This window comes from Sciurus vulgaris, assembly GCF_902686455.1.
Source record: "Sciurus vulgaris genome assembly, chromosome: 2".
NCBI lineage: Eukaryota > Metazoa > Chordata > Mammalia > Rodentia > Sciuridae > Sciurus > Sciurus vulgaris.
This window is the reverse complement of record NC_136462.1, coordinates 80,946,096-81,018,184: the sequence shown is the minus strand read 5'-3', so window position 1 is coordinate 81,018,184 and position 72,089 is coordinate 80,946,096. Positions and strand designations below refer to the sequence as shown.

At 37.2% G+C, this 72,089-nt stretch overlaps 3 protein-coding genes across 9 annotated transcripts; 1 reads left to right on the top strand and 2 right to left on the bottom strand.

Moving 5' to 3' along the window:
* Positions 1-15,610: 15,610 nt before the first annotated feature.
* On the bottom strand, positions 15,611-31,332 carry TTC5 (tetratricopeptide repeat domain 5). 2 transcript variants are annotated; one of them, XM_079129320.1, is made up of 10 exons: positions 31,218-31,332; positions 27,726-27,858; positions 25,881-26,092; positions 25,189-25,339; positions 24,349-24,440; positions 22,717-22,773; positions 21,815-21,961; positions 21,432-21,646; positions 18,171-18,315; positions 15,611-16,346 (listed from the first exon to the last, which is right to left on the bottom strand). In XM_079129320.1, exons 1-10 carry the CDS (start codon positions 31,266-31,268, stop codon positions 16,227-16,229), a joined length of 1,323 nt encoding a protein of 440 aa, XP_078985446.1. In that variant the 5' UTR covers positions 31,269-31,332; the 3' UTR covers positions 15,611-16,226. The 2 variants fall into 2 exon arrangements, with proteins under 2 accessions (XP_078985446.1, XP_078985447.1); XM_079129321.1 differs by lacking the exons at positions 24,349-24,440; positions 27,726-27,858; positions 31,218-31,332 and having other exon boundaries at positions 25,881-26,066.
* Positions 31,333-32,952: 1,620 nt separating this feature from the next.
* CCNB1IP1 (cyclin B1 interacting protein 1) lies at positions 32,953-57,888 on the bottom strand. 5 transcript variants are annotated; one of them, XM_079129325.1, is made up of 6 exons: positions 57,760-57,888; positions 50,451-54,041; positions 49,650-49,749; positions 41,882-42,208; positions 35,881-36,214; positions 32,953-33,963 (listed from the first exon to the last, which is right to left on the bottom strand). In XM_079129325.1, exons 4-6 carry the CDS (start codon positions 42,176-42,178, stop codon positions 33,761-33,763), a joined length of 834 nt encoding a protein of 277 aa, XP_078985451.1. In that variant the 5' UTR covers positions 42,179-42,208; positions 49,650-49,749; positions 50,451-54,041; positions 57,760-57,888; the 3' UTR covers positions 32,953-33,760. The 5 variants fall into 5 exon arrangements, with proteins under 5 accessions (XP_078985451.1, XP_078985450.1, XP_078985449.1 ...); XM_079129324.1 differs by having other exon boundaries at positions 50,769-54,041; XM_079129323.1 differs by lacking the exons at positions 50,451-54,041; positions 57,760-57,888 and having other exon boundaries at positions 49,650-49,907.
* A 4,130-nt stretch (positions 57,889-62,018) lies between these two features.
* On the top strand, positions 62,019-71,618 carry PARP2 (poly(ADP-ribose) polymerase 2). 2 transcript variants are annotated; one of them, XM_079128555.1, is made up of 16 exons: positions 62,019-62,152; positions 63,119-63,259; positions 63,566-63,636; positions 64,268-64,318; positions 65,883-65,979; positions 66,412-66,487; positions 67,206-67,308; positions 68,163-68,325; positions 68,584-68,722; positions 69,473-69,536; positions 69,615-69,749; positions 70,006-70,133; positions 70,268-70,367; positions 70,739-70,837; positions 71,077-71,201; positions 71,319-71,618. In XM_079128555.1, the coding sequence occupies exons 1-16, from the start codon at positions 62,134-62,136 to the stop codon at positions 71,476-71,478; spliced, it is 1,671 nt and encodes a 556-aa protein (XP_078984681.1). In that variant the 5' UTR covers positions 62,019-62,133; the 3' UTR covers positions 71,479-71,618. The 2 variants fall into 2 exon arrangements, with proteins under 2 accessions (XP_078984681.1, XP_078984680.1); XM_079128554.1 differs by having other exon boundaries at positions 62,066-62,176.
* The last annotated feature ends 471 nt before the right edge of the window (positions 71,619-72,089 follow it).

Here is a 72,089-nt window from a genome sequence, read left to right as displayed (position 1 = left end):
CACGGATGGATCCTCATATAGAAGTCCAACAGCCCCCAAAGCTGGTTATGCCATAGTCTCCCTAACAGCCACTATAGAAGCCCAACCTCTCCCTCCGGGTACCACCAATCAGCAAGCTGAACTTATCGCGGCAACTCAAGCATGCATTCTGGCCGAAGGGAAAACCCTAAACTTATACACCGACTCTAAATATGTGTTCCACACACTCCTCTCCCATTCGGCAATATGGAAAGAGAGAGGATTTATGACAACTCGTGGGAACACCATTACCAATTCTGACCTAATTCACAAGCTATTACAAGCTATTACCCACGCGGCTCGGAATTATCCACTGTAAAGCCCATAAGAAGGACAACTCTCCTTCTACACAAGGAAACCGATTAGCTGCTGCTGCTGCCAAGAACGCAGCATTTAGCAAGTCATCTGAGACCCCACCCCCCATTCTTCACTTGTCCTCTCCCAGTCCAATCCCGGACAAGAAACTTCTCTTTCAAATGCTGCATGACCTGTTTCACTCCAGTCCTCAAAGCCTGTCTCGTTTCTTACAATCCTTCTTTCCTCTCACATCCCAAGATAGAGAAATGCTAAAACAACTTTCTCAAACTTGTGTTATATGCCAAAGAACCAACCCTAACACCACTACAGTTCTTTACCCATATCCCTCACATCAAGCCCGCGGTTCCATTCCGGCGGCAGACTGGCAAGTTGATTTCACACACATGTCTCCTGTTCGCCGACACCGGTACCTCCTAGTTTTCCTAGATACCTTTAGTGGCTGGATTGAGGCATTTCCTACTACCAGTAAAAGGGCCTCCACTGTCGCCAATCACCTCCTTACCTCCATCATCCCACGCTTTGGGATGCCTACCTCCCTTCAATCGAACAATGGACCGGAATTCACAGCTCAAGTAATCCAATCTCTCTCTCAATCTCTAGCCTTACCCTGGCATCTACACTGCCCATATCGTCCCCAGGCCTCAGGTAAGGTTGAAAGAGCAAATCGGTCCATAAAGGAGACTCTCACCAAACTTTCCCTAGAACTCCACTTAGACTGGATTCGCCTCCTCCCTCTGGCACTCTTTAAACTACACTTACTTCCAAAGAAACCTACCAATTTGTCCCCTTTTGAGGTGATGTATGGAAGATCTCCTGTACCCCCCGGAATCGTTCCTACCTCCCTCAACCTCCCCTCCTCCCTCCTTGAACCCAGGGGATCTTGCCTATTATACTCCACCAACCACAACTGAACCCTTATCTCCTAAATGGCTGGGACCATACCCAGTAATCCTTAGTACCCCCACCGCAGCTAAACTCATCCTACCTTCTAACGAGACCACTCCTTGGATCCATATTTCCAGGTTAAAACCCTGCCCGGCTGACCAAGGAGACTCACCCCCTACTCCTCTGGATCCTGACCCTATAAATACGGGCAAGCCGAACATCTACACCAGTTCCGTGGATCCCTCTAATCCTTTGAAACTCCGTCTCTCGCGCCTCTCACCCATTCAGGAGGAATGATAACTTCCTACCTTTCTGCTTTTTTCCCCTTCTTTTCCCTGACCTTAGTTGGATTTGGTCCACCTGTCAACAAACTGGAACTCATTAAAACCCTATATGGACAACCCTGTGCAACTTGCAAAGGGGCCTCAACCCCCGGAGCAGTGACCACCACAGGGAAAAATTATGTAGTTGCCTCCCTCTATTAGGTCCTCTTATTGGAGTTCTTTGCATCATTTTCTTCCTCCCCTGTCTCATAAGGTTCGTTAGAGACCAAGTACAAAAAATTTCTAACCAAGCCTTTAACCAGCTTCTCCTCAGGAACTATCAACTGCTACCTACTGGGAACAACGCCTGGTGACATCCTGCTATGATGGACTTCCCCCAACTTCTTCCAAGGCTAATATCCTTTCTACAGACCTTGGACACTGATGCATGGCTCCTCCACCCGACTAATGACTACAATGAATTCCTAGACCAAATTGAGGACTTATGGCTCCAAGGGAGTTTTATGGACTTTACGGGGGACGAAGTAATCTGACAATATAATAGCCAACGCTTTGTTCTCCCCTCACAACCAACCCCCCCTGCCCTGGGCCCCTTGACGACGCCCCTGATCAGCAGGAAGCAGCCAGATTGAAAATCAACGTCCCGAATTCCCATAAACCAAAGAGGGGGGAATGTAAGGTTCCATATGCAGTCCGATCCACACCAAAGATGGCCCCTGAGCGGCTTCTTCTTCCCATAAGTCTTGGCTTCCCGCCACCTATTTTCCCACCAGCAGCAAGCCGGACCAATCAGAAACCCACACGTCACTTTCTCCCTTAACCCGGAAGCCCCAAGAGTATATATGTAAGCCTCATCTTGTAATAAAGCAGACTTCTCCAGTGACTTGCCAACCGTCTCCATCTTTTAGTCCCCGTGTTTCTCTTTTGCTCACAAAGCAATAAACCTTCTTTTTCCTTTTCCTCAAAACTGTGTCCTCATTATTGGATTGGCATCAGGGACAAGGATGGAGCTTTCAGCAACATTAGGAAGATATCCCCAGCAGCATGGCCACTGCCACAGCTGGACCAGAAGCACCAGCAGAGCAGTTCCTTCGTGAGCAGAACAGAGGGATAAGGGAATTAAAAGAACCACATTTCTGGGAGGCCCAAGACGTGTCTGGGTACAGAGAGCTTGAAGATCAAGTACATTGCCCAGCAAACCTGAAAGACCCACTGTACGATTTCTGTGCACAGGATAAGAAGCTCCCATTTCTCTAGGTGGCATGCAGAGAACTAAAGGAAGGAACAATTTTGTAGCTGCTGCCTAGGGGCCAACAGCTGAGGGCAGGTAATTCCTGGCAAACCTGAGTCTGGCCTGAAATACAGGCCCAATAAACACACACTGCATGACAGAGTGTGCTTAAGTGACCAGGAGAAAATCAAACATGGAGAGAGGTTTACACAGGGTACAACTGGTCGTGGAAACCCACCCAGCTCTCCCCCTCCCCCTCCAATCCAACTGCTTACAAGACGAGCTGGGAGAGACATATCTGGTTGAGAACTCAGAAGGCAGGGGTAGGAGAGATTGTTTGGAGACTGAACCAAAGAGGAAAGACCAGGAAACAGGTCTGAAGGTGACATAGGGGACTAAGAATTGGGTCCCCCACCACAGGAGTGGAACCCAGGGGAGATTCCTGGGAATAGTCTCCCAGCATGCACCAGCAAGTACTGGGCACTGGAGGTGTGCTGATTTAAAATCTCCAGACCAATTTGCATTTAGCAAAGAGCCTGGATCTCACCTAAACTTAAACCCTGCCTCCAGGAATTCTGCTTACAGGATTACATCTCTCCCTCCAATAATCCAGAGGGTAGAGCATCATGCTCCAGACACACCACCTAAAACTGCTAACAGAAACAGAGAATAATTTTAACTCCAATGGAAATAATTCTTTAACTTTTCATCAAGATCTTTCTTTAATAATTTTCCTGTTTTATTGTGATCTTAATGGTATATGAACATTTATACATATTCAATATTTTTTTCTCATTTCTAGCATTTTTGAAGCAAGTTATTTTTCATGGATTAGTTTTTTTGTGAACTAGGATGTTTGATTAGTATATTTTAATTTTGTTGTATATTCTTTTATTTATATTTTTAATTTTTAAAATTTTTACTTTATATACATATTTTTTCTCCTACCCGTTTTCCTTGATTCTCACTTTTCTTCTAATAGCCACGCTCTATTGTTCTTTCACTCTTCCTTTAATTTTTTACTTCTTCTTCCCTCCTCTCATAATCATCATATCCTATATCACTTCTGTTCTCTCCCTGTCCACCATTTGAAATTATTAACCCTTTTGCAAACTTAGTGTTCTTATTGTAGGCAATAACTGATCATATCATTTCTGTTTATTGTGATTAACATTGTAGATGTCATAGTAGAAACTATTTGGTTTAATGCTGTGTATTGTTTTCACTGGTTGTTATTATTTGTCTCCCCCTAAACAGTGAGGTACTGGAAACCTTCAGGGACACTGTAAGTCAACAGGGTAGAAACTCTACTGCCTCAGATCCATACTGTTAGATGGGTAGACACACAAACAACATGAAAAAGCAAGGGAACAAAGTGCCCCAAACAAACCAAGATACTTCAATAACAGAATCCATCAACACCACAATGGAAGAAATGTCAGAGGACTTTAGAATGTATATAGTTAAACTGATCTGTGAAGTAAAGGCTAGTATAAGAAATGGAATCAGAGAGAAAATACAGGAAGTGAAAGATCACTTCAATAAAGAGGCTGAGATTCTGAAAAAACAAAGAAACAAAAACCAAGCAGGAGGGGTGGGGGGAAGGGAAAAAATAACAGAATGAATCAAACAACATTACTCTATGTAAATTTATGATTACACAAATGGTATGCCTTTACGCCATGTACAAACAGAGAAACAACATGTATCCCATTTGTTTACAATAAAAAAAAACCAAGCAGAAATCCTCAAAATGAGAAAAAAATAAACCAAATTAAAAATTCAATAGAAAGCATCACCAACAGACTAGACCACTTAGAAGACAGAACCTCAGACAATGAAGACAAAATGAATAATCTTGAAAATAGAGTTGACCACAGAAGATGTTATGAAACCATGAACCAAACTTCCAAGAACTATGGAATAACATGAAAAGACCAAATTTAAGATTTATCAGGATAGATGAAGAGTGGAGTTACAAACCAAGGCAATATACAGTCTTTTCAATGAAATAATATCAGAAAATTTCCCAAACCTAAAGAATGAAATGGAAAATCAAATACAAGAGGCTTACAGGATCCCAAAATGTACAAAATTACAACAGAGCCACACCAAGGTACATTATAATGAAAATGCCTAACATACAACATATTCTTAAGAATTGTAAAGGCTGTGAGAGAAAAATATCAGTTACACACAGGGGGAAACCAATTCAGATCTCGAATAATTTCTCATCCAGATCCTCAAAGCTAGCAGGTCCTGGAATAATATATACCAAGCTCCAAAAGAAAATGGATGCTAACCAAGAATCCAGAAAAACTAAGCTTCAGATTTGAAGATGAAATGAAAACCTTCCATGATAAACCAAAGTTAAATAACTAGAAAGCCTGCACTATAGAACATTCTCAGCAAAACAGTCCATGAAGATAAAATGAAAAAAAAAAAAAAAAAAATGAAACCCAGCAAAGGAAGGGAGGAACTGCACTAAAGGAATAGTTAATCAAAAGAGAAACTAAGTCAAGTTAAAAGTCAGAAATAAACCCAAATGATCGGGAAAACAAATCATATCTCAATAATTACCTTGAACATTAATGGCCTAAACTCATCAATCAATCAAAGGGCACAGAATGGAAGACTGGATTAGAAAACAAGACCCAACAATATGCTGTCTCCAAGAGACTCACCTTATAGGCAAAGACATCAAGACAGATGGTGAAAGGATGGGAAAAAAATTATCACTCACATGGATTGCATAAATAAGGAGGTGTTTCTATCTTCTTATCAAACAAAATGGACTTTAAGGCAAAGTTAATCAGAAGGAAAAAAGAGGGTCATTTCATACTGCTTACGGGAATTACACATCAATAAGACATAACAATTGTAAATATTTGTGGCCCTCTACATACATCAAACACACACTTCTCAATTTCAAGACTCAAATAGAGCTCAACACAATAATACTGGGTAACTTTAACATGCCTCTGTCACCACTGGATAGGTCCTCCAAACAAAAACTAAATAAAGAAGCTATAGAAGTAAAAAATACAATTGATGATTTAGACTTAATGGACATAATATAGAATAATTCGTCCATCAATGATTGAATACACTTTCTTCTCATCAGCACATGGATCCTTCTCTAATATAGACCATGTTATGTAAGCTATCACATATGTTGGCATACAATTGTAATATTACCTTCCTATATTTTTAGCATCTATAGGGTTATTTTGATAGCTCCCTTTCCATTGAGATTAATTTTTGTGTTCTCCCTTTTTCTTGATTGGCCTTGTTTATTCTTTTATCAAATTTTAGATGCATTATTTCTTCTCTATTTCATATATTTTTGCTTATTCTTCCTTCCTACTACATAACCTAAAAATAATTTATTATCCTAGTTTCTTTCTGATACAAGTACTTTAAGTTATAAATGTTCATCTGAGTACTATTTCATCACAGAGATCCTGATATTTTAAGTTTTTATTATCACTTAGTTCAAAGCGCTTTTTATTTACTTTTCTTGTGCTTTCTTCCTTGACCTCTATAAGTGTGCCATTTAATTTGGAAATAGTTGACATGTGGGGGTAGGGTTCTATATATCTTAAGGTGATTGATGTCTAATGTAATAAATCATGCAAGAAACAGTCTACATGATTTCAAATTTTTAAAAAATGTAGTGGAAATGTTTTTTATATTGATTGTATTGGTTACATACATGTCAAAACTGATCAAATTGCACACTTCAGATATGTGCATTTTATTGTACTTCAATTTTACCTCAATTATCTATGGGGAAAAAAAGACTTCAACTCATATAATGAAGTAATTATAATTCAAAATGTGCTATACAAAATGTACAAAGCGCTACATCATTTCCTAAACATTACCTAAATTTTTAATACAATTTTCTGTCTCAGATGCCCTCTTTTACATTTCACATAAAATTTATTAAGTACCAAACAAGTGTTTCATTTAAAAAAAAGTCAGAAATGAAGCAATGCAAATTTGAAACAACAAAGAATGATATTGCTTAACAGATATAAAAACCATCTCAGTTCATGAATAGGTACTCTTATATAACAGTTGATACATGTATAAACTGATACATCTTTTATGAAATACAAATTAGCATGTCTACCAAATCAACAAGTTCATTTCATGACATTTATCTAGTACTAATGCTTCCAAAAGCATACAAAAAATTATCAATGTTCACTGCATTGCATCATTACAACTTTTGAAAAATAAATGACCAACAAAGAGGAATGACAAAACAAATGATGATGTCCATTAACTGAAATCTTATGCAGTTATTTTTAAATAATGTGGTAGATTCATATTAACTGTCATGGAAAGGTGAGCACCAAATATGAAGAAAAATAAGGAGGAACCTGATACAGAGCAGCAGCCACAAAATAACATTCCTGTATTTCATCAAATCTAATTTATAGCAAATCTAAGATGCTATAGATAGAAGCATATAGATATCTTACCTTTCTGTATTTATAATAGAAAACTTTACAATTTAAATTATGACACAAGAACTTCATGATGTATAAATTGTCTGTTACCTTATAATTTGACGTGTTAAAATTAGGCAGAGAAGAGTTTTCTAAGAATCAAAGAAATGTTGGATTTGATATCACCTTCCCTAAATATTTTCCAGATGAAAGAGGTCCCAGGCATACAGACCCAGGATTATATATAGGGCTTCCTGGAAGAACTGACATAGTTAGCAGAGGAGATGCCAATCAGTACTGAGCTTATTCATAAGATTTTTTTCTGTCACACTGAACGTAAGCCATAGGAATCAGGAAGTTGCTACTTAGTCAAAACCTGACAGAACCTTAGTAAGAGTTCTCCTATTACTCAATTCATTCCATGTTAGCACACAGATTTTAAATGTAAACAAGAGTCAGATCTAAGGACTTATAAGGAATGAAAAGAGGAATGTATCACTGGGACCCACTTGACTCTTAAGACAGGACAGTTTATGTAAATAAGCACAATCCTCCACCCTAAAGAAAATTTAGGCTCTTTGGGCACAAGAATAATCCAGTTCAAACTCTTCTCTTTTTGCTTGTAAAAAATTCTCTACTTCAAAATTCTAAGTGTGTGGATAAGACACTCAAAGTCTCAGGCCTTAGGAGAAAATAGTTTAAGTGGTTGACTTACAGAGATTCAAAGTGATTCTAAGGGTCTCTTTGTAGTTTAGTCTGGAAATATATTCAATCTAACTAGAAGATTAACTCAGCTCTACTAGTCTTCACTGGTCTGAGCAATAAGTTATAATAGAGTTGTAAAGGACAGAAATAAAATCCACTAAGTCATGAAATATTAGAACTGAAAATAATTTTAAGTCAACTACTTCCAGATACGGGAATCTCATTCAGTGTGCTCAATGACATATCCAGCAGTCATCATTTGAAAAAGAATTCACATCTCCTAAGGTAGAGCCGTTTAGTTTTTGATAGCTTTAGAAGTAACTTCCTTATATTGAATTGAAACTTCCATGTCCAACAGTCACATTACCCTGAGTAACAGATGAATATTCCATAGGCATTCTCATTATTCTTGAATACATACACACATTTTGCGTGCTTACCTGTTTTTCACATACCGCTTCTGCTTCTCTCAGATTAGTACCTACTGATCATTTCTTGATCTCTGGTACTACAATGACTATATCAAATCACTTCAGAAATTCAGTAAAATGGAAAGAGTTGCTGGGTCTTATTTTAGTCAGCTATTTCACTGCTGACTAAAGACCTGGCAAGAATAATTAGAGGAGCAAAAATTTATTTTGGGTCTCACAGTTTCAGAGATCTCTGACTGACTCCATTTCTTTGGGCCCAAAGTAAGGCAAAACATCATGACAGTGAGCCAGAATATCATGATGGAAAGGTGCGGAGGAGGAAAGTGATTCAGGACATGGCACCAGAAAGCACAAAGAGAACTCCCCTCAATAAGGACAAAATATGTATCCCAAAGGCATGCCCCCAATCACCCACCTTGCCTGCTACCTTGCCTTAAGTTACCACTCAAGTTAATCCCCATCAGAAGATTAATGCACTGGTCAGGTTAGGTTAAGGTTCTTATAACCCAATCATTTCACCTCTAAAATAATCTTGCATTGTCTCACACAAGCTTTTGGAGAACACCTCATAAGTAAACCATAACATTCCACCCCAGGCCCCTTAAAATTCATGCCCATCTCACAATGCAAAATACATTTAATCTGAGTCCCAGGAGTCCCCATAGTCTTAACAGTTCTAGCATTGCCCCAAATTCCAAGTCCAAAGTCTCCTTTGAGACTCAAGGCGAACTCTCAAAATGAGTTCCTATAAAAATCAAAATCAAGTTACATACATGTAAAGGCACAGAGTAAACATTTCCATGTGTTGAAACGGGGGAACAGAAAGAAGGGATGGGACCAACACAAGATGGAAATCCAGCTGGGCAAACAAATCCTACAGTTCTGTGTCCAGCACCTGGAGCACAAGACATCCTAAGAGTTTGTGTAGCTCCACCCCTATGGTATTGCTGGTTGCAGCCCACATGGCCTTTCTCTTGGCTTCTCTCCGATGGATTCCTGCAGCTTTCTCCTCAAATGCTCCATGGTACTGGCATTTCTTAATCTCAGGGTCTCCACTGAAGCTTTGGCTTCCTCTCACATCTCCATGCATTGCCCTCAGGGGCAGCCCAAAGGAATTCCAACACTGCTGCACTTTGCCTGGCCTCCCAGGCCTTCCTTTGAAAAAGCCTCCATGACCCCTTAACTTCAGCATCTTGCATTCCGATAGAATAAGCACCACAAGGTTGATGCCAAGGTCTGCCAAAATCTCAAGCAATAGCCAAGCCTCCAGGGACCAAGGCTGCAGCAGCCTCTGAATACCTGGGTGGCTGAGCATGATGAGACAACTTCCTACCACCCACTTCCTGCAGGCAGGGCACCCCAATGGTCTCTTTTCAAAGGAATTTTTACTTTTATACTCTTGAATCTGAGATGGGTGTGGTCTTGCCAATTCCTGAGAAGCCCTCAAGCTATCCTTCCTATTGTCTCTGGTTAAAGCATTTAGTGTTTCTTTATTGGCTGTATTGTTTTTAACAATCCAATCTTCCATAACCTCAGTTTTTACTCAGTTTTCTAGACAAACTGCAAGTTTTTCAAATCTTTCTGCTTTGCTTTCTGCTCCTGATTATCACAAAAAACTTAGATAAAAAACCACCAGCAATATCTATGCCACCCCCTGAACACTATGCTGTCTACAAATTTCTTCTGCTAGATTAATAAGAAGTCCATCAGTTTTAAATTAAGCCTCAGTAAAGTCTCAAGTCACAGGCAAAATGTAAACAACTTCTTAGCCAGAACATTAACATGAATGGCCTCTAGTTCGATTCCCAGTAGAGTCCTCCTTCTCTAAAACCTCTTGAACCCAGTCTTTACTATGCACAGTACTATCAGCATTCTGGTCTTCTGAGTTCCCATGGGAATTAGCCATTAAGATCCACTTAACAACATTCTAAAGGTTTTCCAGCTTGCATTGCTAAACTTTCTAAAATTCCTCTCCAAATTCCAAGAAGCTCCAAAAGTCTCTGAACCACACAGTCAGGTTTGTCTCAGCAAGAACCCTACTTCTATCAATTCCTGTTTTAGTCATAGCTTTTTTGCTGCTGTGACAAAAAGTTCTCACAAGAACAATTAGAGGAGGAAAAGTTTATTTCAGGGCTCATTGTGGTAGAGGTGTCAGTCCATAAGTGGCTGACTCCATTCCTCAGGATCCAAGATAAAGACAGGGCATTATGGTGGAGTGTGGCAGAGGAAAGTGGCTCAGGAAATGGCATCAGGAAGCAGAGAGAGAGCTCTCCTCAAAAAGGACAAAATATATATCCCAAAGGCATACCCTCAATGACTCACCTCCTCTACTATGCCCTACCTGCCCAATAACCACCCAGTTAATCCCTCTCAGGAGATTAATGCATGATTAGGTTAAGGGTCTCATAACCCCATCCTTTCACCTCTAAACGTTCTTGCACTGTCTCACATATGAGCTTTTGGGGGACACCGCAACATTTCTGCTGTCTCTAATGCTTACTACCCTCTCCTCCCTAGCTGCTTTCGGCCACTGCTCAAGACAATTTTTAACCCCACAAGCTCCTGATCACTCTTATACGAATAGAGACCTCAAAATTGACACCAGAAACTGAATTCAAGATTCCACATGTGTTCTGATAGACAAACACTATATTAAAAATTCTGATTATCACAGACATCTTGGTGTAGTCCAACACTATCATACTGGTTACTTATACTGATCGTACCTTATCTATGAAAATACCTAGTAATTTTTATACTTACTAGTTATCTTCTTTCTGAATATCCACCTCAGAAACTTAGCCTTTTGGATCAAAAGATCTTGTTAAGGGTGTCCACTGTCACCATTCCTATTCAAAATAGTACTTGAAACTCTAGCCAGAGCAATTAGACAAGAAAAGGAAATCAAAGTGATACAAAAAAGAAAAGAAGGCAAATTATCTCTATTTGCTGAAGGCATGATCCTATTTAAAAGATTCCAAAAATTCTACCAGAAGATGTCTAAAAAAAAAAATCAGCAAAGTAGCAAGATACAATATCACATACAAAATCAATAGCTTTCCTATATTCTAATAATGAATCTGAGAAAGAAGTCGTAGAAACAATTTCATTCATAATAGCCACACCCACATACACACACACATTACAGGGGAGTAAATCCAACTGAAGAGGCAAAATACCTCTATAATAAATGTCACAGAACAATGAAGAAAGAAATTGAAATACCTTAGAAAATGGAAAGACCAACATGCTCTTAGAATTGTCAAAATGCTGTATTACCAAAAACGATCTATAGATTCAATGTAATCCCTATCAAAATACCAATGACATTCTTCATAGAAATAGAAAAAAATCCTAAAAATCTTATGGAAGAATAAAATACCAGGAATAGCTAAAGCAATTTTCAGCAATAAAAGCAATGTTTGGAGGCATTACAACACCCAATCTCAAATTATACTACATAACTATAGTAACAAAAACAGCCAGCATATCGACGCCTTTTTTGAGAGCAGATTGCTCACTGTCAGGCATCTATCATCCGCCATTTGCCTGCCTCTCGCCTGTCCATCGCCTGCCTTACCCCTATCTATCACCCAACGCTTGAGGTTCACCTCCCAATCGTCCGACAGCTGCCAACAGATTGACCACAGACCTCCAGTGGAGAACCAGCTGCCTGCTGCTGCCTGGAAGTTCACGGTTACAGTACCTGCAGGTTTGATTACACGTGGCTGCCGCCATTTTGAGACAACAGCCAGGCCCTGTAGGACCCCTGGCCGGACTGACTGAGTCCTGTCTCCAGGATCCCTCAGCCCAACCGATCACTCCCTGCCTCTGGGGCCCTCACATCAACTGACTGCTCCCTGCCGCCAGGACCCCCAGACCAACTGACTGTGCCCTATCACCGGGAACCCAGACCAACTGACTGCACCCGGCCTCCTGGATCCCAAAACCACACCAAACACACCCGACCTCCAGGACCACTGCCGGACCAACTACATCCTGTCTCCAGGACCTCCAGCTGACCACGTCCACCCCTGAACTGCAGCTCCCATTTGCCAAAACATTTGGAAGCCAGAGCAGCCATCTTGGATAATCCTGGAAGCCGTAGCTCTGATCTTCAGGTGGGGCAAATCCCATCCTGAGACACCTGCTGGAGGCTTAAAGCTCATTGTCAGGTACCTCTCATACATCAGGCTACTGAACACTGGGAGGTTTCGTTAGTATATGACTATTATACAGTAGATTTTCTTTTTTCTCCTTTTTTAAAAAAAAATTTAAGTTTTTATTTCTTTACGTTTCTTGCTTTCTTTTCCTTCTGTTTACCTGTTCCCTCAGAGTCGCTTTCTCCCTTATTTACATGATGTTATTGTCCCCATAGGGGCTATTTGGTCTAGGATTGCATAGTGTTTGATTTGGGCACTGCTAATATTGATCTCCCCTTAAAGAAAGGGTTTTGGAAACCTATAGGGCCACTATAAGCCTATAGGGGGAAATCTGCAATACCCCAGATCTGCAGCGCTAGAGGGGAAGATACATGAACAACATGAAAAAACAAGGGAAGAAAATGATCCAAACAAATCTAGATTCTATACTAATAGAATCCAATGACAGTATGTTAGAAGAAATGTCAGAAAAGGACTTCAGATTATACATGATTAAGATGATTCGCGAAGCAAAGGATGAGATAAGAGAGCAAATGCAGGCAATGAATGATAATACCAATAAGCTGAAAGCGCACCTGCAGGAAGCAAAAGATCATTTCAACAAAGAGCTAGAGATTCTCAAAAAAAAAACAAATGGAAATCCTTGAAATGAAGGAGACAATAAACCAAATAAAAAACTCAATGGAAAGCATCACCAAAAGACTAGACCACTTGGAAGACAGAACCTCAGACAATGAAGACAAAATATTTAATCTTGAAAATAAAGTCGCCCAAACAGAGAAGATGGAAAGAAATCATGAACAGAATCTCCAAGAACTATGGGATATCATGAAAAGACCAAATTTAAGAATTATTGGGATTGAGGAAGGCACAGAGATACAAACCAAAGGCATGAACAACCTATTCAATGAAATAATATCAGAAAATTTCCCAAACCTTAAGAATGAAATGGAAAATCAAATACAAGAGGCTTACAGAACACCAAATGCACAGAATCACAACAGATCCACACCAAGGTACATTATAATGAAAATGCCTAACATTCAAAATAAAGATAGGATTTTGAAGGCCGCAAGAGAAAAGCATCAGATTACATATGGGGGAGACCAATACGAATAGCAGCCGACTTCTCAACCCAGACTGTAAAAGCTAGAAGGGCCTGGACATATTTCAAGCTCTGAAAGAACATGGTTGCCAACCAAGAATCCTATAGTAACAAGAACAGCATTGTATTGGCATAAAAACAGAAATGAAGATAAATGGATAGAAGATGCAGAGACAAATCCACATAGATACAATCATTTGATACTCAACAAATGTGCCAAAAACATACATTAGAGAAAAGACAGCCTACTTTTTAACAAATGATGTTGGGTATATATATGTAGAAGAATTAACTAGATTCCTATCTCTCACCCTGAACTTCAAAAGGAGTCTAGAAATTAGACCAGAAATACTGCACCTGCTAGAAGAAAACATACTGTCTGACACTTCAACCTACTGGCACAAGCATTGACTTAGGACTCATAAAGCTGTAGAAATAAAATCAAGAATCAGTAAGTGCAATGGCATCAAATTAAAAGACTTCTGCATATCAAAGGAAAGAAGAGAGTTAAGAAAGAACCTACAGAATGGGAGAAAATATTTACCAGTTACTCTTCCAACCAGGAATTAATATCCAGAATATATAAAGAACTCCAAAAACATAACACCAGAAAAACAAATAACCCAGTCAGTAGGCAAATAATTTAAACAGACATTTCTCAAATGAGGACATAAAAATGGCCAAGAAATATATGAAAAACTGTTCAACATTCTTAGTAATCAGGGAAATGCAAATTGAAATTACACTAAGATTTCATGTCACTCCAATTAGAATGGCAAGCATTAAGAAAACAAATAATAATGAATGCTAGATAGGATGTGGGGTAAGGTACACTTATATATTGTTGGTAGAACTGAAAATCAGTACAACCATTTTGTAAATAGTATGGAGATTTCTCAAAAGGCTGGAAATAGAACCACCATACAACACAGTTATCCCTCTCCTTGATATTTATCCAAAAAAACCTAAAATCAGCATACTATAGGAATACATGTATACCAATGTTTAGAACAGCACAATTCACAATAGCTAAGTTATGGAACCAGCCTAGGTGTCCATCAATAGACAAATGGATAAAGGAAATATGATATATATACACAGTGGAGTTTTACTCAGCCTAAGAAGAATGAAATTGTGTCATTTGCTTATAAATGGATGCAACTGGAGAACATTGTGCTAACTGAAATAAACCAAACTCAGAAAGTCAAGGGGACTGATATTTTTGCTGAGGTGGAAGCTAGAGAGGAAAAAAAAAAAACAAGGAATCTCACAAGGGAGACTAATAGAGTATAGAAAGAGAATCAAAACAGAGGGAAGAGAAAAGGGCATGGGGAAGTACTGGGGAATGAAATCTACCAATTATGCTATATCCATGTACAAACGTACCACTATGAATCCCACCTTTATATATAATTTTTAAAAAATAACAGAAGGGAGACTACTAGAACAGAGCAAGGGGATCAGGCAGAGGGAGAAGGGGAGGAGAAAGGGAGGTTTTAGAGAATAAGATTGATCAAATTACATTATGCACATGTATGACAACAGCATATTGAATCCCATATAGTATAATGCACCAGTAAAAAAAATTATCTTGTTAGATTTGGCTTTTATAACTTTTTGAGATGGACACTTATTTTGTAACCCATTCACTAAAAATGTATTTTACATTCTTTACAAATTTAAATGATACTCAAGTCACTGAACAAGAGCTGAACAGGACTGTACCAAGGACAAAGACCTGAGCTATATCACTAGAAGTCTTCCAAAATACATCTGTAAGCATTAATGTCTTATAGCCATTCAACTGGTTATTAATTCTCAAATTCCTCATTTTTCCACAAGGATATTGAGAAACTTATAAAATATATCACTAGAATCTAAAGAAATGAAATACATAGCTTTTTCTGTTCTTTCAGCCTAGGAAACACTATTAGAACCATATTGCTCTACCACTTTGGACCATAATGAGGACCACACCTAGGGATGATAGAATGGGAAAATGGAATTACTGGGTTGTCTATTGCCAGAATTCTTTTAACTGGGAAAGAAATAAACTATTTCATATAAAAACTAAATAGACAATATTATTTCAATAGATATTAAATGCAAGAATTCAAGTCTGGAGAGAATAAAGCAAATCAAACTAGGTGGTATTTTTTTTTTTCAAACAAGTTTAATTCTGTTCCAGCCCCAAATTAGGGGAAGAACTTAAATCTTAAAAAAATGCTCAAAAATCAAGCCATTAAAAAGTTAAGCACCCCTCCCCTTAGCAATAAATACTGAACTGATATATACATATTAGACTCAGGACAGAGACAAAAATAGGAAGCTTAGGGACTCTGTCAAGATCCCAATACTTCTGACAATTCTAAGCTCTTTGCTTAAAACAGCAGTCAAAGAGGCAGGAGAGATATACCATGGGACTGTGTAGCCCTAAAGAGCTGGAACGTGATGGGAGAAAAAAAGGAGACAAAATATCTTACGGGGCAGGAAAAAGGAAAGTCTTCATTTAAAATATTCCCTCCCCAAACTCCTCGAGTCATTGGATGTGGCCAGTCCAGTGGCTGAGTGCCTTGAGCATATCTCCTGGCCTTCACTCCCTCTTCAGCATGCAAGTCAGGCGAGGTCATTCACATTGTGGTCGTGAGGCCACTGTGGCAGCAGCCTGGCTGCTGGAGCCCTGAGGCTTTCCATTCACCACCAGGAGAAGGGGAGTCTCCACACGAATACTGGAAAAGGAATAGTCCTAGAAGACAGACAAGGTTCATTACAGATCCTAAGGTAGAAAAAACTCCAACACAGGGTTACACCACCCACAACTTTTTCTCCCACTCTTCCTATGTATACATCCCTCACCAAATCTTTCATTAGAAACAACAGCTAACAAAGTAGATGTGATTTTTCCAAAGTTCCAATCCTCAGAAGGAAACTCTGGGCAGGGAGTGTACCAGTAGTGTAACTACAAGAATGTCAAATTCCTTGAGCTGCCTAACAGAAGAATGCCACCAGCTCAGAGTCAGTCCTTCACCAGCATCTTCTGACAGGTAACCAGATACATACAGTAGCCAACCAGAGTCACTGGAAACTCTTTAACTGTTAGCCCAAGTGTCTGTAAAGCCCTAAACTAATCTGCCAAGTAAAAATTAGAGTGACTCCTCCCTTTTATATCAAGTGGAAGGAACAGACCAAGTAAAGAATGTCAACGTTGTCCTAATAACAGAAAAGATACCAGCTCACTTTCCCTGTTTAAATGTATTTTAAGTTGTAAAACATGTTGCTAAAAGATCCTCATCCAAAAAGTATTACTCCACTGGCAGTATAAAATCAGCTCTTTTAAGTCAAAGTAAAATAAACAGTTCTCACAAATCAATTATTAAAAAAGTCCTAAGAAGAATATGTGCAAGCAACAACAACAAAAGGCAATTTATAAAAGAAACATAAATACTCAATAAACATATAATAAAATATTCAAACTTGCAAATAATCAAGAAACTAAATTAAAACAGTACTCAGTGTTGAGATGAAACTACAGGGAAACACCTATATCCAATACTGATAGTTAACAACTTACTGGTACAACCTTCCAAAGAATAATTTGGCAATGTGTATGAAAAACCTTTGAATTCTACATACCCTTTATACCCAGAATCTACATTAAAAATTCATATAAGAAAATAATCATAGATATGGGCAAAAATATTAAAATGTTCACTATTTTTACATTTGGGGAAAACTGGAAATAATCTAGATCTGGGGCCACAAAACTCTGTTAAAGGGTTAGGCAATAAAAATTTTAGGCTTGGTGGGTTATGTGGTCTGCTGCAGAATAATTCACCTCTGGCACTGGGTTGCAAACAAGTGAGTGTGGCTATGTTCCAATAAAGCTTTATGGACACTAACACTTGAATTTCCTGTAATTTTCATGTATCAAAAAACACACTTTTTTCCTTTTTAACATTTAATAATACAGAAACCATTCCTAGCTCACAGGCCATACAACAAGTGGTAATCCAGTTTTGGTCAACATACCATAATTTGCTGCCTAAATGGTGAAAACAGGGTTAAATGCCTACTTCTTGTAAGGTTTTTGTAAAGAATCAGATCAGGCAAGGTAGGCAATAATACTCTTAGCGTTTAGCCCTCAGTTAATTGTTCAATAAATATTAACAACCACCATCATCACTACTCCTATGAGTCAATTCAAAACAACGTAGTGGAATATGTAAAACAAGGAAAATGTTCACAAACATTGGCATATAGTAGCCCATAGATTTAAAAGTACATGTGTGCATATATTTCTGAAAAGGAAAAGGACTGGAGCTATGTACAAACTATTGGCAATAGTAAATCCCCATGATAATATTTAAGTCCATTTTTAGTTTCTTTTTGTTTACCATAGTTTCCCTTTTCTATACAAATGGAAACAGAGCATACACACACAAATATTTAGCATACCCACACATACTTATACATGCATGCATCACTTTTATGTTCATTTTTAAAAAAACAGATAAGCTCAATTCCACTTTCAGAGTCTATGAGTTGCAAGAGAATCCTAGCTACTACTCACCTTTCCTCTGTGCTGAATTTGGTGAAGCCGAAGGTTAGGCTCGGGGATGGCTACGGAGTCCCCAATGAGCACTCCCCAGCTCTGCACCATATTATACACCATCACTGCATAGCAAGGTCCATCTGAATCTACCAGGCCAAATGTACTGCAGGTTAAGATGGGTTAGGAAAGGAGAAAAAAAAAAAAAAAAAAAAGGTATGTGGGCAGGAAAAAGCAGAAACAGTGGTTTTTAAATATTAGCAAAATAAATACTTTCTCACTAACTCACTCACTAATCATCATCTCACTAACCATCACCCACTATGTACTTCTGAGTCCTCATTTGTCTTAGACATTATATAGCAACAAAATGCACATAAGCCTCAACAATCTACCACTTTGCTAAGAACTTAGGACACAGGCACTCTGAAATCATCCAACAAATATTAATGATGAACTAGCTCAAAACAATGCAACTAAAACATTATTCCTAGCCTATCAATTTAATTATCACACTCTTAACCAAACCTCCTAAACATCACTGTCAGTCTACTTTAATTCCATCAATTTTCACTTAATGTTATACAAGTGTCTAGCATTATATTTGGCAGTAAGATACCAATCCAGCTATTAATGACCTGGTGCAAGACCCTGGGTTCCATCCCCAGAATAGCAAAAAAAAAAAAAAAAAAAAACACTTAAAAAAGTACAGTGTGATGAATACTCAGCTTTTCCCTTGTGCTAAATTCAGTGAAACCACAGGTTGAGCTGTGGGTCCAAAAATTTCTAAATCAAAACTGAAAATCAGGAAGTAATCTTCAAAATGATTAATCTCACAGGATAAAAAATTAGCTGGGTTAAAACAGAAAAATAGCTGGGTGCAATGGTACATACCTATAACTCCAGTCACTCAGGAGGGCTGAGGTAGGACAATCACAAGTTTGAGACTAACCTTAGCAACTTAGTAAAACCCTAAGCAACTTAGTCAGACCCAGTCTCAAAATAAAAAACAAAAAGGACAGGGTGTGTGACTCGATGGTAAAGCACCTCTAGGTTCAATCGCCAGTACTTAAAAAAAAAAAAAAAAAAACAGGAAAATTAATCTTCAGTAGGAAGAAAACCATCTAAGAGAGGGAGCAAGACAGACTTGGAAGGAGAATGAGGGAACTTCCTGGGGTGGTAGTCATGATCTCCCCCTTGACTGGGATTTGGATTATCAAGAAGCATGCATTTTTCAAAACTCAGCAATTATACATTTAGATTTGTGTATTTCATTGTAGGTCAATTTTACATAAATGGAAAATAATGCAAACAAATACTGAACTCAGTTAAAGATTGTATGCTGAAGCATTTACAGGAAAGTACAATGATTCTTATAATTTACTCTGGATCGATGGATAAATCATAGGATAAATAGATATGTCATAAACTAATAGTAAAACATTAATGGTACCACATAGGTAGTTGCAGACAAAGATATTTAATGTAAAATTCTTTCAACTTTGCTGTTGTTTGAAAATTTTTAGAATAAAACGTTAGGGGGAAAGTTAGCTATATCAAGAAGAAGTTGTAGGATTATTCAGCAGAATAATTGTGTGTAAGGTACAGAGGCATGTAAACAGCTGTTCTGAAATTTACAAAACAGTGCTGCAGTTAACATGAAAGGTACATGTGGGAAAGGGACAAAGATAATGAAAAAGAAAAAGAAAATCCTAAACTAAGCTAGAGAGTTCAAACTTTATTCTGAAAGCTACAGAATATCAGTAAAATAATTTTAATAGAAAGTGGCAATGGTCAGATTTGCATCTGGATTCTCTGGAAGCTCTATGGAACACTGGAGGAAAAGTAGAGTCAGGGAAATGTGTTTGAAGAACAGGCTGAATTAAGGTACTAGAAAACACAGAAGTAGGAACAAAATCAGCAAATCCATAAGACCTGGTAACTATTTCAAAATAGGAGAATAGAGAAGTCAAGAATGACTTTTAGAAGTCTTAACTGTGTGACTGAGTAAAGAGATGGTACCATTCACCAACAGGGAATTCAAGGAGGAGAAGCAGGTTTCAAAAGAATGATTAGATGAGAAATTTTGAACACTCTGAGTTAGAAAGTTTCAATGAAGCCCAGAAATAGATAAAGGGATCCAAAACACAAAAATGAGGCCTACATTGGAGATACACCTGTGAGCATGTAGGAGGTAGCTAGAGGCTTGGGTTCATAAGACATCACTAAGCAAGATGAACTATAGATGAGATGCTGACAAATCAGTGCTCATGCCAGCACATGGCATGCTAGAATTCACAGGGAACACTGCAATCAAGCACACTCTCCTATGAATCAGTCAAAGCCTCAGAATCTTTCTAGAGACTTCATCAGACAATTAATAATCAACACAGGCAAGAATCCCATGGTATGGGAGTCCTAAGGAACCTAACATTTAGAAGTTGGGTAGAAAAAGAGAAACCAAGAAGTAGCAAAACATTTATATATTCTCAAAGTTTCCTTAAAACCTACACCCCTTTATCTTTATCTCTTTTACATTCTTCTCAGCTCTAAGGTGTGCTCTACTTAACTCAACTTTTCTCAACATTCTTCTTGCTCTTCAATTCACCAAACACAAATACCATTTCAGTAGAAAACAAAGAGACCAGGCACCCAAGGATTATGAAGAGAATGAAGGACCAAGGAGTAATGGCACTCACTAAACCCTCATTTTAAGATTTAAATTTTTCTAAATGATTATTCTTAATTTATTGTTATTCATTAGCCTAAGCCCTTTATAATTTTTTTCTCATTCCTCACAACAAATACACTATATGCTCAATAAATATTTGTTGAATGACATCTGAGAAAATCTCCCTATAATCAGGTCTTAAATTCCAACTCAAAGTTCACATTCCAGAACTGCCTAAGTAAATCTATGTCCAAACAGTACAGAATTTGTCCTCCTTCAACTCTGTAATTATCAAAACTCAAAGGGGGCAGAATTTCAAGCTTTCTATATCTTATTAAAAAAAATGCCCTATCAAATTTGTTTTAAATACAGGAATCCACAAAGCACCAAACTCAGGAGGAAAGGCAGGCATGACAGAATCTATAAAGGCCTCTATCAAGGGATTGTTAGATATCACCTAGACGATTTTTGCTTGCAGGACAGTCACAGAAGGGAATGAGAAGTCACTAATTTGTGACCATTAACAATGTCCTCAACTGCCAGGGAAAGGACAAGAAGTGAGAGCAATTAGTTCAAAAGGGAGAAAAAGAGGAAAGGCAAAAGACACTCACAAGGGGACTTTCTCCTCTGTGGTTAGGCTAAACACCACCTTTCCCAGGACCACAGCACCACTGTTCACACCAGGCTGAAGTGCACTCAGAGGCTTGAGCTGCAGGGTCACCTTCTGCCCAGAGGCTGACTGATAGCGTCCATCGCCACAAGGACCTAGGTGAGCAGAACGCAAGCTTCCCAGCATGCTCTGTAGTTTTTTGACCTTCAGCTTTCCCTGAAAAGAAAGGGGAAATAGGAAAAAGTGGAAACTATTCTTGAGTTCAGTCTTTCTCTCCCACCCACCTATTTCAATAAAGTTACTACCACCGAATCCTATTCTTTTCTTATTTTTTGACCCACAGGAGAAGAGAAGAGTAGTCTTCAGCCCTTTATATGTCTTTACCTTGCTTTCCAGGAGGATGGTTAATCTATTAAGGAATTCCAGGAGTTGTTGCTCTCGTTGCTGGGGCTCTGGCCAGGCAGGGTCCAGTGCTGCAGCCCGAGAAAAGCCCTCCAGGGCCTCCCCATAACTCTCTTCATATTTATGTAACTGTACAAAAAGTAGTCCAAAACTTCCCAATTATAAATACATCCAAATGATGCAGAGAGAATAATGCCACAATGGGTTAGGAGTCTGGAGAAATAAACTGTTTTCCATTCCAGTTATTTTTCTGTCCTACCATGAGCACCCTTCTTCCTGGCCAAAGGTGATAGCAATAATGAAGATGAAATCACTTTAAAGAAACTAATTTACAAACTCTGAATAAGTGGCACATATTGGATCACTCTAGTTTTATATTTATTCTCTTTTTTTTACACATGGCAAACTCTTTTATTTTCATATTAACATTAAAATACAAAACATAAACATTAAAACACAGAATTTGAACAAACAGAAGTCCCACTGCCCCTATTTTCAAAGCAGGTGCAAGGATATATACAAAAAGATTATTTTGAATTTAACTGTACACCCTCAAATAGGAAAACAGCCTGAGATGTGGGGTGAAGGAACATGGCAGAGCAAAGACCCAGATGTGTGTATATTTATTCTTAATACTTCAAAATCTTCTACACCATCTCTCCATTTTCTATGTACCTGCCTACCTCCCAGCCCCTTCTTTCCCTCTAGCAACTCCATGAGATACTGAACTCAAATTGAGCTAGCCAGTCCTAGAAATAATTTGGCTTTCCCCTCACAGTTTGTACTGAACCCTGTCCATATGTATACTCAGTTATCTTCACAAGCCAAGACCTACATGTCTTTTTTAATTTGACCTTCATATGACTACTGCCCCATGGTCTTACCGTTGCCCTGTTCAGATGCAGGTCAGGATTGCTAGAAGCTTTCCTGTCAACCTTCTCCTATAAGGGGATAAAAAGATCATCAGTGGATCTTGCCTCAATCTTAAGGATAGCCTTACCCACCACATCATAGACCTCTTCTCCCTAAAACAATTTTAGTTTCTTGTCAAAATGTTACCTATACCCACACTATGATACTGTAATTTCTTATATGATATGTTCCTCAGTCTCTCAAACCTGAGGGATATAAAGTGTTTATATATTTGAAACTTTCAAATATGGTTTTAATTAATCCATATAGTACTATAACAATAGAATAAGAAGAAATACGTGAAAGCATTCCGATAAAAATAATTTTTTTTTAGTAGTACTGTGTTGGATAAATGAGGAAAGTCTAGCACAGAAATGATATTGACTTAATGCATTTCCTCTGCCCATGAGCCTGACTCCAGATACATGCAGAATCATGTTCCTACATCCAAACCCCTTAAAGCACACATAGAAAGTCAAATTCTGATTCTCTAAAACAGACGGAAAGAAATCAAAGGACAGTGCAAATATGCTGGGAAGAAACTGATCTGTTCATTTTCTTAATTCTATTAACTGCCTGCCACACTACAAAAGCACAAACAACATGAATTAAAATCGTTTAAATGATTAGTTCAGATATGTTTAAAAATGCAGGTATAGGTGAAGAAATTAAAGAGTTAAGAGCAATTGGCAGAAGTCAAATATAAAACTTTGAAGTATAGTATATTATTCTTTAAAATGTAAGCATTCAAAAAATTAAGAAATTAGAGTAAAAAATAAATCTCCTAAAAGTTTCCTCACTGAAAAAAGGACAGTCCTTGAACTGCACACATGAATATAAGGGAACTGTTTTTCTTTATTTTGCCACATAGAGCAAAATAAATAATGATAAGTTAAAAAGCAGATTTCTATGTCAAAGAAAGCATAAAAGTAAAGGAGAAAGATGAACATGGGAGCTAAATAAAAAGTGCTCAGAAGGGCAATGTGAACCTCCTAATAATGAGTAATCAGGTACCCAAAGCCTGAAGGAAACCCCCATGCAAGTGGCTGCTGATGTAAAAATGGCCTGAAAGACTAAGCAAAGAATGTGCTCCAGTGAATTAATTCCTAGGTAATGATGCAGAATAGACTACATACTATTTTCTCTTGTAGCCCATGGGAAATCCAGAGCCACACTATCTTAATAGTTAATTCGGGGTAGTACTTAAATGTTAGAGTTTTTCTTTTTTCTTTAAAATAAATATATACAATTAGTAAGCTTTATTTTAATAGCCTTTTTTTCCCCATTAAAAAAATACAAAGAGGTTGAGAGATTCTGTGATTTGGTTATACATGCCTCTAAGATATCAAAGAGTTAAGAGCAATTGGCAGATAGCTCTAGGAACTATCTGACTCCAAAGCATCACACTGCAAGTAGCTCCTAACACTCACATTATAAGAAGAAATAAGTCACTTGTGCAGACACAGTTTTACAAAATCACACACATGAGAAGCCAGCCAACACTTCACATGCTGCTTGCCAAAGAACCATAAGAAAGACTGAATGATGCTCTTCCTTCTGTGGGTGCCTCTATGTACTTGACCTGGGTAACTATAAGTACTTACTGCTTGAGCATAGGCACTGAGGGCTTGTTGGGAGATCTTAGGGTTCTGGCCAGTATTGAAGTATAGAGAAAGATATGCATTCCCCAGAATATCTGAAACAGAAACAGCAGTGGATCATCTCAGAGCCCAAATCCAGGATATGATCTAGTCTGTTAATCCCTGAAAGACTATTTCTGGTGGACACAATGGCACATGCCTGTAATCTCAGCAGCTAGGGAGGCTGAGGCAAGAGGATCGCAAGTTCAAACCCAGCCTCAGTAACTTATTAAGACTAAGCAACTTAGCATGACCCTGTTAAATAAAAAAGGAATGAAGATGTACTCAATGGTAGCACCCCTAGGTTCAATCCCTGGGACCAAAAAAAAAAAAAAAAAGAAAGTCTATTTGAAAGACCCCACGTATGATCCAAACCAGGATGACAATATATTTAGTATGTCCAAAATTCTTGCAGGATAATAAACATGGACATCCTCCCCTGCACCCCTAGAAGAGAAATTTGAATAAACTTTACAATAGCCCTATATGCTTATGTGGAAGCATTTGTTTCCTCCATTGAATCCAAAGATCCAAGAGTGGAGTCAGGAGACTGAATGGTAGAACATTTACCTAGCATGCATGAGGTCCTGGGTTCAATACCAGCACCATACAAAAAAAAAAAAAAAAAACAGAAGAAATCCAAGAATAGTGGTTCATCAAATACCTTTTGGGCTTTTTTAAAACAAAGATGCCCTGGTTTCACCTCAGAGTCAGATTCAAGATAGGTTCCAGGTGATTCTGGTATGTAGCCGTGACTGAGAACCACTACTCTAGAAACCTGGGAGATCTCTTGAGAGCACTCACACCAGGAGCGGCCATCAAGGACATCCATCTGCACAGCCAACTTAGCTTGCCGAACACTGTCCATGACATGGTTAGAATGTTCATCTCCTGTGTCTGTCCGCAGCTGGCGAAGCACCATTGACAGATTTTGCAGGGAGACTTTGTTCTTGCACTGCAAATTAAAAAAAAAAAAAAAAAAAAAAAAATACTCAACCTTCCTGATTCTACCTCTTCTTTCCAGATTTATTCTGACCTCAATCTTCTCCTAAATCTAATTTTTCATCTTTATTCTAGCTGCAGTCTGCATCGTGGATGCCTAACAACAAGGATTGGCTTGGTTGCTCACTTTTCTTCACTTCTTTTTATTTTAACTTTTAAAATTTTTTTGAGTTGTAGATGAATACTTTTATGTGGTGCTGAGAATCGAACCCAGTGCCTCACATGTGCTACCACTGAGCCACAACCCCAGCCCTACTTTTCTTCACTTCTTATCTACCTCTGAACTTGGTCAAATCACCTTTTTTCTGTCACCAGGTCCCTGTCCCTGATTTCCTCATCCAGGTCAGCTCCCCTACCCTTCTTCCCTTCTGATTCTATTCTCCTAGTTCAAACTTTGGCTCTGATCTGGTATTACAGTCCTAGAGAAATTCACAGAACCAAAGGAATTCCATCCTTCCCATCTGTGTTTTCTGAGGGGATGGTGGGCAGCTCACATGGGTGAGGGCTCCTGAGAAGCAGGTGTGGGCAGCTGCAACATCCCCTTTCTTCCAGTAGACCTCACCCAGCTGGTTCCAGGCTTCCACCAGCTCAGGTTCCAGCTTCACAGCCTTTGACAGAAGCTCCTCAGCCTTAGGGCTATAGTCAGGAGTCACATTCAGTGCCTTCCCTGTTAGCATTAGAGCCTGTGCCTTGCCCTGGACAGAACCTAGGAGGAATGGAAAAAGATAAAGGAAAGTTGAAAAACCTGAGCAGTGGGAAGACCAGGGTGCTGTCTGTCAAGAAATAACAGCATGCTAGCTCTAGGAAGGGAAAGGGTTGAGGAAAATCTTTACCAGTGAACCATTCACTGAACACCTATTATATGGAGAACACTATGTTAGGTATTGGATAACAAAGCAAGCAATATTTCTACCCTAGATGGGCTTTTACAATCTGGTGGAAAAGACAAAACTTAACACATGGAAAATAAAAATAACAATGAAAAGCAGCACAGGGTACACACTCAATGAACAGGCTTTTAAAAGTAAACAGAAGAAAAGATAAAATGAAGGGAAGGAAGGGGGTATGTAAAAAGGAAAGAGTACAATGAACCTTCTTATGTACATATATGAATATACTACAGTGAATCTCACCATTATGTACATCCACAAGAAATTAATTTTAAAAAGTAACAATGGGGGAAGAGGGGCAAGAATGGAGGAAGGAGGGACTCTATAGAAGGATAAGAGGTGTGGGAGGGGTGGGGGGGGGAGAAAAAAAATAACAGAATGAATCAAAAACTATTACCCTAGGTAAATGTATGATTACACAAATGGTATGCCTCTACTTCATGTACAAACAGAGAAACAAGACGTATCCCATTTGTTTTCAATAAAAATGAATTTAAAAAAAAGTAACCGTGGGTAAATGGCAGAAAGATCAGTAAAGGGAAGGGAACTGGGGGTGGGGAGTATTGAGGACTGAATTTAAACCAGATATATTCCATGCTTTTATAATTATGTCAAAATGGATTCTACTGTCATATATAACTAAAAGAATAAATAAAAAAAGAAAGATGAGATTCTTCTCATCACATAAGAAAATCATATAAACAAAAATACATGTGGTATGTTCATGCAAGCATGGGTGTTCCAACCTGGATGAAACAAACCAAGTAGTCAGAGATGAAATTAGAAAAAAGAGTGAGACAATGGAGACTTAAATACAAGGTTAAGGGGGTTAGATTTCAGACACTCAATAGCAGGAATCTTTAGATACTTGAGCAAAAAGGTAGACAAGAGGGAGCCAGGCATAGTGGTGCACACCTATAATCCCAGCGACTCAAGAGGCTAAGGCAGGAGCATCACAAACTCAAGGCCTGAGCAAATTAGTAGCTCAAAATTAAAAAAAAAAAAAAAAAAAAAAGGGGGGGGGTTTGTTGAGGATCATAGCTCAGTATAATAGTGCACCTAGGCTAAATTCCTAGCTGGGGGGGAAAAAGTTAGCCAAAAGAAAAAGATTAAATTCATGAAATAAATGAAGCAATGATTTAGAAAGATAATAACCATGGCCAAGGTCAGCATATAAATAGATCTGGAAGTAAAATGAATTAAAAGCAGAAAGATCAATTAAGGAGATTACCACAATACTTCAAGCAACAAGGTTTCCTATAATCAAACCTTAGGAAAAGCAGCTTAGGTATTGAAAGGTTATTATCCTGCAAAGGGGTCCTTAGAAGGGACAATCTGTTCTACCCTCCTATAGTAGCCACCAACAAGAGACCAGTCTACAGAAAGAGAACACAATTCTATCACATTTCAGTGAAGAGCAAGGGGCTGCAAGTTCTTTAGAGCTCATACCCAATACTTCCTCCATCTGCTGCACAGTCTTCTCCATCTCCTCCCGCACATCCTGTTGCTTCCGTCCAGCATCCTCAACACTATGTGTCTCAAAATAGCTATCTCGAAATGAATAGAGCTGATCCACCAGTTCCTAGAAGGCAGAAGAATAACACCATTAAGTGCAGAGAGAGAGCATCGGACATGGGAATTTGAAAATGACCAGCCATACTAGCTCTTGGTCTAGAAATACTGATTCTCTCATCTCACCTAGGAATGGCACAATAAGGAAGGTGGCCACGTCTATTTAAAGGTTGCAAATCATGAGGAAAGCAGTCAGTATCCAGAGCCCACGCTCAATGTCCCAAGTTTCCCTATGCCAGTTCCTGCACTACAAAGACAATTCTTTCTCCCAGCTCCAATAGAGCTTCCAATATCTAAGTATTTCACATACCACAGCTGGGAGGAGGCAAACACTTTGCAACTTGAGAAAAACCAAAGTTAACAAGATCATTCTATCTGGTTCTGGTCCCCAAAGAATAAAACTTTCAAATCTACCCTTAAAACTGGAATTCTTAAGCTTAGTGGCAAAGCACTTGCCTAGCAAGTGGGAGGCCCTACATCTGCTCCCCAGCAAAGCCAAAAAAAAAAAAAAAAGAAAAGAAAATTTAATTGGACTTCCTAACAAAAACAATTTTATCCCCAATTTTTCACATGCTGATATCTGAAAACACATGACCTTTCTGAATATGATAAACATGTGAGAAAGGCATTGTTTTCCACCACAAACAGTTCAATGTGAACTTGGTAACCTTGGTATTTTTGCAGGGTTTTGTTTCTTTTGCAGCACTTGGGATAAATCAGGGTCTCTAGCTCATTCTAAGCAAGCAGCTCTACCATTGAGCTACATCTGCAGCCGTAAGGTTTTGTTTCTTTAAATGATTGTTGTGTTTTGTTTGGTTTTTTCCCCATTTGTTTGTTTTTTTGTCAAGTCATCTTCTGGCTCTCTGGCATTATTTGCAAGTAAATATACTCTTTCCTCTTTGAAATGTCTCTGAATCTTCCTGTGAAACTTTTTCACTATTTTTTTCCTGAAACTGGACAGCAGCAGAAACATATAGACCAACCCAATAGGGTTTTACCAACTCCCACCAAAGAACATCCTAAATGCATCCACCTGCCTCCATCCTGATATGACCATCCTGGACTAAAATAGTTTCATTACTTGCCGGTACTACTGTAATAGTGTCTTACTAATCACCATGCTTTTACTCTCCCCCATTCTCTTCACTGTAGACAGAATGACCTTCTAAAAATGTATATCATATCACAAAGCCTAGTTTTCAGTTGCAGATAGAATAAAATCCAACTCCTTACCATGACTTACAACATTGTATGCTCTGATCTCCCAAAATCCACTCTGCCAAAAATTCCACTTCCCACCCTCCCTCTATAATACTCAAGTCACACTAGCCATCATTCAGTTCTCAAAGTCATCAAGCTCAATCCACCTTGAGATCTTCATACATGCTTTTCCCCATGTGAGCTTTTCTTTGCTCACATCTCTGCACATGTAACTCCTCATCATTCTCTAGAGTTCAGTTCAAACACCAGCTTCTCAGAGTTTTCCCTATCAAAACCAAAATAATCTTCCCCTCTATTAAATCACCCTTTTATTTTTCTTATAGTACCTATCATTTGAAATTATGTGACCTATTTATTGTCTATTTTCTGTCTCTACTACTGGAATATAAATTCCATAATGGAAAGGACTCTGTTTTGAGTTAAACCTGATTAGAACAGGGATTGGATCATGGTAGGCTCTCATTAAGTATATTGATTAAATTGATACATCATACCTGTATCTAACAAATACATGTGTTACATTTAATTTAAAATCCTACTCAGGATAAAGAGCATGAACTAGCACCTTCTGCAGTTGTGGCTTTTCAAATTTTATTGTTATTATTCCCAGGACCCAGACTGCACAGACTGATTCTAATAGTGAAGCAGAACTCAAAATTCCATGTTTTTAACAAGTACCCCAAATATATAAAAAGACAGTGGTCTGTGAAACACACTTTGAAAAATATTATTTTATACATTCCTTCTACACTAAAAATCTATAACAACAAAATCAAAGCTTACCACCATTCCCATGGATAGCAACATCATTATCCAATCTTTTTCCTCTTCTCTACTTCATTATTCCATTTCTGCACTTACCCCACCCAACCCCAAAATACCCCAAGTATCCTCTTCCAAGCCACTGAGAGCATCTACCATAAATGAACCCAGGGGAAAAAAGTTCTCAGCAAAAATTTCAACCAATTTCCTTTTGTCCTGCAAACAGAATGGCTGCAAATTGGGAGGGAGTTTAATACAGGATCTTCCTGTTTATTTACAGTTGCTAAAGCAAATATGCAAGAAATTGTTAGGTTTTGTTTTGCTAGACTGAACATTTTTCTCTCATGCAATATCAATACCTATAATTTGTTAAAATTCAAATAGGTGCATGCAAAAATAGAAGGTAAAAAACTTATAATCACTCCAAATAGCCTCCGATAGCCTCAGGGATAGCTAGTGTTTAGATTTTTTTTTTTTTTTTCTGTACATTCACAAATACATATACATGATGTTTCTAATATGGAGCCAGGATTGGGAATTTCTGACTTCAGTCATCACGCTGGGAACAAAATGAAGTTAATCCAAATCAGCTGAAAGCGAGATTAAAGTCCACACTCTACAAGTGCTATTATGTTAACGTGATCAGGAAACAAATCTCACCAATGCTTAAAACTTTGGGGTTTAGAAGCCGTGAAGCAAGTTGCAAGTCTGTCCATAAGCTCTAATGTTTGCATTTCAGCTGAGTTTCTGAGATTTAAAGAAAATTAAATGAAAGGTAGAGTCAAGCAACTATGTAATTCCTAGCTACCAAGAACAATAGTCAGAAGAATAAGCACCTGTAGACTAGAAGAAGCCTGAAGCAGTCTGCAATGGATCCCAAACTGGGACTACAGCGGTCAAAAAAATTTCCAAACCGTAAAGTCCTAAGGAAAGGAACCAGGATACTTGCAGTGCAGGCCATTACTATGATTGCTGACAACCTCAAAGCAGAAAGGTGTTAAGAGGAACGGCCTTTCTAGGGATGAAACAACACGTGATAATGGTTCATGCAGACCTGCCATACACATGAATACGCTGTTAAGGAGGAATGGGGGGGCGGGGGGCGGGAGCACGTCCTAAGAATGTACAGGAGTACTGTCGTGAGGAACAATTCCTCTTCCGCAGTCACGGCGGCAGCGCCGGGTGCTAGCACACAGGCTGCGTTCCTCTCCTGGCCGGGAAGCTTCCCTGGCCACTGCCGGCTGCAACTCGGGAGTTGTTATAGTAACCGTACAGACGCTTGCAGCACCGAGTATGTGCCACGGAATTTGCAGGCACTGCATAAAATCCCTCCCTGCACCTTTCCGAGTAACAAAAGCACATACAGATTTTAATCTCTGGCCTCACCTGTAATTTCTGCAAGATGTGCTTAGCTTCTTCCTCTTCCTCAGCCATCATTCCCCAACCACACAGGGCTTCTCTGCCCTCAAGTTTGTAATCACAGAGACGCGTACACACGCCCATCGCGGAGCCACAGCGACATCTAGGGCTCTGGAGGCTAACCTGCACCTGAAGGGTATTGCTCCAAACCAACTTTAACTAAATGCCTGCCTATAATGGTTCGAAGACCTCTTTAATCGCTTTTTAAGTCATAAACTTTTCCAAATTCTGGAAACAAAATATCCTAAAATTAATTTCATGTATATTTTTGTTTCATATTTTCTTATTTATATCAAGATTACAGTACTCTAAAACGACAGTTTAAGACAGTGAAATGCTTTTGCCCTTTGAAATTTTGAAGATAATGTGGAACAATGGCAACGTCTGAATCTTTTGCAAACTTCGTAGAATTTCTAATATATGAGCAATTTCATCATTTGGAATGCACTATCTTACTAAATCTACTACACTTGGGATGGTTTTATAAAACTATCATGCTGTGTAGACTGATAATGTTTACAAATTCATTGACTATTTCCAAAAGGAAACCCAAGAAACAATGTCTCAGGAAAGTGAAATGGGGACTGGGACCTGTGGATGAGGGAAGAGAATTCTTTTCACAGTGTACTGTTGTGAATTTTTTACCACATAAATGTACTATCTATTCAAAACTAAACAAAATTCTTAAATAAAAAATTATTTTCTTCTACATAGACTGTCCCTGGAAAGAGAAACAAGACACTGTCAACAGTTACTGCTTCCAAAGTGTGGAACAGAGTGGCTGGGAGACAGTAATAGAAGGGAGAATTTCACTGTGCTTTTCTTAGTACCTTTTTAATTTGTACCATGTGAATAAAAATTTTTAAAGTACCATGTAATATTTCTAACAGTTTCTCTTTACTTTTTTTTAGTTTTAATTATAGCTTACTTGTATTTCAAATTGATTCTGTGAAACTAACAAAGGAAGAAGCTAAGTGTTCTCGGCAAAAATCATGAACCTACATAAAATCATTTCCTCAAATCACTTTCGAAAAAAATTTAAAATTATACAGGGAACAAAAATATAATGTACAGTAATCTATTAAATCTCATTAGCTACAAATAGGCATGTTTTAAAACTTTCAAGTCAAGATTGTTTTTCAGATACCTTTTTCACTCTAGAATACAGTAAAAGAAAATTTTAAAAAATTATACTCTGTACTCCTAATGAAGGAAATATTAGTTGCTTGCTATTCAATTATGTAAAGCAAAGGTATTTACTTGCCTTCCTACAATGACTAACTCTAAAACAAATCTCAAATGATTTCAGTATGACTCTTATTACCTAAAAAAAAAAAAAAAAAATGTTCAGGGTAATTCATCCTAAGCCAGTAAGAATCAATTTAAAGACTGTAAGGATAATTTAATTCAAACCCTCATTCTACAGATATAGAAACTAAAGCCTAAAAATGTTAACTTAATCTTGTACAACATATTTGTGGAAAAAAACATAATTAGAACCGCAATGTTCTGCCTCCTCAACAAGAAGGCTTTTGAGTGTTGCCTCTAAAACACTCAAATACTTTAGTGTTTGACTAAATCTTAGTAAATCTAGTTAGTAAGACTGTCCTTCTTGACTGTTTTAAATAATTAAATGTAGTAACTAAATATCATTGAATTTCTTAACAGTAATCTGAAATGTTCACTATTTAATAAAGGGAAACACGGAATAAATCGTTAAAATTATTTTAATTAACATAATCTCTTATGACCAATATGTTAGTAAATTTTCTGCATCAGAAGGTCATTCTTAAATAGTTAACAGGCAATCACTAACAGACAAAGAAGCAGTTTCATTTTTAAACAAATCCAAACAAAATCAACTTTACAAAATAAATTCATCAATGTCAATAATTTTTTAATACAAGGAAGGACCAGATATACATCAAACTTTTCCTTCATTGATATGAGCATACCTCTCTAAACAAGTAAATATGTGTACAAATACACCAATATATACAAACAAACACACACAACAAAATAACAAGCCACAGGTCACCCACCATTGTCTAAGACCAACTGTACATATAAATATCCTGGCAAATACAGCAAAATATCAATGAAAACAGTTACACACATATATATACATAAATATCAAGACCCAAAGTAACATGTAGACATGAAACAATGGTGCTTATATACATATGAATAAATACACAGGTCAGTCAGAAAGCCAGAAAGAATGATCTACAGAACATATAATAATGTTGTGACCCTTTCACCAATAATGAAAACTCAACAATATACACAGAAATTGAGATTAATAAATTTTCATGCTTTAAATATTAGAAACAAACAAAATATCAGACACTAAAGTCAATCCTCTATTGCCACTGAATTTCTTATAAGTTGAAAATGTGAAGAGAACTTCAAAGGCTTAACAGCACAGGGAGCTTGACAACAACTATCTAGAATAAAGATTGTATGATAAATGAAATCACTGAAAGCAAACAAAGATTCTGTAAAATGAGCTAAATTCTTTTTACTTTAAAGGCCCTGCTAGAGACTTGTTGCTGCTCTAATTCATGACTTTGAGAGGCAAAACTAAAAAAGCTGTTGCTGGCTTCAGGTGCTGTAGGAGAACCCACAAAAAATGGTCTGAACTGAAAATCTCCATCTCCACCACCCTGATTTCGAACTGGTGTACTGTCCAAAGGAAACTTGGAGTTGTTCCCTAGGGGAAAAAAAAAAAAAAAATCAGGGAAGAAGTTAAGCATCTATTTCCTCATAGATCCTTAAGAACAAGAAAAAACAAAATTCATTCAATAAATACTGTAACAGAACTCAACTCATGAGATGGATAAATTATAGACCTAATACTAGATTTTAAAAAAGGACCATGTCCCCACCCCTCCCCATGACTACAGTATCTACTATATCTTCTGTGATGCAGTTTCCAATGATAGACATAATTTCATTGCCAAAGGTTATCTGACACAATGAAACATGTTTTTAGTAGTGCTAGAATTCACATCTTAATGTTATTCATTTGCTATCCATCTTAGAAGTCATCAAAAATACATATATACATAAAATCCTTTGTTGCATGTTTTTCAAGAATTTTTTTTTTCCTTTTAGAACTGGGGATTGAACTCAGGGTTTCATATGTGCTAGGCAAGCATTCCACCACTGAGTTACATCCCCATCCCTATTTTATGTTATGTTATGTTATTTTATTTTGAGACAGGGTCTCACTAAGTTACCCCAGGCTGGCCTCAAACATGAGATCTTCCTGCCTCAGTCTCCCCTGTACCTGGGATGTGTCACCATGCCCAGCATATATATCATATATATGATATATATGTATGTATGTATATATATATATATATATATATACATACACACACACACACACACATACACATATATACGTTGCAATATAAACTCTAGAAATATGACAACTATGAAATATTGCCATATACCCATGACCCAATAACAATTAGCATAAGCTTACAAAATATCAGATAACAGATCTGATTAAATGAACATTTAACTACTTCTGCTGGGCCCTTCCTTAGTTTTTATAGATTTTAAAGAGGAAAATGCTGACTGTATCTGCTTCAAGCTAAAAAAGATAGCAAGAGGAAAAAAGGTAAGTACATACAATGAGAAGAACAGAAAGATAAATATGAAAGAAATAAAAATACATGTGGACAGTGACAAAAAAAATACCTACAATATCCACTTACATTAACACTTGGGTTGACTAAATTACAATATAAGTAAGTGAAAGTTAGGTGCCTGTTAGGCAAAGTACCTAACAAAAAGTTGGTAACATCCTATTGAACTTCCCAGAGTGTAGTATTACTATGTGGGGATAGTCTTTATATCTCATTGTTTACAATCACGCATAACACACTGGCACATGAAAAACTGCGTAAGCATTTGATGAGTAGAGAAAAGAGTAAACAAAAGAATGAACCAACCAAACAACAGACTATAACTTAAGAATTGTGCAACCAGTAATGGGCATGTGAAAGAAACTAAAATAAGATCTTCCTGGAGGATGGCAAACAGTTAAGAGTACAGGCACTAAGTTAATTAACTTTTTGTTTCTTGGCTTTCTCCTTTCTCATCTGCAAAACAGGGACAAAATATATAACAGTACTTAGTAAGGAATCAATAAGTGGCAGCTAATATTTGAAACTAAATAATTTTTAATTTAAAGTGAAATTGCAAACTTAAATCATGCAAATATATTAAAGGTATACCATGAATGTAAGCAAATATAATAGGTAAAAGAAATGATGTAAGGTTGAGACACAGATGAAAAATTCATAACCTACCATGGCTCTAGACCCTTGGAACCTTCACTCACAGGTCAGAACTACACAGAGCACAATAAGAAAAATCCTTGATTTGAAAAATAGATGTTGGATAGTTAGGTGTCAGGTCATATGCCTGTAATCCCAGCTACTTGTGAGGTTGAGGCAGAAGAACCACAAATTCGAAACCCCCTCTCAAAATAAAAATTAAAAAGCCTGGAGATGTAGCTCAGTGGTAGAAACTTGCCTAGCACATGAGTCCATAGGTTCAATCCCCAGTACTGAAAAAAAAATAGGGATATTGGATATAACAAGTCTTTTCTTACCTAATGGGAAGCCAAAAACACCAGATTGTGCTATCATAGTTGGTTCAAGGGTACTTTCTTGGTTAGCAATAGTGATATTCCGTAGCCTAAGGCTATCATAGAGGCCTTGGAGTTTTTGATACTGCCGATTGCGCTCCATAAGTTTCTCAGAGATGTCACTGAACTTTTTCTTGTATTCTTCTAGCACCTTCTTCATAGAGGTGACCTCCCCTTTCATAGAGGTCAATTCTACATCCTTGCTCTGTATTTGCTGAGTATATATCTTCTCCATCTGTTTCAGGTGGCCCTCAGCCTTGCTGAAATTATATTCTTGATAGAGTCGTTCCTGATGTACCTGTCCAAGAAAGAAAATATTTTTAAAGTAGGGTACAAAAAGTTATATATTGTAAAACTTCATACAAACACAAAAAGAAAACACAGGGATGTTATAACTTGAACATTTAGAACCATGTAATCAGGAAGCCAGGCACAGTAGCTCATGCTTGTAATCCCAGCAACTCAGGAGGCTGAAGCAGGAGAATCTCCAGTTTGAGACCAGCCTGGTCAACTCAGTGAGACCCTGCCTCAAAATAAAATATAAAAAGGATAGGGATGTAGCTCAGTGGTAGAGTGTCCCTGAGTTCAATCCCCAGTACCAAAATAAAAAGAAATTAAGGGTAGGGGAGGTAGCTCAGTGGCAAGAATGATTGCCTAGCATACATGAGGCCTGGGTTTCATTCCAAGTACCACAAAAAAAAAAAAAAAAAAAAGCAATCAATCAGGCATGGGGGTGTACATCTGTAATCCCAGCAGCTCTGGAGGCTGAGTCAGTAGGATCTCAAGTTCGAAGGCAGCCTCAGCAACTTAGCAAGGCTCTAGGCAACTCAGCGAGACCTGTTATGTAATAAAGAAAAGGGCTGAGGATGTGACGCAGTGGTTAAGGACCCCTGGGTTCAATCCCCTGTACCAAAAAAAGGGCACTGAGAATATACAATAGCACTAGGGTTATGGTTCAGTGGTAGAGTGCTCACTTAGTACAGGTAAGTCTCTGGGTTCGATCCTCAGCACCACATAAAAATGAAATAAACGTATTGTGTCAACTACAACTAAAAAGTATATTTAAAAAAAAAAGAATATACAAGGTGATTATTAAAGAAAATAATAAATAAGGTTATTTTAACGTATATTAAACAATACAGAGGAATACTCTCAAACCACTACCACCAAAATTATACCACCAAAAGAAGTATGTCTTACTTAACATGTGACATGTATTCCAAAAGCCTTTAAGAAATATAATCCCATCCCTGGAGGCATCCCGGTGACTCACAACCTCCCCACGATGGCACACCCTTCCGAAGCTCCCTCTCCCAACCAGCCTACAAAACATGGGGACAATCAGAGCACCCAATGAGCAATAGCAGAGAATGCTGAAAGATAATCATTCAGATAAACTTGGGACCAAGAGACAGTGAAAATGGATGACCTAAGAGAAAAGGAATTTGACAGTCTTTTTAACTGATCCTGGACACATGCATCATTGGTGTTGCAGTGTTAAAAGCTGCAAGAGTTAGAAAACTGAAGGTGTCATCTGCTCACAGAAGCGCTGAAAGACTAGGACGTGATTTATTAACGACCAGCTTCTGTTATTGTGTGTTAAGTTTTTCATCTGTGCATCAAATCACAAAGAATAAATAGAGCTTTTTCCTTTATCAGTTCCTTGGGCACAGCAGGTCCTGAGCACCTTGCTCTAGAATGCTGCATCAAGAGTTCCAAAACAAACATCAAAATAAAAAATATTAAGAGGAAATCCCCATCTTATGACTCTAGTCCCTTTGGTCTACAGGGGATTATCACCTCTTTTTGCTAATAGGAAGACAATTGCTACAAAATGGGGAGAAAACTGTTTGCCTGTGTAAGACACCTGCACGTGTAGCACTAAACACAGTACAGGCTCCTGTACAGAAGTGTCTCCCTCGCAGCTGAACTGCATACCAAGCAGGCAATTTGGTTGTAAGTTCAGTTGTACCCTCTGATGATGCAAAAAAAAAAAAAAGAGAGAGAGAGTAAAAAGTATTAAGTTTCACAAGCTGTTTGTACTCAAATACATTTTCTCAGTTTCAGATCCTCAGCTATTTTATTGAGTGGAAAGTCTTGAACTACTAAGGGTTCAAGAATAATGTTGCATTTCCTTATGTCTCAGGAAACACTTTTTATGGTAACTTGTCAGATTGTCTATGAACAAACCCACTTTTTTAGACATTGATAAATTCTTTTCTTCATGTGATATTTTATACAAGAACACTTCAGATGTGTTATTAGATGTGACTGATTTTAACAAATCCTATTAGATTTATATCAATTAGTTACATGTTCTATTCACAGTCTTTTGTGAATCACTGCCTTTTTGTTTAAAAAGATGGCCTATTTTGAGCCTTTGTATTAGTACATTCCTGTTTTTGTGACAAAAAAAAAAAAAAAAAGAAAAAAAAACCTTTAACCTGTCCTAAAAGGAAAAATGGCTATCAGAAGTATGTTTTGTTTTAGTGTGAGTTACCATTATTGTACTTGTTTATTGTAAAGGTGGACATTTAGCATTCAGTGCAGTTTTCAATAAAAAGTAAGTAAAAAAAAAAGAAATATAATCCCACTTTGTCAATTCTAACTCATTTGGATTTACTTTCCTTTAAATATAGACAAAAAGTGAATGAAAATATAAGGACTCTTTTTTTCACCATTTTTAATTTATCCATTCTGTATAATTTGAGATAATTCTATGAATTCTGTTACATGCTTTTCCTATGTGTTTCCATAGCACTTTGTACTTCCTTTTTCACTGTGGGCATTAAAAAACCATATTGCAGGGCTGGGGTTGTAGCTCAGTGGTATATAAATTGCATAGCATGCACAAGGGCCTGGGTTTGATCAATAGCACTACAACCAAAAATAAAGTCTAATTGTGTCTTTAGCACCATGAAACTATAGCCTTCTTGAGGTTCATATGTCTTGTTCCAATCATATGGCCAGTCCCTAAGAAGTTGCATGAAATATGTTTTCTAGTACTCAAAAAAATACATATGTTGAATAATTAGTGGAAAATTAATAAAGAAAAATTCATTTCTGGTGACAATTATTGATTCACTGATTTCTACTGCATCTGAAAAGATGAAAACAATATCACCTATACATACATGTTCAGTACTATCCTCAGTAGCAATCAACTTTAAAAAACAATTTCTATTCATTCGGTCAGAAAATATTTATTGAGACTTAAGACCAGCAAGTATGATAGTCACTGAAGATCTAGGGATATACAAGAATCAAAACTCTACCTTAAAAAACTCCCTTAACTATTAGTAATGAACAAGTATTCAGGTAATTACAATAAAGTATAAATAATAAAGATAAGCATAAGATACAGGAGCATGTAAGAGGGATACCTTATCCAGAACAATGTAACAAAATATTTACTTGACAGATGAAAAATACCTTCATGAAACTTTATAAATGTGTATGTAATATAAGTGCTGGTATCAACTTCCTTAACAAGACCCCCAAAGCACAAGAAATAGAGCCAAGAATCAATAAACGGGATGCCACAAACTAAAAAAGGTTCTCCACAGCAAAGGAAATAATTAAGAGTGTGAAGAGAAAGCCTATAGAATGGGAGAAAATCTTGGCTAGCTACCCCTCCAATAGGGGATTAATATCCAGAATATACAAAGAACACAAAAAACTTACCACCAAAAAGAAAAAAACAATCCAATCGATATTTGGGCAAAAGAACTAAACAGAAACTTCTCAAAAGAATACAAAAGGTCAATTTATATACGAAAAAAAAGTCCAACATCTCTAGCATTGAGGGAAATGCAAAGCAAAACTATACTAAGATTCCATCTTAGTGGCAATAATCAAGAATATGAACAACAATAAATGCTGGTGAGGTTGAAGGGGAAAAAGTACAACTGTACATTGTTGATGGAACTGCAGACTAGTATGACCACTCTGGAAAGCAGTATGGAGATGCCTCAAAAAACTAGAGATGGAACCACCGTATGACCCAGCTATCTACTCCTTGGTATTTTCCCCAAAGATCTAAAATTAGCATACTACAGTGACACAGCCACATCAATGTTTACAGCAGCACAATTCACAGCAGCTAAATTATGGAATCATCCCAGATGCCTGTAAATAGATGATGGATTAGTAAATTGTGGAATATATAAATTATGTAAACACACACACACACACAAGAGTTCTACTCAGTCATGAAAAAGAATGAAACTTTGACATTTGCCAGTAAATGGATGGAAATGGAGACTATCAAGCTAAGTGAAAGCCAAACTCTGAAACTCAAACGTCAAATGTTTTCTCTCACATGGGGAAGCAAGAGTAAAATAAAGGGAGGGATAAGATAACATAAAGAACCGATCAAATATAAATTAATAGACAAGTGAAAGGAAGTCTAATAGAGTATAGGAAAGAGAATGGGAGAGGGAAGGGGTGATGGGAGAAAAAAGGGAAGGATCAGGAGCTGAAATCAATTTCCAGGCATGTATGAGTTTGTCTGGATGAACCCAACTACTATGTATAACTATAAAGCACTAATAATATACAAATAGATAAATAAATGTATATGTAAGATATAACAATATATTCAAGAACATAAAGTTCTCCACAGGAAAGTCTCTAGGAAGGCAGAAAAGGCCAAAATCACGAACAGAAAGAGTTTACGATATGAATTTGATGACAAGAATGCTCATCACAGCCTTTTTTGTAATTCAGAAACAAATTATACAATGTAATAATTAAAATTATGATCGCATCAAGTACACAAAAAATTTCAATATCTATGTAAAATACTGATAAAGACAAAAGATAAGTTAAAAAATGTTATAGTATTTGAGTTAGGTATATATAGAGAATTACAAATCAGTAGAAGGAAAAAACTAGTAATTCAAACAAGCAAACTGAAACAGGCAATCCATAAGAGAAATACATGAAGAAATACATGAAAATATGTTCATTTAAAAGTTATCCAAGGGCTGGGGATATAGCTCAGTTGGTAGAGTGCTTGCCTCACAAGCACAAGGCCCTGGGTTCAAATCCCCAGCACTGCAAAAAAAAAAAAAAAAAAAAAAGTTATCCAAGAAATGCATATTTAAAGAGCAATGAAGTTCTATTTTACATATATCTAACTTGTGAGTAGAAGATGTGGAGAACTAAATGCTCTCACACATTTCTTGACAGCAAATGATGGATGTACCATACTTGAGGACAATTTTAAAATGTAATTTTTAAAAATCTTCAAAGCTGGGGAAGGGACTCTCTATGGTAGAGGTTTACTTACTATGTGCAAGGTCCTGGGTTTGATCCCCAGAACTGCAAAAAAATAAATAAATAAATAAAACCTTCAAAATATATCTAGCCACTTTCAGAAATGTGATCTTAGCCTATAATAGATGTGAATTTGATAAGAATGCTCCCCACAGCATTTTATTAATAATTTTGAAACAAACTGTAATAGAATACACCATAAGAATTATACCTAAAGGATACTGAACTGAAAAATATTTAACAAAATATTCATAAAAGACATAATATATTGTCCACCTTGTTTATTTATGTTTACTTTTTATATTTCAAACCAAGGCCTCATGCATGTGAGACAAGCACTCTACTGAGCAATATTCCCAGCCCTGTCAACTTTAATTGGTCATAAAACCAGTGTGTGTAGTATTATCGTATTTTTAATACAGAAAAAATGTATGTATAAAACATATACTTATGCACAAACAAAAATATTAATAATGAACATCTCTGAGTAATAGGATTATGGGTTTTTTTTATTTTTCTCTACTATTTTCAACAACAAACATATTACTTTTGAAAAATGAAAACATTAAAAAGAATGTTTTCCCTACTTTCATAAAAAATAAATACAAAACAGCAAAGGAAAAACATCAAACTCCCATAGGTGCCTCAAATTATACTCCAAAGAACAATTAATCTAAGTACTAACCTGATATGTCCAGAAGGCCAGTGCTCGGGAGCTAATGTCCAACACAATCTCTGGTCGTAGCCCTGCCAACACCATAGCTTTATATTCCTCTGAAGGACTGAGTTCTGTGCGGACAATATCCAGCTTTCCAGAAAGGGTACTGTTGCAGGCAGGGCAAATAGCTGGTGAACGACTAAACTCACCACTGCCATGCTGATCACAGAAGATGTGAGAGCAGGCAGTGACCCAGGCATAACCAGAGAGTTTGATGCGACACTTTCGATAATTACAAAGCAACATGTCTTCACACAAAGACATGTTAATGAGATCTCCAGATGCTGAAGAGTCCTGAGAAGGAGTAAATGAAAAGGTAAATAAATCACATAACAATGAAAATGAAGTTAATTAATTACTTAATGACAAGTAAGAGATAAATATATTGCTTTTACTTTGTTTTGATAAAGTGTACATTTTATTATGTTTTTGTATTTATTATAATCGATATGGTATGTTGGCTCTAAACAATACTGTGCTCCTCCTTTGTACACAGGCCATGAGAAAAAATTTAAGGAAAAATTAAATGCACAGGTGACTCTAAATCTTACTAAGATCACAAATAACATGTACATGGAAAAAAAATCTAGAAACATTTCTAAAGTACAAACAAATAAAAATTACATCAGTGCTCTTTGTCATTCTTCAAAACCTAAACTAAAATTCAAATTTATTATCTACTCATACTTTGCTAAATATGTTAGTACCACATCCCACACGTGGCAAACATAAAAATCCAGGCACAATTTCGGATATTTTTCAGTGTAAAAATGCGAAGCTATATTTTTTGTTTTTTTTTCATACATGCTCATTTGTTTCTTTACCTGTGTTGTCTTGATTAAAAACACTAGCTGCCTAGTTGCATAAAATGGAAACTAACCTAATTTATCCTAGTAATTGACCCTTCGAAAGCTTGAAAATTTACGTTAAAGCTGCTTTTGAGTAAACCTTTTATCAGTTAAACAATTCATCTGTCCATTCAACACTATGCTTTGATTTAAAACATTTGCAAGAATAAATCAATTCTCTAGGTTAATTTACTTTTCAATAAAGTAAAATTCTCACTGGAATTTGACTAACACCAAAACAAATCCTGTATTGTATAAAATAATTGTGGGACATCAATTGCACCCAGGAAAAGTGTACTCATTTATCAACTGGCAAATTCTGCAAAGAATGTTGCCTCGGTCACACGGCAGAGGCATTTCGACATTTTCATCCCAAATGTCCTCTCGGAGGACACTGATGTTATCTAGCAGCCAACTAGGACTATTTTACCTCCACCTGGGTAACCGGCAAAGGGAAAGCAGAATATATGGGCAGTTTTGAAGTTCACTCCAGGTGAAGTCAGAGGTGCGGCTAATTCCAAATTTTCCACAAGATGTGGGGGAAAGCTAATACTACTGGGCTTGTACAAGTTGAGGGCCAAGTTTTTAAGAATTAGACCTACGGTAATTTCACTCTGGAATTCTCAACCTGCTCTCTGCACTCGACAGAGAAAACAGTAATGATAATAACAACGACAACCATAATACAAATTAAACTTTTGACCTTAGGGACAATGAAAAAGAGCGGGAAAATGCCGCCACCTCCGAGCTCCAGCGGTGCGAGGATTCGCAGCGTCTCCGCGTCAGAGTGCGCATGTGCGGGTGGCGGGCTGGGAGATGGGGCCGCGCAGAGTCATGGGATTCGCCGGCCCTACAGGTGCTGCGAGGGTGCAAATCCAACCGAGGGCGCAAATCCAACCGACCCTGGAGGTTTCCCGGCGTGGGAGGCGGGTGGATACCATCCCTTGGTGCAACCCCTATTGAAGAGAAAGTGTCCTGCAGCTAAAGGGGGTGGGTAGAAGATCGGGTTGGAGCCCCTGTTTCCGGTTCAGGGAAGTGTTTGTCCTTGATAATGATGGGAGTTGCGGGCAAGAAGCACAAAGTATAAGAAGGAACTCCCAGAAATTGTTATAGCTGTGACTGGACAGCTATCACCTTTATGCTGAGGAAGATTCTGCCATTTTATGTTTTTATCATTCTTGGAATAGAAGTTTTCCCAGTTTTTACACACACCCCCATACATATATATAAATTAGAATTTTTTCCTTGAGCCTGCATTACAATCATTCATATAGTGCTTGAAATTAAGTGACAAGATTGGCAGTGTCATGAATTTTGAGGTAATCTGCCTATACGCACTCCTAGAACTGATGGTATCTGTTTTTACTCTAATGCCTCACCTGTCAATTTTCTTTGCTCTTTTGTACTTGCCTTTATAACAATATAATTTTCTGCTTAATCTACATTAACCTGTTAGAAATGAATTTAAAACTAGACTGAGGAGAAGGGCTAAAAGGGTGTTCAGGATGTAAACTCTAATGCTGTCTTTTGTAGCCACCTTTTCAGATGACATAACCCTATTATGAATTAGTAACAGGTATAGTAAGCCATAGGATGAACACTAAACTCTGCAAAGCCCTTTCTGAGTTGTGAATCCATAATAGTAAACCTCTCCTTCAAACAAAAACCTGTTCTAATTAAGCAATTTTCTGCTAGGAACTTAATGCGACTGGCACAAATTGGAGTCAGAGAAAATTGGAGGTTCATGTGTAAACCATGTATTCCCTAATTGTTTTTTTTCTAATTAGTTTGTGCTTTTTAAAGTTTTAACTGTGCCAAATGTAAAAATATTAAAGCGCAAAAATGGTATATAATTTCACTTGAAGTTCAAAAAGACAAAGCATTGAGATTTCAACCAGTACCTAATTTTGTGATCCTAAACAAGTTACCTTTGCAATATAATCTCTTCCTGGAGATGTATCCAAGTTAATACATACTTTGTGTTAATTCATTTTAACAGTCACATTCTACAAATATACCAATTTATCCATTCTTCTAATGGACATTGGTTCCAGGTTACAATTAAAACCAGCACTACTGAACCTTCTGAACATGTTCTCCTTAAGTACACATGACAAAAAATGTTATAGAATACAATGCCAAGGGACTGAGTTAACATATAAGCATGTTAAATAAATCATGTTACCAAATCACTCTACAAAGCAATAATACAGATTTCATGGCCACCAGGAAAGTATGTAAGAACCCTCTGCTCCAGAATCAGCAACATAACAGAATTGACAGGTTCTTTTTGTTTTGTTTAGTCTTTTCATTTTTGTCCATCTGATAACAGGCAAATAGTAGTTAAATGTTGTTTTAATGAGCAATTCTTTGATTACTTTGAACATCTTTTCATATAAATAACTACATAGGGATCCTCATCTGTGAATTTCATGTTCACACCCTTTAATAATTTTCTTGATTTATATGAAGTCAGTCATGTAGGATGCAAACATGTTTGAATCTTAGTGTACATAAATTCATCAACTTTTCCTTTTGTGTTTATATTTACTCCCAATGTCTTACTCTATACTTTCAGTAGTTTTAAGGTCTTGTTTTTCATATACAAATCTTTAATTCGTCCTTCCTAACATAAGTATTCCATGTTTTCAATAGTTTTAAGGTTTTACTTTTCAAATATAGATTTTAATACATACTTCCTAACACAGAAAGTCTGAATAACAGCAAGAGTTGTAAAGGAAAAAGTGGTCACAACAGTCAAGAAAACAAACATTCCAACCTCGGTCTTTGATGGAAATCATAGTGTAGTTACATTTCAAGTTTAGATTTAACATGTAAGGTATACAATACACAACAAAATAATGGAAATGATGTATTTCTGGCTTTTAGAATGAGATTTCACAATTAATATTGACTACACAAAAGAAAATCAACCACAAAGGCAAAACCACTCAGAATACAGCTAGAGATGTAGTCTAGTGGTGGAACATGTTTAGCATGCAAGAAGCCCTAGGTTCAATCCCCAGTGCACATGCTTACACACACACACACACACACTCACACACACACACACAAAACTACTCACAATAAAATTACAGGTAAGAAAAAATTTTCGTGAGACTCTATTTAAAAAAGCAATCTAGAGATACCAGTAAGAAGGAGAGGAACTGGGTTTCAAGTGGTAGCTGTGCTCTACCTGAAGAGAGAAGTAACTGCTTATTTTAATACCTTGTTTTTATAGCCAAAAAATTAGAATTTTAACAGAAAAGTGTGGACACCTTGAAGACATATTTCTTGGTGATTTTTTTTTTTTTTTTTTTTTGGTGGGGGGGGTTGTTTTGTTTTTTGCTTGTTGGTTGGTTTTTGCTTTTGAGACAGGGTCTCGCTATGTTGTCTGGGCTAACCTTGAACTCCTGGGCTCAAGTGATCCTTCTGCCTCGGCCTCCCAAAGTAGCTGGGATGTGGCACCACCAAATCCAGCTTTTTCTTTTCCTTTTCTTTTTAGCGATTTAGGTCAGTTGTTTTCTGTTTTTACATAAATTAGTGAGTGTTCATGAGTTGTATATTATTCATTTCAAGAGCAACTTGAAATTATTGTAATTTCAAGAGCATTTGATTTCTAAGCTCTGACAACACAATTTGTGCTTACACATCATTTATATCATCTAATTGCAGGTTACTTTTCACCTTTCAAAAATGTTATTTTGCTGGGTGCAGTGGCACATGCCTATAATCCCAGTGGCTCAGGAAGCTGAGGCAGGAGTACCACAAGTTCAAAGCCAGTCTCAACAACTTAGTGAGATGCTGTTTCAAAATAAAAAATAAAAAGAGCTAGGGATGTAGCTCAGTGGTAAAGCACCCCCAAGTTCAATCTCCAGTAACAAAAAAAAAAAAAAAAAAAGTTTTTTTGGGGGCTGGGAATATAGGTCAGTAGTAGCACACTTGCATGGCATGTGCGGGTTTGTGGGTTGAATCTCCACCACCAAAAAAAAAAAAAAGTATTTTTATCATGAAGATCAATTTTTTATCTGGTGCAGATAGCCTAAGTACCTATGAGCTTATGTTATGAGTATTTATATACCACATTTCTCGAACAGCCTCAGAGGTACTAATTTTCTATTCTTTGAATCTCAAACTGTTAGCATCATCTACTCTAAAACCCATGACATCTGTACATTTGTTTTAATAAAAGAATTTTAAAGAACAGATTTATTTCATATTCTAGTCAACAGAAGTTATTATAGTTGCATACCATTTGTGATTCTAATATAAGTACTAAATCTAATTTCAAAAAAACACAGTGAAGCATACCAGACTTCCAACATTTAGATGTGTTATTTTTGTACCACATGCATGTTAAATATACACTCATGAATGTAACACAGCATAGAAGCGTACAATTTAGCCAAAACAATAGAGATTATTTTCAATATTAAATATAAAGCAAGAAATAATGACTTTTTAACCAAACCTTAATGGTAAGTGAAATTCAAGTCAATGATAAATATCCAGTAAGGCTATAATAAACTGTTTATAATAAGAGATTTCCTATTAAATTCTGGGGCCTAAGTTGTTGAGGCTGGCCTCAAATTTACAATCTTCCTTTCCTCAGCCTCCTGAATCACTGGGATTACAGGTGTGTACCACCATGCCTGGCTTATATATTAAGAATTTTAAATAGAATCTTGGATGCTCAGCTTAATGTATTTATATATTCACTTTACATCAGTCTAAGTCCCAGTTATTCCATGTAAATGTCTTGCTGAAGTGCTGTTAAAATGGTTGCCATTTCTGGCGATGGGGATTAAAAAAAAAAAAAAAAATGGAGACTTCATTTCACTTTCACTTCATGTATTTTTTGAGTATCTATCCTAGGCCACATACTGGGGATAAAGAAGATATCCTGCTTTCATGAAACTAACAATCTAGCCAAAGATACAAGAATGATAAAAGAAAAGAAAATAACAGCTATAATCCCAGCAGCTTGGGAGGCTGAAGAAGGAGGATTGAAAGTTCAAAGCCAGCCTCAGCAATTTAGCAAGGCCCTAGCAACTCAGCGAGACCCTGTCTCTAAATAAAATACAAAAAAGGGCTGGGGATGTGACTTAGTGGTTAAGTGCCCCTGGGTTTAATCCCTAGTACCTAAAAAAAAGAAAAAGAAAAGAATATTTTACTCTTTCCTTTGCCACTACTTATATTGTGCCAAGTTGATTCTAGAAAACTTTGTAGAGGAGTCAGCTTTCATCTTTAATGTTTAAGAATCATCTTCATGCTTTAAAGATTTTTTTAAACTTCCTTGAAATGTGTTAACATCTCCTTTAGAAAACTGAGTAAATCATTTAAAATTTAAACATGAATGACTTGAGAGTGTAATGTTTCTGTAACTCCCAGGTGACTCCCGGTTGACTACAGCTCTTTCTTTCACAGCCTTAGATCAGAGCTATTCAAATACTATCACAACCAAAGAGTTCTCTATAAACTATATCCCTGTGTTTGAAATTACATCTTTTCTCTCTTTTTTTAATCACAGGTACATTTTTTAAATCTAAAATCATTACAGGCTTTGTAATTGTTTGACTCCGCAAAAATCAGAAGGCACTTATGGACAGCCAACCTATCCTTATAGTGCCCTGAGTGAAGACAAGCCAGCTTTGATATATGATGGGCCAAAATCCCACTGCCTAACGCTCCAAGCAGGGAGAGGAACAGCCATCAAAGTTTATCTCTAACCACATTATTTTAAGAAACATTTATAAAAAATAAAGACATCAAGAGACTCAGAAATGGTTACATCTAAATAAGAAGAACCAATAAGAATTAACTTATTTGGCTAAACAAAATGTCGAATAAATGAGTGCCAAAACTAATACTAATCAACTAAAGAAAATATTATTGCAACAAATACATAAGGATATACACTATAGTACCATTTTCATACTATGCCTAATTTTAGAACTAAATTAATCTTTGGGTACCACAGGTGAAGGTAATGAGGGATAAGCCAATTGGCAGCAAGATACATAAGTAATAAAAACAAAGAATCTCTGATAATCTATTATGCAGATATCAGAAATTTCCAGGCAGTAAGATAAATATACACATGGACTTTGATGACAAAATTGCTAATATACTTTCCAATGTTCTAAGCCCACACATTTATCTAATTTAATCTTCAGAGTAACCAGCCTTTGAATTAGATACTATTAATATCATCTTACACAAAGAAATTAAGATACTGATAAGTTAGGAAATTTGTCAAGGTTACATAATTGTAATAGAGCATGAACTTAAACCTAATCTGACTCCAGAACCCATGTGTAGGGGCTGGAATTGTAGCTCAGTGGTAGAGCACTTGCCTTGCATATGTGAGGCACTGGGTTTGATCCTCAGCACCACATAAAATAAATAAATAAAATAAAGGTACTGTGTTCATCTACAACTAAAAAAAAAAATTTTTTTTTTAAAGAAGCCATGTGTAACTACTATATTATGCTACCTCTCAACATCTTTAATTGACTTTTTCAAAAATAAAATTTATATAGCACTACAAAAAAAAAAATCATTTTCTTTTTTTGGGGGAAAGAAGGGTACTAGGAATTGAACCCAAGGATTCTTTACCACAGAGCTACACCCTCAGCCCTTTTTATTTTTTATTTTCAGACATGGGCTCACTAAGTTGCTGAAACTGGCCTTGAACTTGCAATTCTCTGGCTTCAGCCTCTCAAGTCGCTGGGATTACAAGCATATGTCACCATGCCCAGCTAAAAACATTTTCAAAAAATAAAATTCATAGAACTTTATCAGCTAGACCTTGTAACCATGAGGTTACAAGGCAGAATTTTCAAAAAGTCATGTGTTGGTCAAAGCTTCTCAATCTCAAGCCTTACCACAAAAGAAAAAGAGTCATCATCTATTGATATCCAGGATTTATAGCACTGAAGAGATCCACAGTGGGAATGCAAGACTCATATCTGGTTCTGGTCTGTTCTGTAAAAGATAACCAAAAACTAAAACATTATTTCAAACACTAATGTTAGTTTGAACTATTTATATTTCTTATATTTTACCCTGATATCTACCGCATTCTCTACTAAAAATACAGGCACAAGAACACAAGCCTGTTCTGTCTATGTTGCTTAAAATAACTTTATACAATATGTGAACATAATAAAGTTAGAAAACAGGTTTACAAAAATAACAAGGTCACCCATAGAATCCAATATTATAAACAATAACCTAGTATTTGAGTATGAGTGTGTGTGTGTGTGTGTATCTCCTTTCAGATGATTTCAAGAAAACATATGCATATAAAATGTTCAAACAGAAATACATTGCTCAATATATTGTTTTTAACTTAATGTGTCATAAAAACCCTGGCATTTAAATAAACATAAACCTACATCATAATTTTTTAGTGATTGTGGAGTGTTGCATTATACAGTTCACAAAACTGACTCCTCCAACTCTAGGATTCCCTCAGTCTTATATATAGACTAATAAAATACTGATTAGTTTAGAATTTACAAGTTAAGTGGCTGATATAATTATACTCATTATCAGTGCTTTTTCTACAGTGTGTGAATTTTTAGCATAAGAAGCCTGACCCTAATTCTATCTCAAAAAGATTATCACAAAAGATTGAAGCACAACAAAATATCAAATTCATAATTCAAAGATCTAAGAATTACCTGAGATCATGGGCTAAATCCCAGTAATAATTCCAACAAGAAGAATTCAATTCCAGGTGTTTGCCCCTAGCTTTAGTCTGCTCAGAGCATGTGTTTAATCAGGGTGATCAGGTGAAACACGGACTTAACATGCATTTCATCATGGCAAACTATAAATAACTGGTGAAGGGCAAACCACCAGGGGTTCCTCATCCCTAAACCAGGAAAACCCTCTTAAAGTTGGAACTTGTGCTCTTTCAACTACCAAATTTCATCCACTAATAACACTAAGCCTCAAATCTTTCAAGGTAAAGATTCAGATTATTCTCTTACACTTACCTCTGCTATCAGATGAATCCAGCTTCTATCCAGGAATGAAGTTGAACTATAGGATCTATCAACTACCTAGCATCAGGTCTGGAAAATAAAAAATAAATACACAAAGGTTATGTTTACATGACCACTCATGCCAGCATGCTCCATACCAAGTCACAAGGAAAATTAGAGTCATGTTCATCCTATATTTGAACCTCTAGTAATATAATCATTGATATTTAAAGAATGTTAGCAAATGCCCAACCTCGAATTTAAATTAAGACAGGATCTCTACACAAACTCAACTTTGTTAAAAACTTTGGCAAAAACTGCACAGTAAGTTTTAAAACTGCTCCACCAAACTCTGAAAGTCTATAAAAGTCTATTGTGAAGCTGCTGAGCTTCACAATAAGAGAACAGGTATGAAAAAGGAAGGAGCCAAGAACTCATAAGATTAAGATAAATAAGAAGGTAATATTTAACCTTTACTCTCGGTAATCCTGTCACAATAAAACAAACAAAACAAAAAAACTCTTACCCTGACAGGAGTACTCAACTAAAATCATTTGAAACTCAAGACTGCCACACGATGGCAATATAAGAAAGAAGCTTTCATTTCCTCTTTCACAAATCAACAGATGCTGAGTGTAATGTGAATTTTGAGGTAAAATAAAAACTGGAAGAACTGAGCAGTTCATTACTGCAAGCAACCTTCCCCAATACTTCAACTAATTAATGCCTAGAAAACCTTTCGTATTGTACATGATGATCATTTAAAATTAGCTAGAGGTTGGGATACAGCTCAACCTCTATATGCTTGCCTGGCATGTGTGAGATCCTAGGTTCTATCCCCAGCACTACCAAAAAAAATCGAAATTATACTTCATATAAAAATCCACAATCTCAGGGTAGAACCTAGCCAGAAAGATAAGACTCACCAAAATTATCATATCATCAAATTAATAATAGATTATTAGTAAGAACCAAATAAATGGTAGAGAGGAAATAGGTTAAGAAAAGAATCATCACTGATCAAGAAAACCTTCATAAGAAAAACATGGGGTACTGAGTGGACCTTAAAGTTGCATGTACAACATTTAACCACTCACAACATATGACCCCTTAATTAAAATTAAAAATTAAACTTCTCAGTCGCACTAGTCACATTTAATTGCTCAATTAACACACATGGCCCTAGCAGACAATAAAAATATAAAACATTTCAATCATCACAGAAAATTCTATTGAATATAAGTGCCATAAAGAAGTAGTATGACTAAAATAAGGAAGCAATAGTTTTTATTCTTAAAATTTTCTACTGTCTCGACAGCACTATAGAAATTGTTTCGTTCAAATTTCAAAATCCCATTGTTACAGAGAAAACTGAGCCTCAGAGAAGTTACATAAATTTCCTAAATTCACCTAAGTAATAAGAGCTGGGATTTAACCAAAACTCCATACTCTTCAATGTACTTCTAACATGAAATAAGAAACAGCTACAGAAGATGGTTTGCTTTAGAATTTAATGAGAATGGCAACTGGGGATGCAGCTCAGTATTAGAGCACTGGCATTAAGTGAGACCCTGGGTTCATTCCTAGCACTTGAGCACTGAAAAAAAAGAAAAAAAAAAAAAACCAGAAAACTAAAGGACTGATTTCCCTTAGTTTACTGGGAGTTGCACGACACACCTATAATCCCAGCTACTCAGGAGGCTGAAGAGGATCACAAGTTGAGGCCCATCTTAGCAACCTAGGGAGACCCTGCCTCAAAATAAAAAATGAAAAAGAACTGGGGATGTAGCTCAGTGGTACAGCACCCCTGAGTTCAATCTCCAGTACAAAAAAAAAAGAATTTAATGAGAATGACTTGCTGGCTCAGGAGGTCAGAAATAAAATGAGGTAGTTTTAAGTACCTCAGAGATATAAATGAAGGATTATTTTACTCCTTTCTTATCCTGTACTTGAATAATCCTTTAATTATATAAACTGTTTTCAGATCATTAACATGCAAGATTAAGGGAACATATACAGGAAGTAGGACATAGGTTTCTACAATTTTAATAATAACTACTTCAAAAGCCCTTCTTGATCCAAGTAATTCTTACTAGGGAATCAAACTTGGGGCCTTACACACACTAGACAAGCATGCTACCACTGAGTAACATTCCTAGCTCCCAAGTAATTCTTACAGGAGAATAATTATAGTTTGAAAGGGGCAACCTCTCAATCTCATCTCACAAACAAACCCAGATTGCAAGGGATCTGGTCATTGTGTCCTTGACACAGAACACAAAACCCTGCACATAAATCCAGATGTTAATTATATGCTGTCTTTCCTAATGTGTGATGTTGCTTGTAGGACTTTAGTAATGCTTCGGTGTCATTCTACCACCCAAAGGGCATTTCTTATTTACTAAGTGTTTTATAAATACTTCATAAACAATCAATGACCCACTCATTTTTTTGATTGTGGGCAGTCAGTGCTTCAAAGTACAGATTTCATAACCAAAAAGTATATTTTAAATGTGTGAACAAATAATGAATAAAAGCTTGATACAAACTACAAACTGATAATATTAAATCCACAGATGATGCTTTTTTTTTTTTTTTTTTTTTTAATGCAAAGGGCAATGCATCTGCCAATTAATGGGTGACTGTGAAAGCAGAACTACAAGCACTGTCTGTCCCCAAAGTTGATTCAGGTGCAGGTCCCCCTTAACCCAACTTCAAAGAATGGCCTGAAGCTACATGTACAGATAGAGAAACCAGACCCATTAGCAGGGCGTGGCTGTCCTGGCAAGCACTCAACAAAGGGAAGGGCATTACAAGAAAAGAAAAGAAAAACAAAATAGGATCTTGAGAGGAAAACCATTACAAAAGTGTAATGACCTTCATTAAAACCAAAGTGTCACATATGCTTCACACAGATGCTTCCATATTAAAATTGTATTAACACACAGTTTTACTCATTTCCATTCCAATTCACTCAGTTCTCACTATGAGATTAGTATTATGGGAATCAACAGTAATTCAAACAATCTTTGGCCTTTTTAGATAGAAAAGATACACATGCAGTGCAGAGATCTTAAGGCAGCATATCTTGGTCAAAATTCAAGTACCTGCCTTCACAGTCTCAATCAGCCTTTAACTCTTTCTATTAGGAATGTCCAAATCCAAGCCCACTTGATTTTTAGGGAGTATATAGATATTACAAAGGCTTTCAAGGGCCACTTCTGGGCTGGCACACAAGGGACTGAAGACTTAGGTCTTCCCTCTTCAGTGGACTTCATCTTCAACCTGAAACAAAAGGAAAACAGGAAGTAAATTCTAACTGATCATTTGGCAGTTTCCTTTTAGAGACAGTCCCATAAGGTACTGCTGTCAGAACAGACAGGTTTTTTTATTTACCATTCACTGCCAGCTGTTTTGGCTCCAGAATACATATTGTTTTAATCTCTAAGTGCAGGAGAAAGCCACTCCAAGTATATATGAAATAAAATCAGTCAGGTGAAACTTAGACTAACTATATAGCTCATCCCAAGTTTACCCCACTATTTTACTCAGTCCCAGTCACAAGTTTGATGAAATAAACAAAATGAAAATATAGTGCCTGTGAACTTTAGTCAAGAGAGCAGTAAAAAAAAAATTAAAAAAAAAAAAAAAACTTAAAAGCAGGATGCAAGAGGCAATTAAGACCTTCCATACTCTATTAACTTGCTACTTTATCAAATTCACAATATTTTGCACATCTTACAATTTACAAAACACTTTCCATAATTACCTCATTTTCCAAGTGCACTATGTCTTATCTATTTTATAGGTACACAAGTAATTAGAATGCCTGTCTAGTATAGTATATGAGAGGTCCTAGCTTGGATCCCCAGCATTGGGGAAAAAAAAAAAAAAAAAAAGGAGATCAATGGCAGGCAACTTAGCTTAGTGTTAAGATGGGAGGGTGCATTTTATCTTTTCCTCAATTTTTTGTATATACTCATGGTGTACAATGTAATGTTTTGATATATGTATACATAAGATATGCATCACTTCACTTATCATTTGTGTGTGCATATGTGTTAAGAACACTTAAGATCTATCCCCTTAATTTCCAAATATATAAAATACATTCTGAACTGTAGTCACCAGACTATACTGTAGATCTCCATAACCTAATCCTCCCCACTAACTAAAACTTTGTACCCTTTGACCATATCCTCCCAAACCCATCCCTCCCCACTCCCAGCCCCCGGCAACCACCATTCTATTCTCTCCTACTGCAAGTTCAACTTTTTTAGATTCCACATATAAGACAGATCATGCAGTATTGTCTTTTCATGCTTGGCGTATTTCACTTAGCAAAATGTCCTCAAGGTTCATCCATGTTATTATGAATCACAGAATTTCCTTGTTTTGAGACCGAGTAGTAAGTATTTCATTCTGTTTACCACATTTTCTTTTGCCATTCATCTGTTGGTGGAAACTTAGGTTGATTTTATATCTTGGCCATTGTAAGTACAGCTGCAATGCACATGTGAATACAGATGCCTCTACAGCATACTGATATTATTTCCTGCGGATACACACCCAGAAGTAGCAATGGTAGATCATATAATTTTTCAAGGAAACTCCATCCACTTTTCCATAATGGCTGCACTAATTTATGTTTTCTAAGATAACAGATTTTAGACACAGACAGAAATGGATTTGAATCCTGATTCTAATAGGTATTTGCTGTGACCTTGGGTAAGTTCTCTAAGCCTCAACTGTAATTACTCCCTCTATAAAAAGAAAACAAATAGCACCTATGTTTTAGAACTTCTTCAAAGATTAAGTAAGGCAATAAATATACTTTAAAGAGTAGCTGGCATGGAATTAAGTGTTTAATGTGTTGTTTCTATTACTTTGCTGAAGCCCAACAAGCTAGTGACTAGAAATGCAGATAGTTTGCGTACAAATTTCACACTTTTCACAATAACTCTGAAGCCAGAAAGGTCACTCGTAGGACACTTCTAACTCCAAGATACTGTCTTTTATGAAAAAAAAAGGCACAAGATGGCTTTCTCATTCCTCTCCTTCCCTACTCAATAATGAAACCCCAATGTGTTCTATGTAAAGTTCCTAAAACAAAAACATTGGGGAGAATCTATTTTTTCCCAACTAGCAAAGCCTGCCAGTTGAAAAACGAGATGTTTCAAAAGACACAACCAAGTTTTTTAAGACTTAAAATAAACAGCTTTAGAGAAATTTTCAAAGGCTTTATTTGGTATGCTTGCATTCTAAAAAACACTTCAGCTCTTCCTAACTTAATGCTAAAATACGAGTTAAATGAACACCATGACTTCAGGGAGCTATCCAGCACACATTTTCTCAGCAAACACGGAAAGCATGCCCCTCCTGCCCTTGTGAATACAAGGAGCACGTGGTTTTTCTAGGTCATGCCTGTCATTTGTTTCCAATATCAAATATGTGCTCAGAACAAGATAAACCATTCCCTATTCATGCCAAAGTAGGCAGATATATTCATATAAAGGCCATCAGCATGCTTTTGCCTTTGGAAGAAAATCTTTTACTGCTAGTGAAGATATTTAGGATGTTGATTGCTTTCTAATCAAAACTATGCACACAAATTAAATATAAATAACAGGAAGACTGCTAAATATCTAGAGTCCTTCTAAAGAAGAACTATATACCAAAACCCACCTGAAATGTCACAAGTGCCAAATGACATATATACAAGCTAACTCATTTGGGAGGAATATCAAGATTGAAAACTACTCAGATGTCTACCAATAAAGGCTAAATAAATTGTGGTGTTAGAGAACAGATAGATGAGGATGGTGGGAACACAAGGTTAAAGAATAATTATGTGTTAATTATAAAGGATGTGGATGCTTTTTATGCATACATAGCTGTTAAGTGAAAAAAGGTACACAGTATATGTACAGGAGAAGGGAAAGATAAGTATACACATTTGCTTATATGTGCATAATGTATCTTAAAAAAATACACAAGTAACTGTTATCACTGTTACCGAGGAAGGGAAATGGGTGGCTTAGGGTCAAAAATAAGAGACTTTCCATGGTAAACACTTAATGCTGAATGTTATACCTATTCAAAAACTAAAATTAACAACAAAGCTTGAGAATTATTAGGATTATGGATTATAAATGCCTACCTATAAGGATAACCAACACGTACACTATATCTGAACTAATATATACCAGAGAAAAATAGGAATCTGGTGAAGTTACACTCAAGGTCACTAGGCAAAACTTTTTATAAGAAAAAATATATCCAAAATATTTATTGTAAATATATATTACTTACTTCTAGAAGATACTTAATATTTATTATGCACTGTGGAGGACCTGGCTTTTACATATTTTTATTTATCTTCAAAAGATGAGCCCTGAGGGGCTCAATGCCTCCTCCAAGGTCACGGGACTAGTAAACTGTGGGGCTAGAATTTGAATATAGGCTTGCACTAAACTGGGGTCCCTGATCTTTTTCAACATACCTTAAACTTTTGGGGGCACAGCAGCACAGTGTGAGTCCTAGAAGCTCACTAGGCTCACTGAAAGCAGCTGCCTTAAGAGTTTGCTGCCTAATCTCATCAAGAAAGCAATAACGCTCTGAGCAAAGATCAGGGTAAAGTCACGGTCCACAGAAGCTTCCACAAACACATTGAAGGGCATGGGCCCTACAGATAATCACTAGAGAATTAAAATGTATTGAGCTGAACACCTCCCGATATCTCCCCTCACCCAGGGAACTAAAAAACAAAACAGAACTGGGAAAATAACGGTATCATCCCTGCCACCAAAATGAAGCTAGGCATTTTCAAAGAATACATGCACTCTGCACACGAAACAGAATCTATTGTTTCTGAGTCACCAGGTCTTGGGGAAGGCAGGAAAGCCCAGTACTGCAGAGGCCCACGTGGAAACAAGCCAGACAGAGCCTTTCACTGCCTTCCCTCAATCTCCCCACAGCCGAAATGAATCGTCTTGCAACTCACCCACACTCCAGTGCTTGCTTAGAATAAAGGCCTGCTACCTGGTTATATGGCTCAAATGAAAAGAAATCCAAAACAACCAGAAAGCAAAATTCAGTGCGCACTCACCAGCCCACCAAAACGGAGAGGGAGAGGCAGGAAGTGGGCTTGTGAAGTGGCCTCCGAACCTGATTGGCTAATGAGTTCAAGGAGGATTCCCTCCTCCTTTACCTTAAAAGGTGCTGACAGGATGCAACCCCTCCTTCACCCACTTGTCTCTATAGACCACTGATGCTTCCTGCACCTGTTTTTAAATTGAACTTCTTAAACCATGTGCCCTTCTAGGTTAATGTACTTAGCACAAGCAAACACAGACTGTTTTGAGCTATTTATACATGTTCTTATTTAGAGGGGCCTATTGCTTTCTATTCGAAAATACCTGTATCTTTTTAGGATAACTTCCTATCCTTTGCAACCTCATCATGGTCAATTTACAGAAGGTAACAGGTCCCAATGTAAACAGTCTTCATCCATCGAGATAAAACTTATTTGCAGGGTAAACTTCAAGCTAACAATCTCAGTGAAAAAGATGGGTAGCTAATGATTTAGGATTTAAACTTAACTGATTTTGAACCTAAGTCTTGGTCATTTACTTTCACATGTCTAAGCCTCAGTTTCCTCAATGATAAAAAGAAAATGATGACATTTTCCTCCCAGGACCATTTTGAGGATTATGTTAAATAATTCATACACTGTACCCAGTACAATGCCTGATGCAAGGGACCCAACAATGTGTTAGCTATTATTATTGCTATTACATAATTTCTCCTTAGATTTATCTCCCCAAGTAGACTATAGAAAATCAGAGGGCAATGTGTGCATGTGTTATATATCTCTAAGGGCATAATTGATTAAGAGATTGTTTTGACTCCTCACAGTTCCCTCCAGTCAAACTGTATGTCCTTCTTCTATTAGAATTGCTTCTTAAGCCATAAGGAGAGGACTCGCTGGCACGATTTTGATCATGATTCTTAACAAATACTATTAAAGTATAAAATACAGAATATATACATAGATATGTACATATATTAGAAGTATAAAGAATAATATTTTATATTAAAATATGAAATGAAAAGATACAACTTTAACTCAGTAATTCTCACTTTTTAAGGATTTCATCCTAACAACCCTGCTTCTGCCTTACTAGAAATAATTATGCATTCCAATCCACTTCAGTTTGAATGTCCCAAAGATTCCAACATTCAGCACCAAATACTAGTTGGTCATTTCATAATTTATTCATTTAATTGTAACTCATAGAGTCAAAATTACTTCATTTATCAAATGTTTACTTTAAACTGGGAATGGTGCTAAGAACTTCACATTTATTACTTTGTTTAATCTCCACAATAATCAAAGAATGTAGACAATTTTGTTGTAACTATTTGCAGAAAAGGAAACAGAGCTACAGAGTTTAAGGAAATTATCCATATCAGTTTGATTTCCTCAGTTGTAAAATGGAGAAAGCAACCTGCCCTACAGGCATAGTTATGAAAACTATATATGTAAAGCTCATATCATATCAAGGACTAAAGAAATTCTATTTTCATTATGAAGATTAAATGAGGTTACGATTATTAAAGCTGTTAGCTCAGGATCTAGTACACAAAGAAAATTCTCTTAGCTATTCTGAATTTTTATTACATTTTTCCTATCTTTAAATTATTGTCTTTTAGTTGTTCTCTACCTTATTTGTATCATAATTGTCAGAGGCTTTTGACCTGCCACTGAATCAAGTTAAACAATCCAACCCAATATATATATTCAGTACCCAAATTTTGTCAGACTTATTTTCAAGTAGTTGATATGCTTTGATGTTGCCATAAATGGTACCTTTTTTTGAAATTTTGTTTCTAGTTGTTTCAAGGTCTTTTATAAATATACAGTTTATTTTTATATGTTATTTTCTATCAGCCTTGCTAAGTTTTCACATTGTTTCATATTATGCTTTCATATTCAGCCTACCTGATAGTCTCCTGGATTTTTTTTTAATAACCATAATTATACCACATACAAATAATGAGAACTTTTTTTCTTCCTAAATTGTATATTCTCCTCAACACCACCCACACTGGGGATTAGCCCAGGGCCTCACCCAAGTTATAAGCACTCTATCACTTATCAACAAGATCTTTTTAAATTTTATTTTGAAGCAGATTTTTACTAAATTGCCCAGTGTGGCAGTAAATTTGGTATCCTCCTGCCCCAGCCTCCTTAGTAGCTAGGATTATAGGTGTGCACCACTGCATCAGAATAAAATTTACATCTTTTATTTTTATTAGTATTGGGAATGAACTCAGTGGCACTTGACCACTGTGCCACATCCCCAGCTCTGTTTTGTATTTTATTTAGAGACAGGGTCTCACTGAGTTGCTTAGTAACTTGCTTTTTGCTGAAGCTGGCTTTGAACACTTGATCCTTCTGCCTCAGCCTGTTGAACCGTTGTTCTTTCCATAAACAAAAATTGTTAATATAATCAAATGTCTAGATTTTATTTATTTTTAGTATTGGGGATTGAACCCAGGGGTGCTTTACCACTGAGCTACATTCCCAAACCCATTTATTTATTTATTTTGAGACAGGGCCTGGCTAAATTGCTGAGGCTGGTTTCAAACTTGTAATTCTCATACCTCATGCTCCCGAATAGCTAAGCTTACAGGCACTTGCCACTCTGCCCGACATTTTCAATAATTCTTAATAGCAATATAATCAAATTCACCAATATTTTGTCATATTCAATGACTTTTGTGTCTGAAGAAACCATTACCTATCTCAAGGTTTAAAGAACATGTCCATTTTCTGTTTAAGAGGTTTCACATTTTATTTTTTAATATTAGCCTTTAGTTCATCTGTTAAAACACACACACACACACACACACACACACACACACACACGACCACACTCACAACACACTAAACCAAGACACTACTTTCTGGCCTTGATAAGGAAAGCCTGGCTTGCTGGGGCACTGGCTTCCTATCCAGTTTCACGTCACACACTTGCAGTCGCTCTCATTTCTCTAGCCACCATTCTCTCCCCTCCTCCCTAAATGATTCCTTTTATACAACGCAACTCATGTCATTTTCTTAGTGACGAGTTCCCCAATCTGCTTCCCCATTAAAATTTTCCTTAGTACTGTATGTATTTCATTATTGCTTGTTGCAGCTATACTTTCAGATTTGTTTGTGCACTCACTTGATTAATATCGGTATCCAACTACAAGTTCTATGAAGACATGAACTATGTCTATTTTGACTAGGCTCTTTTATCCCAAGAATCCGGCAAGGTGCTCAATAAATGTTTGTTGAAAGAATGAATTGCTAATTGTGAACAATCTTTTTGTCCTGGAGCAAAATCCACGTGAGTCACATTAATATACTGTTGGATTTGATTTGCTAAAATTTTACCTAGAATTCCTGTATGTATGGGTGTGCTTACATATATGAAGTTCTCATTTCTTCTTACTGGGACCATTTTAGCCTAAAAATGTGTTTCTAAATCAGTTACCCAATGTCCTGGCTCCCCGGGAAAACTACTCATACAGACCCTATAAGCCTCGTGATTCTTATGCTGCCAGCGTTTGGAAACTCCTGACCCAAGTCACTAAGTACCAGAGGACCAGCATTCCCATAGGTTTCCTGACCGCTCCCTATTCCCGAAAAGGGAATTACAGTTTTCTTCCGACTTTCCAACATGCCATACATTCAGAATTCCACGTGCCCCAGCTCATGTATGTTAAGGATATCCTGGAAAACATTTTCCTTTAAAAGAGGACGGGGGAGAGTAGTCTGAATTGGGTTATGAGGCCCCGGTGGAGGGTACCTCACCTCAGCCATTGAACTCACTTCGCTGGCCGTGAGTCTGTTCCAAGCTCCGGCTAAGGAGGCATCCGCCGGGCCCCTCCCCAAGGGCGGAGTCCACGGCATCTCCTGCCCAGTCTGCCCTCGCGCGGAGCCCCGTTCTCTGGGAACTCACCTCCCCGAGGTTCAGGGAGGGCCCTGTTAGGGCCGCTTTATGGCCCTAGTCTCAGACCTTCCCAAGGGACATGGGGTAGAGTGACGCAGCGCACTCAGTTTGTGGCCCCACTGATGAGCTTCCCTCCGCCCTATGAGGGAAGATGAGCTCGAGCAGAACTTATAAGGCTCCCAAATGTACAGACATTTATCGGTCATGGTAACTACCCACAACACACAGCGATATGCAAATATAGCAGAGCGTGCCTCCTGCACGGGCCGGTCGTCTTCTCGCCGGAGCGCAGGCGCGCTGCGTGGTGCGGGACTGTGACCCTGAGCCTGCGATTCCTGGGAGCGGACTGATGACGTCAGCGTCTGAGCTCCATGGCGGCGCGACGGCGGGGTACCAGCTATAGCCAGCGGCAAGGTTCGAAGCGCTTGGTAGTGGGCGCGGGGAGCATTGTCCTGGGGCGCGGAATGCTTGAGTCCCGGCAGTCGGAAAAGGAACTGTGCCCACTGCCCTGACTCCTCACTCTTCCTCCTCCCCAGAAACAGCAGTTGACTCCCAAACTAGTTTTGGTTCTAAACTTTTTGTTTTTTTCATATTACAGTTCTTAAATCCAAAAAGGTTTGCGGACCAGTAACAGCTAACGTTGTGCCAGTACTGTTAAAACCGAATGCCATACATTTAAAATATTGTGAAGTGCAGCATTATTTCATGAACCACTAAGTAAGGAAAAACGCTTCAATTAAACCTTGAGATAGAGTTCTTCGTGTAGTACGTTCTCTAAATGCATCGGTCCACTCTATAAATTAGATAGTTTTCTGGTTTAAGGGTAGGTATTTGTGGGGGCAGGGGTGTTTGGCACATCAGAGAAGAGGAAAGCAAGCTTGGAGACTCATGCCTCAGGCGGTGAACCCTGCGATTCCACTTTATTCTGTTAGTTATTTGACTACAATAGCAATGTAAGAAGGATAAGGCCTTCATAAGAATGGCGGTGTGGCAGTTGTTATATCTTTGCAAATTTCCAAAACATCTCTTCTAAAAATTGTTTCCTTGGTACTGGGGTGTGAACCCAGGAGCACTTTACCTCTTAGCTACATCCCCAGTCCTTTTTTATATTTTATTTTGATACAGTGTCACAAGTTGCTGAGGGTCTCACTAAATTGTTGAGGCCTGCCTGGAACTTTTGATCCTCCTGCCTTAACCTGGAATCACTGGAATTATGGCAGGCACTACCACACCTGGCCCAACCATCTTAATCTTTTTTTTTTTTTTTTTTTAATATTTTTTCTTTTTCCAACAAAGGATCAAATTCACTGTACACTCATTCTTTCTTCTCATTGTTCTTGCCCTTGGTCTCTATAGCATTAAATGAAACCAAGAGACTTAACAATGGCAACTCAACAACAGAAGACTCTCCTCTTGCCAAGAAAACTAGAACATGTCAGAAAAAAAATCCTGAAACTGGAGGAAAGGCTGATAAGGACAGGACAGAAGACAGGCAAGGTAGTAAGCCAAGGAGGACATGGGCCAGCTAGATGGTCTGTGGGAGGGGTGAGGGTGATATGTTCTTTAAACTCATTTATTCCTTCCTGGATGATATAATTAATTGATTGCTCTATCCTTGGGCATACCACATTATTAATTTACTTTGTTGAATCTTCATTTTCTTGTATTTGAGATGTATTGAGACCTAGGCAGAAGACCAGGATTACTTGGAAATGTCAGAGTTAGTTGTGATTGATTTCTAATCATGACAGCTACTTTTGATTCCCACATAAGTAATGCTAGTACATATTTCTCTTTCCTCAGAATCTGTGAAAGCCTTATTGTTAAAGGGGAAAGCCCCTGTGGACCCAGAGTGTACAGCCAAGGTGGGAAAGGTGAGAGACTGTGGAACTGATTGTCAGTCCATGATTTGTCAGAGAGCAATGTTCTTTCGTTATTAGGATTCCTCTTTGGGATATTGCTAATGTTCATTTTAGAAATTATCTCTGAAATTTTGCTAATGATTTATTTTCTCCAAAGCTGAGAGAAGTAGTAAGGTTTGGAATTAATAATCAGGATGTTATTATAGTTACTTTTGGGGGTTGCCATCACCCTTCCACAGCTTCTTCTCTTGGAATCAGAAAATGCTATCTTTATTAAGGGCAAACTATCAGTCTAATGAGACACTTCCTTGGAATGACATGAATAATGTTGAATAGGAAAAGGATTTGAAGAATATAGAAGAAAAGCTGCTTTTGGACCAGTTTGTTTTGCGTTTAAATCTTTTGTGTTTCTGTAATTAGAAAAAGACTGACATGTTTTCATTATAGTAATGACAGTAATAGTTTTCATTTAATGACATGTTTTCATTATAGTAATGATAGTAATTGCATTTGCATTTCTATCCCTGAAAGACAGTTGGTGATGGTGTTGGGGAACGAGCCTTGAGACATAAGAAAATTTAGAGCTTCACTTTGGATCTCAGGGCTGAGAATATACTAATGTCATATTTCTTCCTTTCTCTAGGCTCATGTATATTGTGAAGGAAATGATGTCTATGATGTCATGCTAAATCAAGTAAGAGGATCCATTCTATTTATGGGACTTTCTTCTTGATAATTATTGTTGATACCCAGATCTTTAACTCTGAAATCCCTTCGTTTAGCTACTTGTTGTTAAACTCCTGAGTACTCAGCTCTAGCACACTGCCAGAGAGTGAAGTCCTCTATGAGATTTTTTTTGCAAACCTTACATCTTTTATTGAACCTATAAACTGTCTTCATATTTTCTTGCACATTATCTAATGGGTTGTTGGCTGGGTTTTTGTTTTGTTTTTTAACTGGCTTTAGGGAATAATTGTATATATGTGGAGAATATCTTTTTGTTTGTAATATAAATTGCTCATGGTTTCCAAATTAGTCATTTGTCTTTTCCTTGTGGTATACACTTTTTGCACATATTGAAGTCTTAAATTTGTATGTAGTTAAATTTATTTCTTATTTTTAATTAAACTTTTCTATTTACTCATTTGTTTTGTGGTTTTGAATAGATAATGTATTTGCTTGGTTACTGTATTTCCTGGTTATCACTTCATATTTGAATTTATTGATTCAACATAAATTTTTAGCAGTTGACTAGTATTCCTTTGTTACTCTTTCTTCCATCGTAAATATCATAAGCACACAGAAAATATCGTAATGCCCCTTCTTGCTCCCATGATTTTATGAAGAAGGTAGGAAGTAGAGATAGGAAAGGGCAGTGCTTTGATAACCAGGATTCAGTCTTCCAGTACTGGCTACTGTGCCTTATCATGGACCACTCTTCACTCTCAGAGTTAACTTACAGATACCTTTTTGGATACTACTCATATTCTCTTTTAATGTCTCCAAGTCAGGTTAGGAATAAGACAGATGTGACAGTCCTATTCCTATTTGTCCCTGTGCAACATTGTCCTACTCTCAGCTTCACTGTCATATTTCTGCAGCTGACAAACCAAAGCTCTCAGAACTATCAGAGTAAGAACTAATCCAAACAAGCAAACACAATAATTATAGACATATGGAGTATCAAAATTGTTTTCATTTGGGCTGGGTACAGTGCTGCATATCTATCATGGGAGGCTGAGGCAGGAGAATTGCAAGCTTGAGAATGGTCTTAGCAACTTAGTAAAGCCCTGAGCAACTTAATGAGACCTTGTCTCAAAATAAAAAGTAGAAAGGACTGGGGTTGTAGCTTAGTAGTAAAGTTATTCTAGGTTCAATCCCCAATACCAAAAAATAAAGAAAAAATATTTTCATTCAGGAAATAATTATAAGGAACGGATTAGGACTTGGAAAACATAGTACTGCTCATAGGTCAGTTGAACAAGAGCAGCCAATCACTGTAAGATATTGAAGTTAGGTAGAGGGTTTTTGGGAAACTTCCAGGCTACCACTTTAATTCCTGAAAATCCGAAGTTTAATATATAAACCCTATTCTTTCTTTATATCCTTACTTTTACAGGAATCTAATTTTTTACCCCATGCTGTCCTTTTCTTTATGGAAATTACTAGCACCTATGACTAAGAATCATTGGTTTATGTAACTTAAACATTTGCAAAACTGTCTCCTTTTATGTTCACTATTCTCTCTCTCATCATAGACCAATCTCCAATTCAACAACAACAAGTACTATCTTATTCAGTTGTTAGAAGACGATGCCCAGAGAAACTTCAGTGTTTGGATGAGATGGGGCCGAGGTAATGACCTGTATTATGGATTTTATGCATTCTCATTCAGAAAGCCAGAAACAGTGTAATGAGTAGCTGAGTTTAAATTGGAAAAGTGGAGACTCTGAAATTTGGGAGGAGCTTGGAAAGCAAGTTAGTCTTCTTGAAGTTGGACAGTGTAGTGGGGATCCTTATGAGAAAGTTCCCTTTGGAAAGAATAAGAGCGATCCTGTGAGGCTGAGAACTCTCCTGCCATTGGACAGCTAGTACTACTCATAGGCTATGGCAGTTAGCAGATAACTTGTGTCAACACAATCAATTCCCTAGTGCTTTCATCTTTCCCTTCTTCTTTCCCTGCTTATTTGCTAGATAATAAGTAGAGAAGCCTTGAGAACTGGTTTGTTTGGAAACTATTCTTAGAGTGCAGAACAGAACATCTTATGTGTGGCATTTACTTTGCAGTTGGGAAAATTGGGCAGCACAATTTGGTGGCTTGTTCAGGTGACCTCCACAAGGCCAAGGAAATCTTTCAGAAGAAGTGAGTAGTAAAAAAAGAGTCCAAAAACATACTTTTATTAGATTGATCTTCTTTTAAAAAATTTTTATAATGAATGAGATTTAACCTAAAAGTGAAGTTTTTCCCACTCTGACAATTAGAAGTAATTCAAATTGTGATTAGAAGACAAATTGTATCCTTAGTGATTAAATTAATAGAGAGCCTTGAAATTAACTAAAACAAGAAGAATCTAACATATTTAATCCACAATAAACAAATACAAGAAATTTGGGGGAAGTAGAGATCATCATGGGGGTAGAGAATATCAAGCTAGAGTTTTAAAAGCTTTTCTTCTCCCCATCCATATTCCCTGGGTTCAATCCCCAGTACTGTATGGTTGGAGAACTTTCAGGAGTCTCTGGGAATATGTTTCATTAGTATTGGATAGATATCTTTTGCTTTAAATCTCATGGTTTCGTGGTTTTTGTGGACCTTTGGGATACCTAAGGATTCTCTCCTCATGGTGAGCCACCACTTATTTTGTTTTGTTTTATTTAATTCCTTTGTTCCAGAGTTTTTCTCTTCAGACTCATAATTTAGAATTCATATTTTTGGAAAGCTGAGATGTAAAGGAGCTCTGGGGTCGTGAGGGGGCATAATAAATTTTTGGAGATTTCTTTTTCTAAGGAAGCAGCTGTAAGTCCATTCCTAGTCATAAACTTTTATTTGTAAGGTCTTCTTACCACCTTGTACTCTACAGATTTCTTGACAAAACCAAAAATAATTGGGAAGATCGTGAGAAGTTTGAGAAGGTGCCTGGAAAATATGATATGCTACAGATGGACTATTCCACCAATACTCAGGTAAACTCTAACTACTTTTGGGGGAAAACTGTCTCCACTTACTCAGGGAAAAGTCTAGCAGGAAGGCTCATAGCAGCCCAAGACCAGACAGGTCAGAATATCTTGAGTCATTGCTGTTTCCCACCTCAGAGGTAACTGTCACTTATCTTCGTGATCTCAAAGGGGCAGAAAGAGTGAGACTAGAGTGTGCCTTTTTAGTCCCTGCTCTGTTATTTACTAAAAGTAACAAAATCTGAAGCCCTGTTTCCAGAATTCTAATGTTAGGGACCAAGAAAGGAGTAATGCATAACAAAACTGAAACAACTACATTTAAAATTGTTTTCATTTCCAATTCTGTAGCATTGTAAAGAAATTAACACACTGAGATGTATCAGAAGGCTGAAAACTGTCATATATATGAAATAGAGAGGTTTTCGAAAGCCAGGCCTTGTGGCACATACCTGTAATACCAGCTCCTGGGAGGAGGATCACTAGTTCAAGATCAGCCTGGGCAGCTTAGCAAGAGCCTACCTCAAAAAAGGGTTGGAGATATCAGTGATAGATTGCTTTCCTAGTATACATGAGGCCCTGGGCTTTAATCCCCAGTACTATAAAAGAAAAAAAATCAGGAAATTTGAAATATAGTAATATGTTTACATACTTAATGACCATCAAGAGGGCCTTTTAGAGTTTCTCTGAGTGTTTAACTGTGGGGCACTTAGAAGTGGAAGTCACATTGGTATTCCAGTGGGTTAAGAATGGAATGTTCCTGTGTTCAAGCAGAGACTGATTGAGGGTTACTCTGTAGAACACTTCTTTCAAGGTCCTAAAATATATCCTTTCAGATTTTGTGGCTTTTGTTTGTTTTTCTATAGGATGAAGATAAAACAAAACAAGAGAAATCTCTTAAAACCCCCTTGAAGCCAGAGTCACAGCTAGATCTTCGGGTGCAGGAACTGGTAAAGTTGATCTGTAATGTCCAGACCATGGAAGAGACGATGATTGAAATGAAGTATGACACAAAGAAAGCCCCACTTGGTAGGATTTCACATTCTGTCATATATTCCCTCTTCATATGTCCTAGTTTCTTTAATGGCATATTTCATCACTATGATGATGTAAAGCTTGCTGTGATAGTATCGAATGAAGAACACAAGATTTGGGATAAGAGGTTGTGGGGTGAGGGGAGGAACTATTTTGAAAGTTGAAAAGTCAGAACCTCTGCTGGGCAGGGATGTAAGTACTGTTTACAGGATGGGACCTAATTCAGAGTCTTATCTCTGGTTGGGCCTGCAGGGAAGCTGACAGTAGCACAAATCAAGGCAGGTTACCAGTCTCTTAAAAAGATTGAGGATTGTATTCGGGCTGGCCAGTGTGGACGAGCTCTCTTGGAAGCATGCAATGAATTCTATACCAGGATCCCACATGACTTTGGGTAAGGGCTGTGTTATTCCTTTACTTTGTTTTTCTCCCCATCCATATTCCCTGAATCAAATTAGCAGCAGCTATAATCCTTTAATCTTTTATTCCTAAGGAAATTATCATCTTAAATAGTACCAAAATGATTTATAGATAGCATATTTAATCAGTTTAAAAATATGGGGTGGAATCTTCTGTCCTAATTACAACCATAATCTCTGACCAAGTAGAAGTTACCAGCTAAAGAGAGAATGGGTCTAGCTGTCTAACTACTAAGTAAAACACCATCAGACTTATCACTCCTTTTCTTTAAGGTGACTATAACTATACTAACATCTCTGTGACTCAGATGATACTAGATACATAAAATACATGTTTATCTTTTTTTTTTTTTTTTTTTTTTTTTTTTTTTTTTAACTTTGAGACAGGGTCTCACTAAATTGCTAAAACTGATCTTGCCTCAGCCTCCTGAGTCACTGAGGTCATTGTACCAAGCTGCAACTTATTTTTTAAAGGATCCCATAAAAAAGAAATTCATCTGTAGTCCCAAATGTGAAAATCTATGTAGTTCCCTTTATCCTACTCAGAGTATATATTTAATATCCTTTTATATATTTGAAAGTCTTCATAGATCTCTTTTCAAGTGGGAAATCCCAGTTCCCATGATTTGTTTTCTAAAGGACCAATTTTAAGCCTGCTGTTTTCAGTCATGTTCCTTTTAGACACAAATCAGACAGCTCATTATTGCTTCTATCTTTGTCCTTAGACTCCGTACCCCTCCTTTAATCCGGACAGAGAAAGAACTGTCAGACAAAGTACAGCTGCTAGAGGTGAGGTATATATGGATTTGGAAGTATTAAATCTCTTATCCCAGATTTCCTCACATTGATTCTGTATCTTCTTCTTAGGCTCTGAGAGACATTGAAATTGCCATTAAACTGGTGAAGACAGAACTGCAAAGTCCAGAACACCCATTGGACCAACACTATAGAAACCTACATTGTGCCTTGCACCCTCTAGACCATGAAAGTTATGAGTTCAAAGTAAGAAAAATGGTCTTATACACAAAGATCCTCCTTCCCCCATCTGTTAGTCTCCATTTCTGATAAAAAGCAAATTGTCAAAGACGACAGAATTCTTCTTAGGAGGAATTTGTGAAGGTAGAGCTCTTTCTAACTGCTTTATGAGACCATTTGGGAGCAGAAAGTTCTGCCAAGTTATACCAGAAGCCACAAAGTCTTCAGTTCAGCCCAGTCTCTTTTAGAGTTCACATCAGCCATTTTTTCCACTTATCCACAGGTGATTTCCCAGTACCTCCAGTCTACCCATGCTCCCACACACAATGACTATACCATGACCTTGCTGGATGTTTTTGAAGTAGAGAAGGAAGGTGAAAGAGAAGCCTTCAGAGAGGACCTTCATAACAGGTGTGAGTCCAACTTTGGGTTTCAGAAGACATTTCCTTTTCTGAAATATAGTCAAGGAACTTGGACGGGTGGCAAAGACAGCTATTGGCTTTTTTACATTTATGACCTAGAGTACAATAATGGCTTTTTCTTAGGATGCTGCTATGGCATGGTTCCAGGCTGAGTAACTGGGTGGGAATTCTGAGCCATGGGCTTCGAATTGCCCCACCTGAGGCTCCCATTACAGGTTACATGGTAAGTAGAAATTGAATTCTGGAACGGAACACGGGGAAAAGGTTACAATGATATAGTAGTCCCTTTTTGTTTGTTTGTTTTCTAGATTGGGTTTAGGTGGTACTCCTCCCCAAGAATTAAATCAGAGCTCACTGATAACCCTGTCATCTCTAACTTTGTACCTCTTTCTTTAAATTTCAAAAGGTTTATTTCCAGTTCCCCAGAATAGAGATATAAAATCTTTCTACTCTCTCTGGAACAGAATTGTGAAAGTTAATAGAGAAGGATCTGTACTGTGTTTACAAGAATGGAAAACAGTCAGTGTATGAGGTATCCTTCTAATGTAATGAGTTAATAAGCAGCTGACCTTGGTCTTTGTTTATATATTTCAGTTTGGAAAAGGAATCTACTTTGCTGACATGTCTTCCAAGAGTGCCAATTACTGCTTTGCCTCTCACCTAAAGAACACAGGACTGCTACTTTTATCAGAGGTAAATCAGGACTGCATCTGATCTCTATAGTTTGCTATTAATTCTTGTTTTTCTAGTGAGAAGTTTGACCCAAGAACAAAAAGGTTTACCTGGGATGACTTGAGAAGGGCCAAGTGAAATTTTCATTGCATGAGATTACTAGAGTAAAGGAAGAAAATGCAAATGGGATTATCTGGTTGGCTTACGAGTCACCTAATTCTCAATAGGATGTAGGCATTCAGAGATCTTTTGCTTTGCAGGTAGCTCTAGGTCAGTGTAATGAGCTACTAGAAGCCAATCCTAAGGCAGAGGAATTACTTCAGGACAAACACAGCACCAAGGGGCTGGGCAAGATGGCTCCCAGTCCTGCACACTTTGTCACCCTGTAAGTATTCCAAGCCAAGAGGGCTAGAAGACTTCTTTTGAACAAAAAGACTCTCTGTTTTCTCCACTCCAATTTCTGAACCAAAGACTGATGTTGACATTTTCTTCTATTTGGCAGGAATGGGACTACAGTGCCCTTAGGGCCAGCAAGTGATACAGGAATCTTGAATCCAGAGGGTTATACCCTCAACTACAATGAGTTTATTGTCTATAACCCCAACCAGGTCCGTATGCGATACCTTTTAAAGGTTCAGTTTAATTTCCTGCAGCTATGGTGAATGTTGATATTACATAAACCAGAGAAGATATAATCTTTAGGCAGGAAAATGAGTGGTTTTGTACTTTTGAACTTTTTGATACTTTATGTAATAAAATAAAAAGAGTATAAACCTACTACCGGCTTCCATGGACTTGATTTCTCTAAGCACTTATTCTGACATTAGTATATCTCCATTTCCAGGGCAGAAAATATCCATTGCTCTGTGTATCCCACAGCTAGATGCAGATTACTCAGGATCTTGTTCTTTCACAGTGTAACAACAACCTGTGTGCCCTGAGGGACACTAATGGGGGCAAATGATTTTCTATATTGAATTCAATTTTTCTGCAAACTGGAGTTTGTTTAGTATTACTGTAAGAGGAGTAAAGGTCCCAACGGTTGAATTGTTCCCCTTTTTCCCATCCATATCTTCTTGATTACCCTTTTCCTGTTCATCACCTGTAGAACAGGCCTCCCATCATTTAACATCCTAGTCCACATCAGGTATCTAAACAATTGAGAAGCCCTGGGAGGACTGTTTCTAAGCCATACTAAGCCATAGTAGAAAGGAGAAGAGTAGGATGAGTTTACACAAACTTCTCCATCAAAGAAGTACTAAAATCCAGATCA

Excerpts from the sequence above, each read along its gene's own strand:
- TTC5 (XM_079129320.1), bottom strand. The coding sequence starts at position 31,268 with ATGATGGCTGAGGAAGAGGAAGAAGCTAAGCACATCTTGCAGAAATTA. Across the intron at positions 24,441-25,188 it reads CCTTGATGGCCGCTCCTGGT|ATATTCTGGGGAATGCATAT; the intron begins GTGAGTGCTCTC and ends TTTCTGTTTCAG. Across the intron at positions 22,774-24,348 it reads TCAGTGCCTATGCTCAAGCA|GAGAAGGTTGACAGGAAAGC; the intron begins GTAAGTACTTAT and ends ATCCCCTTATAG.
- CCNB1IP1 (XM_079129325.1), bottom strand. The coding sequence starts at position 42,178 with ATGTCTTTGTGTGAAGACATGTTGCTTTGTAATTATCGAAAGTGTCGC. Across the intron at positions 36,215-41,881 it reads TGGCCTTCTGGACATATCAG|GTACATCAGGAACGACTCTA; the intron begins GTTAGTACTTAG and ends TTTCTTGGACAG. Across the intron at positions 33,964-35,880 it reads TGTTTTTGGCTTCCCATTAG|GGAACAACTCCAAGTTTCCT; the intron begins GTAAGAAAAGAC and ends TTTTTCCCCTAG.
- PARP2 (XM_079128554.1), top strand. The coding sequence starts at position 62,134 with ATGGCGGCGCGACGGCGGGGTACCAGCTATAGCCAGCGGCAAG. Across the intron at positions 63,637-64,267 it reads GTACAGCCAAGGTGGGAAAG|GCTCATGTATATTGTGAAGG; the intron begins GTGAGAGACTGT and ends TCCTTTCTCTAG. Across the intron at positions 70,368-70,738 it reads CTCCCATTACAGGTTACATG|TTTGGAAAAGGAATCTACTT; the intron begins GTAAGTAGAAAT and ends TATATATTTCAG.